The sequence below is a fragment of the Macadamia integrifolia genome, unplaced genomic scaffold (assembly GCF_013358625.1).
Source record: "Macadamia integrifolia cultivar HAES 741 unplaced genomic scaffold, SCU_Mint_v3 scaffold2154, whole genome shotgun sequence".
NCBI lineage: Eukaryota > Viridiplantae > Streptophyta > Magnoliopsida > Proteales > Proteaceae > Macadamia > Macadamia integrifolia.
The window spans coordinates 187,111-252,510 of record NW_024868544.1 but is presented as its reverse complement, the minus strand read 5'-3'; the positions used below and the strand labels follow the sequence as shown (position 1 = coordinate 252,510).

General features: G+C 36.9%; 4 protein-coding genes across 7 annotated transcripts in view; 1 reads left to right on the top strand and 3 right to left on the bottom strand.

The window, feature by feature from the left end:
• Positions 1–6,528: 6,528 nt before the first annotated feature.
• Positions 6,529–29,427, bottom strand: LOC122065927 (enhancer of rudimentary homolog). Its single transcript, XM_042629752.1, has 4 exons — positions 29,240–29,427; positions 28,578–28,671; positions 7,335–7,455; positions 6,529–6,931 (listed from the first exon to the last, which is right to left on the bottom strand). The coding sequence occupies exons 1-4, from the start codon at positions 29,240–29,242 to the stop codon at positions 6,838–6,840; spliced, it is 312 nt and encodes a 103-aa protein (XP_042485686.1). The 5' UTR covers positions 29,243–29,427; the 3' UTR covers positions 6,529–6,837.
• A 4,643-nt stretch (positions 29,428–34,070) lies between these two features.
• LOC122065929 lies at positions 34,071–37,254 on the top strand. 2 transcript variants are annotated; one of them, XM_042629754.1, is made up of 3 exons: positions 34,091–34,209; positions 34,511–34,668; positions 36,858–37,254. In XM_042629754.1, exon 3 carries the CDS (start codon positions 36,869–36,871, stop codon positions 37,073–37,075), a length of 207 nt encoding a protein of 68 aa, XP_042485688.1. In that variant the 5' UTR covers positions 34,091–34,209; positions 34,511–34,668; positions 36,858–36,868; the 3' UTR covers positions 37,076–37,254. The 2 variants fall into 2 exon arrangements, with proteins under 2 accessions (XP_042485687.1, XP_042485688.1); XM_042629753.1 differs by lacking the exon at positions 34,511–34,668 and having other exon boundaries at positions 34,071–34,209.
• A 6,945-nt stretch (positions 37,255–44,199) lies between these two features.
• On the bottom strand, positions 44,200–50,487 carry LOC122065921 (pentatricopeptide repeat-containing protein At4g30825, chloroplastic). 3 transcript variants are annotated; one of them, XM_042629745.1, is made up of 2 exons: positions 48,083–50,487; positions 44,200–45,523 (listed from the first exon to the last, which is right to left on the bottom strand). In XM_042629745.1, the coding sequence occupies exons 1-2, from the start codon at positions 50,101–50,103 to the stop codon at positions 45,274–45,276; spliced, it is 2,271 nt and encodes a 756-aa protein (XP_042485679.1). In that variant the 5' UTR covers positions 50,104–50,487; the 3' UTR covers positions 44,200–45,273. The 3 variants fall into 3 exon arrangements, with proteins under 3 accessions (XP_042485679.1, XP_042485678.1, XP_042485677.1); XM_042629744.1 differs by lacking the exon at positions 44,200–45,523 and having other exon boundaries at positions 46,921–48,191; positions 48,603–50,487; XM_042629743.1 differs by lacking the exon at positions 44,200–45,523 and having other exon boundaries at positions 46,921–50,487.
• A 7,206-nt stretch (positions 50,488–57,693) lies between these two features.
• Positions 57,694–65,400, bottom strand: part of LOC122065933 (nodulation receptor kinase-like) — a 14,699-nt gene continuing 6,992 nt past the window's right edge. The window contains exons 5-10 of the mRNA XM_042629760.1: positions 63,042–63,268; positions 62,627–62,753; positions 62,476–62,544; positions 61,596–61,785; positions 60,616–60,754; positions 57,694–58,227 (exon numbers count right to left, since the gene is read on the bottom strand). Coding sequence (XP_042485694.1) covers positions 57,970–58,227; positions 60,616–60,754; positions 61,596–61,785; positions 62,476–62,544; positions 62,627–62,753; positions 63,042–63,268 — 1,010 coding nt within the window. The 3' untranslated portion in view covers positions 57,694–57,969. The remainder of the gene's footprint in view (positions 58,228–60,615; positions 60,755–61,595; positions 61,786–62,475; positions 62,545–62,626; positions 62,754–63,041; positions 63,269–65,400) is intronic.

Genomic DNA, 65,400 nt, shown 5'->3' with positions numbered 1-65,400 from the left:
TTATTATTATTTCATCTTCCATTTTGAATGTGAGATTTTTTTAAAATAATTATGAAGAGATTTAAATATGGAGAGAGAGAGAGAGAGAGAGAGAGAGAGAGAGAGAGAGAGAGAGAGAGAGAGAGAATTATAGAGATTGGGGTGGGAGAAACGTGAGAGGATAAATGGGATTTTTTTAGATAATTATAGAGAGAGATTTAAAGCCGAAGTTTTTTGTGCCTTATTGTTATTATTATTTTTCATCTTCCATTTTGAGGGTGAGATTTTTTCTTAAATAATTATGGAGAGAGAGAGAGAGAGAGAGAGAGAGAGAGAGAGAGAGAGAGAGAGAGAGTATGAATGGGATTTTTTTTTATTTTAATAATCATAGAGAGATTTAAAGCTATGAGGTTATTATTATTATTATTATTATTTTCATCTTCCATTTTGAGGGGCTTTGTGGTCATTTAGAATTTTTTTTTTTTTTGTAGATGTCAATGGTCTTTTTGTCTTTTTAAAAAAGTATACCAAAGAAGGGGAGTATGTACTTTTTAATAGTAGTATGATATGATATATATATATATATATATATTAAATCGGATAAAACCCGATAACAAACTGATGTGAGAAATCGATAAAAACCTGAAACCGCCGGAAACCATACTTTCCTTATTGGTTTGGTTTAGGATTCATCCTTACCACACTAAAATGATTCAGCTCAGACCAAAACTGGCTTGAACTGACCAACTGACACCCCTAACTAGACCCAACAAACAGACTAAACTTGCCTATGTTATTCACAGTAGGTGTAGTGTCTTGTCAAGCTAGATCTCACAAATAAGAGTGTCAACTTAGAACTGAAGCCAAAAATCAAAACTGAAATAGACCGTTTAAAACTAAATTGAACTTAACCAAAGCAAACCGGTTTGGTTTTGGTTTCAAAGGCTGGAATATTTTATTAATTCATTTCAATTTTGATTTCATGACTAAACCAAACATAACTGAATTACCTATTTTTGAACCGAATAACCTATTTTCGAACCAAATAATAAACGAAATAAAATTATATTATTTTCTACTATTTCAATCAATATGGATGATAAATTTCATTCTTTTTCAATGCTTGAAAAAAAATAAAGTTTTGTGAATCATGACTCAAACAGATAAGTATTTTTTTTATTTGTGAAAATGTAAAGCATTGGTCCAAACACCTAAAGTTGGACTTAAGCGTAATATGGAAATGAATTAAAGTCGAATATTCACCAAAAAAAAATTAAAATTGAATAAGGAATCAAGAAAAAAACCGAATAAACCAAGTTTGTTTGATTTTGATTTCTAAAAATTTCCAAATTCTTGGTTTGGTTTTGTTTTTTACATTTTTTATCTTGAAGTGAATTGAAACTAAATCGAATTATCGAAACCAAACCAATTGACACCCTTACTCGCATACTTGCAAATTTATTTATTTTTTATTTTATTTTATTTTATTTTATTTTATTTTTTATTTTTTAAGTAACTTTGTGTATTGAAAAAAAATAAGAAATACGAAAAGAGGCAACCTCACTCACCCCCTTTAGACAAACCTAAAGAAGGGTGGAGAAGGCTCTTAACAAACAGGACAGACCCTGCATAATACAATGAAAAGATTATACAATCATTCCCCTATTACATTACTTCCTCAAATAAACAATACAGTTAGCATCAAGTCCACTAGACTTTGTAAGTCTTGTTGAAAATCTTCTGGCCTAATAGTAATTTCACCATCTCCTATATCATATATAGTCATAAAGTCAGCTGGACTATTGACTTCCCTCCACACATGTAGTATCTCTTTCCTTCCAAATTCCTTTAGCAGATGAAAAATCTTGTTTTTAAGAGTTTGGATCTCCCATGGTCCTTCAATCTAACCATTTATGATATCCACAGCTACCTTCAAGTCCGATTTAACTAATATATGCAAAATATTCAATTCTTTACACAATTCTGCCCCCCTTTAGAATTGCCATGAGCTCCATATATAAGATTGACTTTACCACCCCCTTTCCTGCAAAAGCCAGAATAGGTTGTCCACTGTTGTCCCTTATAATTCCACCATAACCTGCCCTCTCCTCTGTGGAGAGAACCATCACAATGGATTGGCCACATTTGATCTGATGGAGGTACCTATTAACAGGCTATTGTGGATATACTATTCCATGTAACACTTAATCTCCAATTGTGTACCAAAAACTGATTTCTACTATTGCAAATAGTTTTGAAATCTATGGCCTTACACCTATTTGTCACGTCATCCATAATACATGAAACAATCTGGTCCTTAGTTCTTACCCTCCTTTTAAATATTCTTGCATTCCTCTCCTGCCATACGTGCTGAATTGTAGCACATAGGGCTAATCTTCCAACAACCATAAGGTCATCTTTTTCATGAAACTCATACTTCATCCAAACAGCAATGCTGGTGATGGTTAAAGATTGGATTCCATTTTGAGAGCATAAAGCCATAATGCTCCTCTAGATAGAGGAAGAAAATTGGCACTGAAAGAAAAGATGATCCCTACTTTCAATACCGGCCCAATAGAAAATACAACTACTATTCACCCCAACATTTCTTTTTATCAAATTTTCTTTTGTAGGTAGAGCATCCACCAAGCATCTCCAAGATGTAAATGATTGCCTTGGAATATTACCAGTAAACCAGATGGAGTTCGTCCAATCGACCTTATCTCCCTCACTTCTAATAATCTCTCATGCTGATTTTGTGATGAACTTCCTCTTGGAATTCCCTTTCCAAACCACCTTATCTTGATCCATATGGTGTAACCTTTCTAAAGAAGAAAGGATTCCCCAAGTTTGCATAAGTAAGATTGTAGTAGATGGTCCTGGATTCTAAGATTGTAGTAGATGGTCCTGGATTCTAGCTCCCATCCCTCATAATTTCCCCCACCTTTGCTAGTCTATTTGAAACAGCATCATAACATATTCTATCCCCAAATCTATTAAAAAGTACTCCCAATGGATGCCAATTATTCAGCCATAGTCTAGTATCTCTACCATCACCAATAAGATGCAAGACATAAGGTTCTACTCGGCCTCTATACTTAATTATCTTTCTCCACACCCATGAAGCATTAGTTACTTGTTTAACAGTCCAAATAAAGTCATTTTTTAAATATCTCTTATATATCCAGTCTATCCATATGCTCTTTTTATGAGATGCAATCCACCATATTAATTTCATAATCCCAGCAATTTTCATATCTTTGATGCGCTTTAAACCTAGTCCTCCCTCTTACTGGGCTTACAAACCGCATCCCAAGATATAAAATGCATCTTCCTTTCAAGCATAGGGCCTGACTATAAGAAATTTGAAAAAAGGGATTCAATCTTAGATATCACATTACCCGGCAATCCGAAGAGGCCTGACCAGTAGATATAACATCCCTGTAATACTGAGGATATCAGTTGGAGACGACCAACATAAGACAGGAACATACATGCAACTTGTTAGAGAGAGAGAGAGAGAGAGAGAGAGAGAGAGTTTTGTATATATAGAAGATAGGACTCCTCCGAAATGTTCCTTTCTATGATCCAGAAACCTGTGCTTATTCATTAATTATACAGAACATCAGATTACATAATTTAAGAATGAAATATGTGATGTAGCAGCCCTGCTTGGAGTTATTAAAAAAGAAAGGTGCATGGTGTGAAGATTATTTAAGTGGAGGAAGGTGGAAGTGCCTGCTCCACCTGATGAGGCACAGTAATCCCATTACAATTGCCTAAGCACTTCATTATAGTAGACCCACATCCAAGGCAGTTGATAACAGTGTCACCACCTGAATTCTTCCTGCAATTAGCTGCAATGCAGACAATACCAGTGAACCCACAACCCATTAAGCATGGTGGTACCTGATCATCTTCATCCAAAGTACTACTTTGGCTGCTCCCAACATTAAACATTAAGGCTGTCAGCACTAGTAGCATCACAAGAACACATCTAAGGACCCTCTTCAATTTCTCATCATCCCTTAAAACAGCTACTTCAATATCCATGGTATAATATAGTTGCTAATTCTGTGTATGTATGTGGTTGTCTTTGTACTTTTAGTATAGGCAAGTAAAGGGAAAGATTTTCTTATGAAGAGATACAGAAGAATTCCCAAGGATTTGAGAACACTAGTCTCAAGTATTGCATGTATAAGAAGGAATTGCTAATACGGTTCTTCCTCCTCCCGGCCACAAGGTATGCACTTAGTGAGACTTGTTCTTGCTTCCCAACTCAGGAAGAAGGAAATTGCCGGTTGGGTTGGTCCGATCAAGAAAGGCATGGGAGCAAAGAATCCACTCCACAAGCGCTGAGTCGTGCCAGAACAACAGATTCGTGGGCGTAAAGCCCTTTGAAGGCTTTCTTGCTATTATATTTTGTTGCTGCCCTATAGCTGCAAAGTCTACTGGCAGCCGAAGAAATAGAATCTTGAAGAGTATATTTGAAAATATTAATACCTAGGAGGGTACTTGTGAACCCCAGAGAGAAGGTAAATTGTTTCATTTCTTCGGCCGCCAGCAAGGGTTGCAACTACTTAGCTGGAACCCGAATAGCAGCCAAATATTTTTCGATATCTAATTTGAACAAGAATCTCCAAGGGAGGACACTGCTGTGCATTTCTCCAAATATGCCACAATACGCTAGCCATTAAAGCATCTCTCTAATGTCTGCTGATCATGTTTTTCTCCAAGAACAACTTCCAAATGAAGGATAGAACTGGATGGGCTGCTAGTATTATCAATCAAGGAAAATGTGTCTTACTTCATCCCGATTACATGATGATAGGGAAACGCATTAAAGTCACAACTAGGAGCATTCCCTATAGGATGAAGCAAGCCAGTGGTGACGGATAGGAAGTAAACAAGATTTGGAGCGATGTTTATGAGTTGAAAACCCTACTTTCTAACAACAATACCAAATCGTGGCCTTGGAGCATCAGACCTCTTTTCTTGAATGTTTATAACATTTTGTTCAAAACCCATTTTTGTCTCAGACCTACAAACAAATTGGTACATTTATTAAGGAATCTAGCCACAATGGCCATAAACAAATAGTTACATATTAAGAAGTCTAACCAGAAAGTTGATCTTTTTAGTCTTTTCAATTAATATTTTTTTTTTTTTCTGCATAGTCAGGAGGCCACTAGTGTTGAACCAAAGGAACATTCCAACTCTTTGAAGCATGACTATTAATAAAACCTGCCACTGTTTTGGGGCCTAAGATATGGAGGGGAAAAGGGCAAAAGGAGCTAAAGAGGAATCCAATCTTCAAGCTAAGAAAGTAGAAACCCTTAACAAGTAAATCCCTTCCATTACTATCCCTAAGAAGCGTTAGAATTACAGGTAGCTTGAAGAAAATAGCAGTTTGGGAAAAAATGACTGATTTCGTCTCCCATTCTCTCTCCTCCAGACCATTTGGATCAATCTCGCCCCTTCTTTTTTATTCAAAAGAAAATTATTTATTATCAACATTAATATTATTTCATATATATTTTTTACTTTTTTTTTAGATTCAGATTTATATTCATTTGATAATTAATCACTGCCTAATCACTTAGCCCTTACACCAACTCAAGGGCCAGTGAAAATGTCCTATGTCCTATGTCTGGGCATAGAGCCATAAGACCAATCAGCTTTCTTTTCCCATAATATAAATATGCCAAATTGTCATCATTCTCCCAATGTTCCAAGTTCTAACCTAATTATACCAGAATTTTGTAGAATAGAAGGCAATTAGAAAATGTCTTCCCATCTTCCTGCTGGGAGAACATATAACTAGTTCAAAGATAATCTATCTAGGAAGAAGTGAGCAACTATATTAGTCACAAGAAGAATATTCATAGGTAGCATGTCAGTAGCTATTAAAAATTGAGAGACAAGACATTTTCACCAACAAAATTTTGTGCTTTGAAGAACTGAGTCCAATTTTGTTGGTAATTAGATCCCAAGGTCCCCTCCCCACATGTCAAATTTTAACTCAATCAGACTTTACCAAGAGGCTAACAGAACTCATAACTGCACAGTATGCAAGCGCACTATATCAAGGGCTCATTTGATAACATTTCTACCGTTTTTTAAAACAGAAACGGCAAAAACATAAATTTCCATTTTTAGAAATAGAAACGTAATTGAAGATATTTGATAAGTCATGTTTCTGAAAGTTGATAGTAACTAACGAAAGAATGGTCACAAGTCGTTTTCAGAAATGGCGAAACAAATTATACTTGTTTCGCCTAGGTCATTTCTTGAACCATAAATAAGTAGAAATTTCTATTTCTGAAAACAAGTGAAACGAAACAGTTTTATCAAACGCTTTTTGTTCCATTTCTACCATTTTGGACACAGAAACGACAAAAACGCATTTCTTGAAACGTAATCAAACGGGCCCCAAGTAATCAAGCAACAACGATTAGCCTACATATTCAAACATCATATAAGATGATGCATCAGCAGTCCCAAATTATGAATAAAAAATTGTAGAAGGGGAGGAGACATGGGGCACCCTGAGAAGATATAGTACCATCAATTGAAGTTTTCAACTTTGTACATAAACTACTTCCATCATTCAACAAACAAGTCTCACCATGATGCCATGAAGGTCAAAGCAAATCAAGAGAGCCATTGCAGGCCAACTTATGCAAAACGGAACGTAAACCTACTATGTTGTTCATGTTCATACTTTGACAGCATAACTGAAGTCCAAACGAGACTGAACTCTGGTTCTGCACTTCTTGGTTACTTTTTTTTTCTCTCTGTTTTGCATGCTTTATAAAACCAAGTGCTAAGATTGGCGTGCAGCTGACAATGTTCTCTTTAATGTGTTGCCAATTTCTTGAGGTGCTGAAAGGTGCGCTGTTTAATCCACTGTCGATCATATGGAAGGTAAGCCTGAACAGAATGATCATAGCTGCAACCCAGAATGGAACAACAGAAACATCAGATGGCCAAGAACCAGAAAGATAGTATGACACTGTGCATGGTGGACGTAGCCCGTATGAAAAGTATAAAATACCTCCAACCTCTTCCCCAACCCCCAACCCCAAAAAGAAAACAGTTGGCCAAAAGGGGAAGTCAACTCAAAGTGATCAGCATCCCCTTCAAAACCTAATTCACTACTATGGTAATCAAATTGGTTGATACAGGGCATCCTCCATCTAGCACCACCTGTCTGGCTGTACAATTGAAAAACTGTAGCTTATACCCTATACTTCAACCTTACGCTTCCCAACGGAAGAGAGTTTCCTAAAGGGTAGTAACAGGCAACAAATGAGGAAAAAAAAAATTAGAATCGTTGAGTTAGTGAGACATACACTAGTGCACTCAAGTCTGCAAGGCCATCAATGAAATTGTAGAGATCTGCAATATCGTAAGTGATGTTCCCAGTTGCTGGGTAGAGATCCTTAAGCTTTCTTTCATATAGCGCACAAATACCTATCCATGAAACAATAAATGTAAGAATAATAATCATCAATACGAGATATGGATGTTTGAAATTGCCAAGCCAGTCATACAATATAATTCAACAATTGAACATAGTTTTTAAGGCGCTGCTAAGGCATCACCTTACTAGCGCCTTGACGTTGATGCGGTCTAGAGATGGTAAGGCAGTGCTCCGCCTTATGTGAAGTGGCGCCTTATGGTTTTTTTTTTTAAACACATTTTAAAATTACTTGATGAAGATTCCAAATATAGATTTTTTATTGGTAGGGGTATGCTTTTGTTAACACTTGAGATGTATGAGATCAGCTTTACTCCACCAAAAAAAAACAAAACAAAAACACTATTCACAAACAGGGTTTGGATTTTGTCAAGGGTTTTAAGAAAGGGCTTTGAGAAGGAATCAAGGAACAAGGAAGAACCACTAACCCAAGCGACCATTTTGCTCCGGCAGCGGTGAATTTCATTCTTTTTTTACAGGAGTAGAAATATAGTGGATGACCTTACGGCTTAAGCACTCATTTTGGCATCATAGAGGTAAGTATAATAAATACTTGTATTTTTTATGTCTTCTTTTCTTTATATTTATAATTTTATTTCATAATTATGTATTTATATTATATGTTAATATGATTGATGATTAATGATTGATGATTGATGATTGATGATTGATGACTGATGAAGATGAACTTAGTTTATTCACTTTATTGATTTGTTTTCTTGATGAATATCTTACACTAGTATGAATATGAACCTTTAATATTTATTTAACATATGAGTAATAGGATTCAACTAGGATTTGAACCAAATAGATTGGTTTTATAAAAAAAATTACACAAGAACGCTTTAGTCAATAAGGCAACGCTTTATGCTCGCCTTATCGCTAAGGCGCTCCGAAAGACCTTCAAACGCCTCCGTCGCCTTACTGTTCGGATGCATAATCCCACATCGCTCAGCGAGGCCGCCCACCGCGACTATATCAGTCCCTGGGCACCTTCCCTGGATAACCGGTTTTGAAGGGGAGTGACGGGTCAACCCAGAGTTAATTAAGAATCCAATCCCATGGAGCATATACTTTCTTTTCTTGCATAATTTTAAATCAAATCCCCAACAACACATCCTTCCAGGCTATGTTTGGATGGTTTCACTTTACCCCGCCAGGCAACCTAACACAACCTCACTAAAAATGACTACAAGAACTTTCCTTTCGGGGCTCTTTCAAATTTGATCGCTCTAACTATGTCCATTGATCTTCAAGAGTGAATATCCAGCATCAAGTTAATCAATCTCCTAGATCGTTACTTGATCTAAGAGTCTACCAAGAACAAAAGTTTATTCCCTTAAGAAGCAACATAATTGCAGCGATCAGAAGATTTGGTCACAAAAAGAGGACTAAAGAAAGTAAGAGGTAAGGAAACATGCCTTTCAGCCCTGTTAGGACTAAATAATACACCATGTCGTCCTAGATCGCCGAAAAGTTGCTGTTGAAATTAAATTATTCAAGCGAAACAAGGATATAAGGGATCAGATCGAGCATGGCTGATACAGTAGATATTTCTGAATCGTGGAGGGGATAAACAGGGGAGATCAGTTGCATTGAGTGGTACTGGTTTGATCTTGAGTTAACTTGGAAAATATGGTCGATACGATTATGATCCCTAAATCCATGAGCAGAAGGCACAACTTCTTATAGTTCACTTTCATTTGAGTAAAGTCAGTCTGATATAGATTAATAACCAAAAAAATGTTTGTTTTATTAGGAATAAGCCTAGGGTTGGGTTCCATACATGTTGGGCCTTTGATCCCATGTGTTTTAAGTGTAATAGACCACTTTTATAGGTCTGAAAGGGGGGCTCTAAGGATGCATATGGGATTACTAGTTAGTTTCCATTTTCATTAGTTTTCTTTTTAGTTGGGTTTGATTTAAGTTATATTTGTTTCCTTAAGAGTCAAGTCATTAGTAATTAGTTTCCTTTTTCAACTAGTTTCTAATTTCAGATTTAGTAACTATTGTATTAGGAGAATATTTGGTTTCCTTTTTTAAGACCCTTCTATTTTGTAATTCTCTTCCCCATCAACATTATGAATAAAGAAAAGAAGGCTCCTAAAACTGAGATGATTTTGATAAAAAAAAAAATTAATGATGCTGCTATTGTCCTCTCCATGAAGATTTGTCTTGTGTTTGATCAAGGCTGATGGAATTGGTGTTTGGTCCAATTGACTCTCTGCGGTGTGAAGCCCGAGAGGTTCTTCTTCTTCTTTCCACCTCTCTAAGATCTACTGCTGCTGCAACTTTCGGCTGTTCTGATCAGACATTCTCAAGTTATTTAAAATCTTTTTTTTTTTTGGTAGTGGGTTATAGACATAGATCAGAACCGATAGGGTAATTCTATTCCCTTTTGTTCTTGAGAATATTATTCTGGTTAGGCTTTGTTTGGGACTTATTTCTGTGCCTGAATTAGTCCTAGTTGTTGGTTTCTATTCTGACTTAATAGAGGCAAGATTTGGGCATTGAGTTCTGATTTTCTGAGAATCAATTCTTCCTTTATTCTGGCATGTTGATTGCTACCTATTTGTGGGTAATTGCTGGTTGTTCTTTGATTAAAAGTTCCTGCAGTTGACACTTGGTTAGTTCACCTACCCTAGTCTACATTACAGTCAGCATACGCTTTTCATGTATATATATATATATATGATACGCATTTACTAAGATATTTCCTTTGGAAGATGTGATGTAGTTCAAAGAAAGAATAGAAGAGGGACCAGCAAACCTAGCCATTGAGCAGCCCAGTTGGGCACTCCCTTGTGGATGAGCTTGGTCCTTAAGCCCATCAGTAAGCCCTTTAAGAAGTCCATGTCTAAGGGGTATTCAAGGATTAAAGTATCGCCGTATCGGTCGGCCAAAATTAAGATATGTATCAGAGGGTATCATATCGTATCGGAGATACACTAAGATAAGCTAAAGATACGTACATAAATGGATAGGAAACACTTTTTTAAACACTTTTGCATAAAAAAATTGTTAAAAAAAACTATTGATAATATGTATTATGCATAAACATTAAATTGAGGGCATCGCACTAAGAATGCAAGGTTTGTAGTTGTCCCATAAATGTAAAATCCTTGTTCCCAAACTTGATTTCCACTTTAGTTAGAGAGAAATATGGCTGGGATCAACTTTGGAACAAAAACCCCTCAAAAAATCATGTTTTTTTTCTTGAAAAATTACCCATCTTGGCCATTATATAACCATAGCGCACTATATCAATACATACCGATACGTACTGATACTCACCGATACATACCGAAACGTACATTTCACTACGATTTTATATTTTTCGTAGAGTATTGGTATGTATCGTATCGTATCAGTGCATATCGGTATGTATCGTAGGATATATATCGATACGAGAGAATTTTAAAAATTCCATGTATCGTATCGGTGTGTACCGTATCGGTCGGCTAAATTTAAGAAACATATCAGAGGGTATTGTATCGGTATCGAAGATACTTTAAACCCTGAGTATTTACTAGCTTCTAATTTTTTATTTTGCTACAAATAGGTTAGTTTCTATTTCTATTTTCAGATGTTTACTGTAAATAGGATCCACTACATATTTGGACCTTTTATTTTATAGTTTCTATTTTCTTCACAGTTATTCTTGGCGATGCCCAGGCATTAAGGCGGTACGGGTAGGCTAAAGCAATCATGTACTTTATGGGTTTTATGTAAGGCAACGCCTTATGATGCCTTACGACCAAGGAGGATGCCTTTTTATGTTTTTATTTGTTAATTATTATACTTTTTTTAATGAATTACCACAGATTCCATATCTTCTATTGTGATTGGCATGTCTACGGGAATTCTGTACAGTTGAGAACTATGGGATCAAGTCTATATAAAGTCAAAAAACACACATTGGTTAAATAAATCACAAATCACAAATCCTTTTGGCTGTTTTCTTCTTCGTTTAGGAGAACCAAGGCACCAGTGTTCCTTCCTCCGTCGATTCCAGCTCCAACGAGTCTTCCTAAAGCCATTCTGACTATGGCAAGGTACTCCCCCCCCCCCAGTTCTATTAGATCTCTTTCTCTTTTGCTTCTTCTTCTTCTTCTTTTTTCAAGTTCTCTGCTACCAAACAAAGCCATTTCTCTTTCTCTTAGGTTTTTTTCTTCTATCTTATTCTTTTCTTTTCTTTCTTTTTATTTTTTATTTTTTTTTCAGCTCTCTGTTACCCGAAGGGAGATCTCTTTCTCTTCTGTTTTCAATTCTCTGTTACCGAACAGAGCCATATCTCTTTCTATTCTATTTAGTTTAATATTATCTGCGACTTTGTCAGTGAAGGCAGAGACATTGGAATGAAAGTTAGCAACAGTGGTGATGTTTCTTCAATGAGATCAAAACCTGTCTCCTTTATAATTCAAATTTGCATTTGTCTTCTCTATTCACATGTATTTTAGGGGTTGTTTTTCATGCATATGGAAATTTGGCCAGAAAAATGTTCTCTTTTTTTCCCTTCTATGTTCTATAGAGGTAAGCATAATAAATACTTATATATTTTAACAGCATTTTTTTTCTTTATATTTATAATTTTGTTTCATAACTATATTATATGTTATAATGAAGATGAACGCAGATAGTTTATTGACTTTATAGATTTGTTTTTCTGATGAATATCTTGCATTAGTATGAATCTTTAACTTTTATTTAGCATATAAGTAGAATTACATAATTTTTAACATGTTATTTGTGCCAAATAAAATGGTTACATAAAAAAAAAAACACTAGAAGCTTTATTTGATAAGGCGATGCATTATGCCCGCTCTATCGCCAAAGCGCTTCGAAAGACCCTCATGCCTCGGTCGCCTTTCTACCTTCATAACTATGATTTTCATGCCTTCCATTTAAAAATTAGATACTACTCTTTATAATGTAAGAGCCTTAGAGAACAAGGCCATGATTTTGTGATGTGGATCCAGGTTCCAAAATCGAAATCAGATCGCTTATGGGCCTATCCAAATCATAGGTTTTAAGGCACTGCTAAGGTGTCGCCTTACCAACGCCTTGGCGCTGATGTGGTTTAGAGATGGTAAGGCAGTGCTCCGCCTTACATGAAGTGGCACCTTATCGGTTTTTTTTTTTTTTTTTTGAAAAACACATTTTAAAATTACTTGATAAAGATTCCAAATATAGATTTTTTATTGGTAGATGTATGGTTTTGTTAACACTTGAGATGTATAGGTTCAGTTTTACTCCACCAAAAATAATCAAAACAAACAAAACAAAAACACGATTCACAAACAGGGTTTGGATTTTGTCAAGGGTTTTAAGAAAGAGCTGAGAAGGAATCAAGGAACAAGGAAGAACCACTGATCCAGACGATCATTTTGCTCCAGCAACGGCAAGCTTGCTCCGACAACAGTGAGCTTCATTCTTCTTTGACAGGAGTAGAAATACAGTGGATGACATTAGGGCTTAGACACTCATTTTGGCATCATAGAGGTAAATATAATAAATACTTGTATTTTTTATTTCTTTTCTTTATATTTATAATTTTGTTTCATAATTATGTATTTATATTATATGTTAATATGTTATGATGATTGATGATTGATGATTGATGATTGATGATTGATGAAGATGAACTTAGTTTATTCACTTTATTGATTTGTTTTCTTGATGAATATCTTACATTAGTATGAATATGAATCTCTAATATTTATTTCACATATGAGTAATAAGATTCAACTAGGATTTGAGCCAAATAAATTGGTTTTATAAAAAAAATTACACAGGAACGCTTTAATCAATAAGGCGACGATTTATTCCCGCCTTATCTCTAAGGCGCTCCAAAAGACCCTCAAACGCCTCCGTCGCCTTATCGCCTTAAAAACTATGATCCAAATAGTAAATACCCAAATTACAAGAGAGAATGGCAAATCTGTAATTATACTTAAAGTTTTAAATCAAAGTGGTAGAATCGTAATTTCAGGAACCTTCACTTAGAAGTAGAAAGAGTAACAAAGATGGGTTAAGTATAGAAAAAGGGTATTCTTGGAATCAAATTTAAAATAAGGACAAAACACACTAAGTGGAAAAAAGAGGGGTAATTCTGGAAAAAGGGAACCAACTTTATGAGGTTGTCTTCAATCTCACGACAGCCAAACCAGAGGCGGAACCCAACAGCAGAACGAGAGGAAGAACTCCATCTTTGGCCGGCTGGACTTGAGATTTCAGTCGAGGGCTTATGTATGCTCTAATGGTTCCAATATTCAGCAACCAATGGAGATATACCCCCTGAAATCAGACCTGGACGGTGGTTTTAGCTGGCCTGAGTTGCAATCGTTGTTTCTCACAATAGCGGTGATCTTTGAAGATGAAACCCAATGGGTAGGTACGCCTACAGTTGTAGAACGTATACCCAAAATATTAAGCACAATAGTTTAGGGGTGAAGAAACCATCAAATCTGGCTTGGCTCAATCAGGTAAATAGGCAGTAACAGAGAAAGAGATACGATATTCAAAGCATCAAGAGTAATAAAAGAAAGAAGAAGATATAGAGATAAGAGAGAGAGGAAACTTACACAGAGAGGGCGGGGGAAGGAGGTGGTCACACAATCACAACCCAGACCCAGATGTCAGGTGAGGGTACAACCCTCACAGGCATTGAACAAACAATCGACAAATACCAATAAAACATCCATAACAAACTTCATCAATACAAATCTCAAACCGAATAACCACTCATTATCATAAATCTCAAGTACTCCCATTGGTGGCAATCTAAGGTATGTCCCAATTAAATTTCTAAATCCATATTATTAGAGTTTACCTCTAATTGTCTTCACTGCATCCATCTAAGAAAACAAAAATAACAACTAATAAAGAAATCTATGAGTCGCCCTCGAATTCTACTCCAAGCATACTTCCATCTCAAATTCTCAATTATCTATCATGTTAAAATAATGGATTAAGCCCAACAGCCCAGCAAGTGGAAAATAGTAAGAGCATAACACAAAGCAAACAATCAAACAAAAAACGATGGTTAAAACAAACAGTTTGGTTTCTGAAATCATATTTTTAATAAAACACGGTCATTTGAAAATATCTATTTTTATCACACTTTAGCCGGCACCAAGGGAAATAAGCTGCCACCACCCATAATACGTGAGGGAACTCGGCCCCCCACAATCACGCTGTCGTCACCACTCTGTGACTAGATATACACCACTGTGCATAGTGGGTATAAGTCCCGTGGCTCAACGGCACACCCCTCTCTAGTCCGGTACGGAGTAGTCTATTTACTCTCACATTTTCTCTTCACACTTTCACAAAATCACCTTTACACAAAATCACCTTTCATAAAATCACTTTCTTTAAGAACACACACATGTGAAAACAAAGGTAAAATCTCCAAGTAAGAATTAACATTAATACACATCCTACATTAATATTCATCTTCATCAAATATTAATGACCTCCATGAACTCATGTTACGCATAAACACAATTCAAACAAGCATAGGTCAACACATCTCAACAATACAAGCATACCAACCATCACATCATACAATCAAACCACACACATGAGGTGAAATCCCACTATAATCCACTTACCTCAGCCTCCATATCTCCTAGTTCCACTCTCTGAGCTCTAAATGCTCAAGTTAATCACAACCTATAATTAGCTATGCCTCCTATTAATCTTCTAGTTCAAAACTAATTCAAATACCTTACTTTCCCTCCAAAAGTCAACAAAAGTCAATAGTCAACCCTCTCAGACGGAGGTCAAAATCTGGGAATCAATCCCCCATGACACATATTATCACCCTTCAGAAGATAACAGTGATCAATTACGTTATTTAGGAATAATTAGAAAAGTTCTATTCTCAAGGTGTAATTTTCAAATTTCAGCAAATTTGAAATTACTCTCAATCTGTCGGTCAAATACATCCCCTAGGACAGCTCTACTAACACCCAAAGTATGCCCAAAAGTTAATGGTTGGATTTAAAGTAATTAGGGAAATACTAGTTTAGGTCTCCCAATTTTTCCCAATTTCACGGGTTTTAAGTAACACGCAAACCAAGAGTCAAATCCTCTCCCAGAGTGGATCGATTCTCACTCTATGGGAGGGGAACCTATGATCAAAATATGGGCCTCAACCCATGGCTAGATTTGAAAAGACTCAAAAATCAAGATTTGGTCAAGAATAGACATTTTTAAAGATCCAACCACGAATCGATGTTAGGGACCTTCGTTGGCCCCAAATTACAGCCGATTACCCCCCTAGGTACAACATAAAAACTCTAAAATCTTATCTAAAACCGACCAGTATTGGGTCCCAAAGAAAACCCTAACATTATTGGGTCCCAAATCCCACGATTTGGGTCCAAGAATGAAGAATTTTATATTTGGATCCGAAGAAAAGAATCCCACATATCGACTTGGGTCTCATATTGGGTCCCAAAAAGAATATTATATTTGGGTCCCAACTCCCAAGTAAAGAATTCTATATAAAGATTTCTAGATTACTCGATTAGTTTTATTTGGGTCCCATATTGGGTCCCAAGTGAATCATTGAATTAATCACTTAGAATCAAAGTTAAACCCAAAGTTTTGGGGTAGAAACCAACAACTATTAGGAATTAGCAAATGCAACCCAATTTAAGAACCTGAATCCTGTCATCAAGAATCATAAATTAATGCAAATTTTGAGTTGCCTGATGTTGTAAATCAAAACAAGATGGAAGATCAATCAAAGTAAGTCCAGCAGCCTGCCTCTCCAATTGAAGTGCAGATTACAGCCAAGAATCCCCAAGAAAAGGTAAATCTTGATTCTCTCTCCTCTTTCTCCTCCCTTTCTTTCTTTCTTTCTTTCTCTCTCTCTCTCTTTCTTTCTTGCTTTCTTTCTCTCCTACGATCCTTTTTCTCTCCCTCTTCCTTTTCTTTTATAGCTCACAATCCCCTTTTTCCTACTCCCTCTCAGTCACAACTCTCTCCCTCCTCACTAACGGACTCCTCTCTCTCCCCCCCCCTCCCCTTCTCTCTCTCTCTCTCTCTCTCCTCTCTCATGTCTCTCTTCCACCCCTCCTCCCACGTTTTGTTTAATTAGGGTGGGGACCACAAGCAATTCAAAACAAAAGAAAAAGAAAGAATCTTTTAAATAAACCCACCCCCTTAACTTACTACTAACAAGATTTGGACCTAAGACCTCTAGTTAGATACCAACCACTAGGCTAACCCCCTTTAGCTATAAACTAGGCCCACAAGTCAAGTTATTTAAATTATAACATACACATCAGTCCCTAAATATCCCATTTCCCAAACAGGCCCTCCAAGTTTAGGGGAAAAAAAAAACTACAACAACGACAACTACTAAGTTATAATTTTGGGGCAATTACACACACGACCATCGTTATGCACCTACCTAGAACCATAGACACTAATTCAATCCTTTCTTCAAATCTAGCCCAATGAATTTGGTTACAATCCTGTTTATAAGAAAACCAAATTAAAACTTCTTAATCAAAATCTAAAACCGAAATAAAATAAAATCTTCATCTCCTAATTACTTCCTAAAACCTAGACTAATAAAATTAGAAACATAATAAAATATCAAATTGATAATTCCCTACTTGTCTAATAACTACCCAAACTAAAAAAAAATACATTTTCCCAAATAAAATAAATCTTAAAAGATCCTACTACCTTTGATTCCAAATTGTATCCAGTACATCTCCATTTGGATACCCATACGGGTTTGGATTGGTCCAAGGCTGTGCACCTGCATCAACTCCCCCGATGCTCAAAAAAACTCAACCACGAGTTTTAAAGGAGGATCAGCACCACTCAACCAGCATCCACGATCATCGTCTTAGATGGGGCAACGATCCAACACATCACACGATCAACCATTATGATCTCCTAATGGTCATCAGTCAACGACATCCCTTTGATTGGAATCTGATCATGGGGCTGCACAACTGAAATCGGACCATAGATCAGCTCTTTAACTACAACCTTGATCAGACCATTCAGTTCATCTTGATTATCACCTCCAGAATCAACCTCCTCTGTCACCATTGACACGGCATCTGAGCTTCTATCTCGCGTAACACTCTATCATAGGTGCGATTGATATTAGTACTTAGACCTTGAAATTCTGATTGGATTGCCATTGTTTCTTCCTTATATTGCTTCCAACACCTATCCGTAAGGACAATCAATCCACAGTCAAATGCCATCAGAAATCGGAGTTTTCGACTCTAACACCACTTGATGCGGATCCAAATCCCAAAACCGGAATCGGATTGCTTATGGGCCCATCAAAATAGTAAGGCTATGTATGGTAACATTCTTTGAAATCAATTCTGTTGTTTTTCCCTTTTCTTTAACAGAAATGGGGTGAAAACTGTATGGTATGGTTGGTCTGATTTTCATTTTTTTTTTTTTTTTTTAATATGAACCGGGTACTTTGCATGCTTTTGAGTCTCACATTTGAAACACAAAATAGGTGCTCTGAACTCTCAGAATTGATTCTGAGCAAAAATCGGAGAACAGTGGGTGTTTTAAGTGACGAGGGGTATAAGTGGTATTTTCCACTTAAAACATAAACTTTCCCTAGAACCGTTGAATGATCTTCTTCAATCACACAACCCTAGCCTCAAACTTCAGGAACCAGAAAGCGACGAAGGAAGCAAGTGAAATCAAGCAAGGCCTTACTCTAATGAATTCGAGCTCCATTTCAGGCTTTTCAAGTATGGACGTCGAGGGTGCCGATTCTGATGGATTTATGGCGCAAAAAAGTGAGATGGGTTTCTTTAAGGAGGGAAACGAGATAGGTTTTTGGTAATTCGATTGAGCTGCAGAGATTTTCTGTGTTTGAAGGATAGAGAGGTGAAATGCAATTGCAAGGCAGGGGCAGCCATTTTCCTTCTCTGAATTCCTTTTTCTCTATTCTTTTCTCTCAAACTCTCTAGCATTTGTGAAAATGGTCTTAATTAGAGGCTTAGAGCAGAGAAGGGTTGTTTCGTCCTTAACATATAAAATTTGTGTGTTCAGAAGACGAATCTTAGCTGCTTCGTTATCCTTTTGGGGTTAATGATATGGGATGTGTTTGTTTCTGGAGAGGGTAATTAATTTCGTCCTTCTGGTTGTGTGATTGTTCAATGCTGGTTTTCTAAAACACTTGCAGATTGCAAGTTCAGAATCTTTTCTGATTTTGAGATTAAAATATGAAATCCAACCTAAACTTGAACACCATCTTATCTAATCAGATAAGAAACTGTAGGTTACAGTACATGGTAATATGAAATCTGTTTAGGAATTTATCTACACGGAAATTAGTATTGATGTCCTATTATGTTTCTTCCAGCCCCCTATTGTGGTAGCTATTGTGGTAATAACGAATGAACATTTTACAACACTAGAGCCATATAAGTAAGGTGATGCAGAATTGAGACTGAACCGGGTTGACCCTTCGGGCAATCTCAATCGAGACGAACCAGAATTAATTTGACTTTTGGGATTAGTAGAATATCTTAGGATTTACTTTATTTAGGAAATAATGAATTATTTTATTTGGGAAAATATGTAATCTTTTATTTTTGGGTAGTTCTTAGTCAATTGGGGAGTTACCTGTTTGAGTTTATTTTTTTCTAATTTCATTAGTTAGAATTTAGGAAGTAATTAGAAGTTGCTAATTTTAGTTTTAGATTTTAATTAGGAAAGTTTTAAATTCAATTTATTATATAAAGGCATGTAACCCTAGGTATTACACAGATTTGGAATGATGAATTGAATTGAAGGTTTTTAGTACCGGGTATGGTGCAAGACGTGTGACCCCTTTGCCACCCTATTCTTCTCTTCTCCCCTGTAACTATGAGTTCACTCAAGGATTTCTTCCTTTTCTCTACAGACCCTCCATCATAAGGTCATTTCTCAATATGGAGCAGAGAGCAGACTAGTCCACCCTTTATATTTTGATACAAGATAGTTGTTAAAAGTGTAAGATCCATGGTTTTGAAAACTATTTTAGCCGCAACTATCATTTATTCTATCCATAGTTGTCACGGCGTCAAATCAATCCTAGGAGGTGGAAGGGTGGCTAATCGATTTGGTGATGAATCGCCCATTATGGAGTTGCCATGGCGGTCAAATCGCCCATGTGTCATTTTTTATTTTCCCTATTTTCAAAATTTATTTAGTATGCTACTTTTTTGTTTCTCCTATTTTCTAAAGTTATTTAGCATGCTACAAGCCTACAATATATATCCTGTAACATAAAAAACCAACATTAAGCAACATCAAATCATCAAAAATCAACATAGCCCTATCAAAATCACCCTGCATTTTAGAAAAAATCGACCGCTTAGTGAATCAGGCGTGACCTGGCATCCATGGCGGTGCCATAGCAATGCCTATCAGCCAATGGCGACCGCCATTTGTGAGTCACATAAATTGTAGCACTGCTATGAACTTCTTTTTCCGCCAGGACGTCAAATCGCCGCCTTGGCGACGCCCAGGCGACACCATGACAACCATGATTCTATCATGGTTTTATCTAAAAGTTCATGGCTTTGAGTTGACCGCTATCTAAGCTGAGAAACAAGATCCTTTTGAATATCCTATCCCCCGTCAAAACTCAAACCTATGAGCAGATTGAACATGTAGTAAGTACAGAGTTTGCCTTGAGAAACCATTTATATTGAGGGGAGGAATGACTATGTAGTATTTGTTCCACTTGCACCCTCTTGTTGAAGGATAGTGAAGAGATAGATAGTCATTGCCTTAAGAAGATCAGTAATCGTAATAAGAATGATGGAGAATGGTGTAGGTGGCATTTTATGTAATTACTGGTTTCACAACAAAAACGATTATGTTAAGTGTGAACCATACAAGTTTTTGTTTCTTCCTAGTTACAGAAACGTGTTTTTTTTTTAAGCGTTACCATACAGCATTTAAGGTGTAGAATCACTCCAAAAACACAAAAAAACCTATGCCTGACCCTGAATCAGTTTTTTAAAATAGAAACATAACCATACAAAGCCCAAATACCCAAATTACAAGAGAGAATGGCAAATTTGTAATTATTCTCAAGTTTTAGATCAAAGTGGCAGAATCGTAATTTGAGGAACCTCCATTTAGAAGTAGCAAAAGTAACAAAGATGGGTTGTATATGGCTAAAATGTATTCTTGGATTCAAAATTGAATTCAAAACATACTAAGTGGAAAAAAGAGGGGTAATTCTGGAAATATGAAGTAAGAATTAAAGGAACCCACTTTATGAGGTTGTCTTCAACCTCACGACAGCCAAACCAGAGGCGGAACCCAGCAGAAGAACAAAAGCAAGAACTCCTTCATCTTTGGTCGGCTGGACTTGAGATTTCAGTCGAAGGCTTATGTATGCTCTAATGGTTGCAATATTCAGCAACCTAGGGTGATGCCCCTGAAATCAGATCTGGGCAGTGGTTTTAGCTGGCCTGAGTTGCAGGTGTTGTTTCTCACAACAGGGGTGATCTTTGAAGACGAAACCCAAAAGGGTAGTACGCCTACAGTTGCAGAATGTATACCCCGAATATTAAGCACAATAGATCAGGGGTGAAGAAACCATTGAATCTGATTTTGGCTCAGTCAGGTAAATAGGAAGTGACAGGGAAAGAGATACGATATTCAAAGCACCAAGAGTAATAGAAGAAAGAAAGGAAGATGAATAGATAAGAGAGAGGAAGCTCGCGCAGAGGGGATGGGGGTAGAAGCTGGTCACACGACAATGGTTATGCACCTACCTGGCACCATAGACTCTCATTTAATCCTTTCTTCAAATCTTGCCCAATGAAATGGGTTACAAGCCTATTTATAAGAAAACCAAATTAAAAAATTCTTAATCAAAATCTAAGACTTCTCCATTACCTAATTACTTCCTAAAACCTAGACAAATAAAATTAGAAACACAATAAAATATCAAATTAGTAATTCCCTACTTGTCTAATAACTACCCAAATAAAAAATAAATAAATAAAAAATTACATAACTTTCCCAAATAAAATAAATCCTAAATGATCCTACTAGCTTTGATTCCAATTTGGATCCAGTTCATCTCCATCTAAATACCCATACGTGTTTTGATCATTCCAAGGCTGTGCACCTGCATCATTTTGATTAATGAATGAAGCTTGGTTTTCACCATGGTTTCTACGAGGAACAATTGAGAGGTGTGAAACCCTTGTGGTTAGTGAAAGAACGACAAAGGACTCATTCTTTGATGCAGCTGGGCGATGGGTTTAGAAGGGATATCTTTGATTTGGTTTCCTTATTCACTTTCCTTTTTAGACTTAGAATTAATTTGGTAGAGGTTTTAATTCAGTTTCTATCTAGGTTAGTTTCCATTTTTACATTGTTATTTGCCTTTATATTGATGTAACCCCAATGAAAAATTCAGAGTTTTGGAGAATTAGAACTTGATAATTTTGGGTGAGAACCATGGCTGCCGTGGGTGATTCCCTTCTTTCCCCTTTCTAACAATTTCTCTCTATCCCTGATCTTCTCTCCTCTCTATTTCTCCTTCTCCTTCTCTTCCTACTATTCTGTTCTACCTAACCTGCAATACCGAAACCTAACTTGAGAGAAAGAGTTCATCGATCTCCTGTACCTTCCATCTGTTCATCTTCATATTTTGGGCGTAGATAGTCACACCATAATCGACCCTAGCCATTGAGCTTCAGGCCTCAAGTGTTCTCCTGTTGTGAGAAATCAACTCAAAGCCAAATCTGATTCTGCAACGTGCGCCAGGTTTGATTGTGGCAGCGTAGTTCCAGTCTTAGATCCTCCATTTGAACATTAGTTGCCTGGATTCAACTCAGTTAGGAAAAGTGATCCTATTCCCAAGTTTTCACGAGATTTTGAACTACCGCTGGGCTGTTGGATCGATTTCAAGGTTTGGTTCTTTCCGCCCTGTTTTCTATTTATTGCGGAGAAGAAGACAAATTCTTCAAATTACAAAAGGACCCCCTGGCTGGACCTTATTTCAGTTTATACCCTTTCTTCTTTAATTTCTAGGACAGCCCACTCTTTAAACTTTTAATTCCAGAAAACCCCTCTTCTCCTAATTTTCTATTTCAGTTTGATCCTAGTATGTATTACAATCTCTTTTAGTGCTTGGGTTGTTTCTGAAATTACAAGATTGCCACTCAACAATTAAATTGATAAAAACCAGCCTACAGTCGAGCTGGTCTACAACCACCCTTGCTCTAGTAAACCTTTCGAGCCTCCGCTTTCTGCTGAGCCCCAACGACAAACGAACCTACGGGCAGGCATTCTCAGGGAGTAGCCCACTTCTTCAAACACTTCCTAGCACTTTGCACCCCACATGGTTGTTCATCAGAGGCACTTTTCACGAGCTCCCTAGGCAGACATTGCATAAAATCTACCTGGTTGACTGAAGCAGGGATATCCCTCAGCTTGACTGTAAGGGCAAGGAAAGTTAGTTCCCTACTCTTCTGGAAGGGCTAGTGTCGCATATCAAAGAGGTGAAATTCGGGCAAGACAACACAGCCTTTCTAATGATGAGTCAATAGTTCAGCATTCCCTAAAGTAAAGCTGGACGTCATCCTGTAGCAGTAGCCAATCTGCTACTATTAGGCTTCACAGGAAATCTCCTAGCATGGTGGGAAGGATTACCAGATGCAGTCAAGTCTTTAATACAATATTCTCACAAGAAAGATAGGTCTCAACAGGAACCTACTTCTGAATTCTTTTGGACAGCCAATAGAGCCTTTTCCTTTCTTCGCTATGTAAATAGAGCGCTGGAATAAGTGCCAAACCCTCAACAAAAGAATGGATTAAGGTGAAATAGTATTATTCTCAGGAGACGCTAGGCTTCGGAATTTATCAATTATCTTTTTTTTTTCGTAACACTCGTTCTTGTTTGATCTCCTGCCATTAGAACACCAGAATATTCGTCCTTTTGGGAAAATCAATTTAATTGTTGAGTGGCAATCTTATAATTTTAGAAACAACCCAAGCACTAAAAGAGATTGAAATAGATACCAGGATCAAACTGAAATAGAAAATTAGGAGAAGAGGGGTTTTCTGGAATTAAAAGTATAAAGAGTGGGCTGCCTTGGAAATTAAAGAGGAAAGGGTATAAACTGAAATAAGGTCCATCCAGGAGGTCCTTTTGTAATTTGAAGAATTTGTCTTCTTCTTCTCCACGATAAATAGAAACCAGGGCGGAAAGAACCAAACCTTGAAATCGATCCAACAGCCTAGCGGTAGTTCAAAATCTCACGAAAACTTGGGAATAGGATCGCTTTTCCTAACCGAGTTGAATCCAGGCAACCAATGTTCAAACAAAGGATATGAAACTGGAACTACGCTGCCACAATCAAACCTGGCGCACGTTGCAGAACCAGATTTGGCTTCGAGTTGATTTCTCACAACAGGAGAACACTTAAGGCCTGAAGCTCAAGCGCTAGGGTCGATTATGGTGTTACTATCTATGCCCAAAATATGAAGATGAACAGATGGAAGGTACGGGAGATCGATGAACTCTCTCTCAAGTTAGGTTTCAGTATTGCAGGTTAGGTAGAACAGAATAGTAGTAAGAGAAGGTGAAGGAGAAATAGAGAGGAGAGAAATTAGGGACAGAGAGAAATTGTTAGAAAGAGGAAAGAAGGGAATCAGCCACGGCAGCCATGGTTCGCACCCAAAATTATTAAGTTCTAATTCTCCAAAATTCTGAATTCTTCATTGGGGTCACATCAATATAAAGGAACAATGTAAAAATTGAAACTAACCTAGATAGAAACTGAATTAAAACCTCTACCAAACTAATTCTAAGTCTAAAAAGGAAAGTAAATACGGAAACCAAATCAAAGATATCCCTTCTAAACCCATCGCCCAACTGCATCAGGACCTCGTCGCCAATTCGGTGGAGATGCACAACTAGATTGTATGGAAGTCGATTGTCTACCTACTTTAATTGGTGGAATGAGTTTGAGTGGAGGGAGTGGGCAATGGCATGCCCCTTCATTTACTGGAGAGAGCACCTGGTTGGAGTATCATGGACCTTATAGTCAATTTCACTGGGATAGGGCATAGATCTGGTTCATCCATTCCTATTACTGACTATGGCTCCCAGACCCAATCACATGGTGGTGGCTTTGTGGACAGTTTATTCTCATACCTAGCTCAGCCGTACATGTTGCAGGAAGCATCAGTTGACAATAGCTCAATGGCGGGTTTTTCTTCTTCATACTATGGTAGTGATACATACCCTCGGATAGGTTACCTTCAGTATGTAGATGACTCAATTTTTTTGGCAGTTGTGGAGGACTACGTTCGATTCTTGTCTCAGACTATGACGTGGCATGAATTTGTGGTGCAGTCAAAGGAAAATACACATCGACTCCATCGTGCTGGGGCATGGAATCCAGCCAGGCCGTCATAGTTCTTTCCAGTAGATACTAGATAATCATTATGAATTTATGATTAGTGTTGTGTAACTAATATATTTAGGACTTGGGACATTACTCTAGTACTCTAAAGTTAATTAATGTTGATGTATGTTTTTTATCATGGCTTAGATACATTATTTATTGGTATTACTATCATATTACATCTTGTTCTACTAATGAAGCAGGTAAATTATCCAGATCAATAGCAGTTGCCGCCAAACAAGGGTGCAACTCTAAAACACCATCATATTCTAATATTTTTACAATTTTAAGTCCTAAGCATGTTTATTAACCTTAAAACAAACTACCCAACAAGTTTCAGGTCATAATATGGCCATTTGACCACCGAAACAATCTACCGACTCAAAAAAAATACATCAACTCACCGAGATCTCGGTATTTCGATGGTCCTGAAACCACTGAAATACCAAAACGAGACGGGATCTTGAACCTTGCCACGAACTCGGCCTCCCCCTGAACCTCGAGCTCTACCAGGAAAACAAGCACAATGGCTACGACCATAACTATATGAAATAAAGGTTGAATTATCCTTAGAAGAGGATAGTTCAGATTTGACTAGGGAGGAAGACGCATTATGTTGAATCTGAAAAAAAGCCTAATTCATAGATGGTATCTTCTCACTTACAAAAGCATGGCTTTTAACTAGCTATAAGTCAATATCTAAACCAAATAAAAATTTGACTACAAGAAACTGCATGTTGATATTTTAAGACTGAGGTCAGTCAACAAAGGTTAGTACAAATTAAGCTCCTCCCGCAAGCAAGCCCTTGAGTGCACTATCAGCCACTAACTTACCATGTTTGAAGGAGAAATTTTTTGTTTATATAAATATCGTACACTCAAGACATGTTTTAATTTGAGAGAAACTTTCTTTGAGATCGTTCCAAACACCTTTAGAAGTGGTGTGGAACACAACATTGGCTGCAACAAACGGCTCTATACTACTACAGAGCTATACAAGGAGAATATCATTCTCGCTCATCCATTTTTTATACTCCTTAAGTCTAGGGTTGGAAAATCATGGAGTGAATAATCCATCTTACACTTCCCATTGATAAATACTTTCATCGCTTGTGCCCACAATAACAATTGGTCTACATCAAGGATCTGCTTTAAGCCCTTATTTATTTGCGTTTATCATGGATGATTTAACTAGGAACATTCAAGACAAGGTTCTGTGGTGCATGCTACTTGCTGATGAAATTGTTTTGGTGGATGAGACAAAAGTTGGGATTAAATATAATTTAGAGCTATGGAGAGAAGCCTTGGAATCAAGATGTTTTAAACTAAGTAGAATGAAGACGGAGTATATGATGTGTAACTTTAGTCACACTACGATGGATAATGAAATAGTGAAGATGGAGGAGAGAGAATTATTGCAAATTGATAATTTTAAGTATCTAAGGTCAATCACAAATAAAGAAGGTGATATAGAGAATGATGTTTCATAGAGGATTAAAATGGGATGGATGAAGTGAAGAGATGTGCTTGGGGTGTTATGTGACCGATGAATTCCTTTAAATCTTAAAGGAAAGTTCTATAGGACAGTCGTTAGACCAACTATGATGTACGAGGCAAAATCCTGGGCAATTAAGAAGTGTTATATCGATAAGTTATGTGTGGCAAATATGAGGATGTTGAGAAGGATGTGTGGAAAAACTAGGAAGGATAAAGTAAGGAATGATCATATTAGGGCAGACTTGGGAGTTACTCAACTCATGATACGCTCCAAGAAAACCATTTGAGGTGGTATGACCATGTTCAACAAAGGTCTGGGGATGCGCCAATAAGGAAGAGTGATCTGGTTCAAAGTAAAGGAGCTAAAAGATCTAGGGGCAAGCTTAAAATGACCATAAGAGAAGTACTGAGGAAAGACATGCATAGTTTAGATCTTGTCCCAAGCATGACCTTAAAATATATCCAATTGAAGGGCTAGAATCCATGTAGCTGACCCCATTTAGGTGAGTATTTACCCTTTTTTTACGTCTTTTTCTTTTGCTGCCTTCGCTCGGATCCATGTAGGCGACCCCATTTAGTTGGGATAAGGCTAAATTGTTGTTGATGTTGTTGTTGCCCACAGTAAATAATTTGAGGTACTACTAAGCTTGATGGATGAAATTTGAATGTTGATAGTCTACCAAAGGTTTTGAATCACCCAAACATATATGAAGAAAGAACCAGAAGCAAATGTCCAATAAGTGATCACATAAAGAGCAAGGACAGCAATCCAACAGCAGATAAATAAAGAAAGTAGATTAACGAGCAGCAATAGCACCAATAATGAATCAAATCTGGTCAGACATAGTAGTTCAATAGAAAATATAAACCCCATAATATTACAATGATCTAACAGAGAGATAAAATCCAGCAGCCAAATAATTCAATTCTAAATCATAAACCCAGCATTTGGGAGAAAGATCAAGATGTCAGATTGACACCAAACTAGGAGCGAAAGACCCTATTGGAGGGATTTTATCAGTCCTAAAATATAAGCAAAATCAGATGGACAAATTCCCAGAGAGGGGGGGCTCTCGATCTGTCCAAAACACTAGAAAAGTAGGAGTACCGCAAGGGTCTTTGGACTTCAATAACCATAAGAAAAACAATACCAGTAGAGAGGAAACCTGAAGGAATTACTGCTGTAATATTCTTCATGTGATTGAAATCTTTGATGTAGATTCATCTTCACGGTGATCAATGCAGTTATATAATGGATATGGCAGAATAGGTTGTTGCAAACCACAAAGAAAGCCCTAAGGGAATATCAAAACAGAGATTGAAGAAGAGGGACTGATTAGAAGAGTTCTGATACCATGTAACAATGTAGGATCTACAAAACCAGTCCCTATGTGGTCAGAGAGAGAGAGAGAGAAAGGAGAAAACCCAAGGCTCACGGTAGGATTCAGAATGATTCTACCATGACCTAGATCCACATACATATAACATAACAAATGTACAATTACTAGTAAGGACACTAATATAATTACATCTAAACCCTCCCAATAAAATATACATAACATAAACCCCCCACACACACTATACTGTTTAACAACAAGAATATCTTATGCAATGACTCAAAATTAACTATGTCAGTCCTCAACTATAGAAAACAATAACAGTAAACAGCAACAAAATGGCAGATCATCTTACCAGGCAGGGAGTTGGAAGGCCAGGGTGAACTTCAGGGAATATATTGCAATTTTCAGAGTAGAGGGTATTTCCTCTTTTGGAGGGTAAGGATCCATGGAGCAGAACCCATTTACCTGGGATTTTCTTGACTAGCTGGTGTTGTGCTCTTTTTTTTCCTCTTCTTCTTCTTTTTTTTTTTTTTTTTTTTTTTTTTAATCCATGTAGCCTACTTCATTAAATTGGGATAACGCTGAGTTTTTTGTTCTCAGAGCTGCAGAGATTATCATTATTATTATGAGTTCTAAGATTTAATGTATTGCACTTATCCAGCTGTGCATGTCACTATTATTTGTGACCTGTGCTTTGAACTTTCTATTTCAGTGTAATAAATCACCATAGTTGACTATCATAACAATAACAACAACAACCAGCAAGGTGTGCTGTGTACCATCCATAGAAGATGTGTTAACAGTAAACATTGATATACATCAAGAAATAGCAGAATATACCATCAATTGCTTGACTTATGGATTCATAATCCATAAACGTTCTAGTTGACCGGTTTTGAGAAGTCTGCATCAGAATAATTGTATGCTTGTTCGCCTGCACATGACAGGAAATGGTAAATTGCTTGGTACATTAGCAAATTACAACAATCTCTATATGCTTATAAATTCAATATCACTCACAAAAAGAAATCACAAGCATCGGCTTACTATGGGCTGCAATACACTATTTGATTGGGAAAAAAACACCCTATTTCTATTGTTTTCAAATAAACACAAGAAGAAAGTACTGCTAGCAGCAATCTAGCATGAAAAGATAATAAAGAAGACATAAAATCATGTGTGATTGATGATACTAAAGTATCAGCAATTACTTTAAGTTTAATTTTCTGTATTCAAATGGTACCCACTACAATTCAAGAAAGAAATTTCCACCAGCATAGAGCCGAGTGGTGTAAAGAAAGAAATTTCCATCTGGGCAAAGCGGACTTCGCCTTTACTAGTATTTACAAATGCTCAGAAAAACCCCTGATTTTCCCCAGATGGGGTGTCTACAAGATTCAAGAGTTGTCCCCTAGCCATGGTGTTTTCTATCCTAGGAGACGGCTCGAAATCTAACATAAAAACCAGAAAATAATCAGAACTGATGAAAGAAAACCACTTACCATGAACTCTCGAACCTGTCTTTCTTCGTTTTTATCTAATTTCTGTCGATTCAATCCGTTGAAGTTGAAACAAATACCGTTCTGATGTCAAGCTCGCTCTCTCTCTCTCTCTCTCTCTCTCTACCGGCGTATTCTCGCTTTTCACAATTTTTCTCGAGGTAAATTTAGTTACATGACATTGAGGTCCCGGAGAGATTTCTCAATTTATTTATGGGAAAGGGAAGGCTGCGCTCTTGTGCTGCTATTGCGCCAGGACAAAGACCAATGGAAGGTCACGTGAAGGTATCTTGAGTAAAAAGGACGGGTAACGCAGTCTTTTCGCCCCTGACACGCAAGCTGTTAGATTTCTTTTTCCTTTTATTCATTGGGAACGAGAACCCTACCTACTTGCATGGCCCATACCCCAAGTGAGTGACGGCAATGGGAGCATGGGTTGAGGCATCCAACCAAGGGATCAGGATGGTCATTTTGCTGTCCATATGACTGCACAGGAGCACACGATTGAGACCACTCTTTTCTGCATATTCATTTTAAAATAAGGAAAGGGGATAATATGATTGTTGCCCTACCACACCCCCTTTATGCCGACATATGCTCGTGTGAAAAGACTGCTCTACCCTATGTGTAGATACCCATGTGCGCTCTCACATTGGCCAATGTAGTTGTGCAAGAGCCACCCAACCTAGCAGCAAACCTCCCCTCATAGGGAAATTATGTTTGAGGTACCAACTTGAATCTACGACATTATTTGGTATGAATTATATTTTAATTTCATGGAGTGATTTTTATTTCGAAAGTTGTTTGGTTTGATTTTTGCACTTATTTCAGTGACACAAAAAACAAATTTCACTAAAAATTCTCAAATATATGAGAAACTCTTTAATTTCATTAATTTCAAAATTGAAGTTGTGTAAGTTGAAGCTGTGTTCACTCTTGCTCTTTAATGAATACATGGTTAATTTATGAGATTCCTTAGCTCCATTTCATTGCTCTTGATATCATCCACCTCCCATCCTTCTTCCTTTGCCTTTTTCATCCCATTTAGTAGGCTCCTTTTTGTCGCTTCCGTACCATTTTCTATCAACATGTAGTTAGCATGGAGTAAGAAACAGTTCCCTTTTGTTATAAGAGTTGTTGTCCAACCAGATATATTTTTAGTGTAGTTAGTCACCCTTGTACAGAATAGAACTATTTTGAAGAAACAGGTAGTGTTATTGTCTGGGTAGGCCTGGGGTTGAAGGAGAAATCTATTGCTCATCAAGGAAAGTAGGGTCCCATAAGGCGCCCAGGATTCTACCATTGGAGAATAGAGTTGGGGTTGGGCTTTTGATCTCCAAAGATGACATAATCCTATATTTCCAAATGTAGTAGCACATAATAATGAAGACACTGAAAAGTAATCCAACTTATTTTTTCGGTTGGCCATTATAATTAAAGAAATTCATAATTAATGATGTGAAATGAAAGTTGCTTTAAAGTTTATTTTTTAGACCCAAAGGTCTAGCTGCCCAAACCATCCCTGTAAACTCGCAAGAAATAAACAAATAAAAATATTCTCACTTTAGTTGTGGCACAAACCACAAAGTGCATATCTGTCCACCCAATTTTGCAAGATGTTCGTCGTAGGAATTCCATCATGAACAATTCGTCAAAAGAAGAGCATAAATTAGCGGTGGATTTTGAGTTTCCAAAAATAAACAATTGGCATGGTTAGTCATTACTAGAGTAACCTAGAACCATGTCATTGGCAGGCAGTGAAAAGAATCTTTCGATACCTTTGTGGGACCACTGATCTCAACATCACATATAATGGTTCGAATTTGAGATAGAGAGACTATAGTAATGCTGACTGGGCTACTGACAGAGACGAGCGTAAATCTATTTTGGGATATGCATGTGTCCTAGGAGACGGGACTGTATTTTGAATAACTAGAAGCACATATATATCACCCTATCCATGATGGAGTTCGAGTATATCACATGCTTTGCACCCGTTTAGCTGAGGAAGTTCCTACAGTGCCTTGGCATTACTGCTCATTCAGAAGATACAGTGCTTGTACACTATGATAGCATGATAGCCTTGATATTCGCTAAGAACCCCATGTTCCATGGGAAAGCCAAGTACATAGACATCAGATATCACTACATTCAAGACATGGTTAAGTAAGGGGAAGTTGTTTTGGAGCATATCTCCACGAGTAACATGGTGCTTGATCTATTGACTAGGCTTATTACTCAGGAAGTTTTCCTTACGCATGTTAGGAATTAGAGACTTCATCGTGGATAATTTGTATTTTCAATTTTGATATTTCTTTAGATATTATTGTTATCACTCCTTGATTTATATATGAGGCATACTTGTTTTGGGTGATTTGCATGTGTACATTTTTTATTTTTATTTTTGTAAATATGTCACTAGGCTTGAATCGGTCAATCAACAGGTGATTCACCTTAGTGCTAAGAAATAAATGGCAAGATGAGCCAAATTCACCATAGTGCTTAAAGATAGCAAGCAAGATGAATACATAACTTTAAAGATAAGTGGTGTCTCAGTTAGAGCTAAGATGAGACATTTCTATGGTTGAACATAGAGATTCCACGACTCAGTGTAGCTTACTTATAGTCAAGTGTGAGAATGCAAGTAGGTATTGTGGGGCGACTGGGCTAACTAACTCACATTAGCGCTTGAAAGTGCGACTGAACCCATACTCGTATGGTGTTCTTTTTTATCTTATAAGTGACATGCCCATCTTAGTGGGAGAAACATCATAGCATACATTTCATACTGTATGTGCTTTGTTATGACCATTTGTGAGGGTGATGTAATGGATCCTTTCTTTGTCACTATATGAGCCACTTAGATCAAACTGAGTTGATCCTACAGATACCCCCTACCTGAGATCATGTCATGAAGATGATGCCTAATGATGATACTTTGACGTGCTCCTTAGGATTATGGATGATGCGGTCCAGTAGGACACAATTGAGAATAGTTGGATTGACATGTGGGTTTACAAAAAAACGATTTAGAATTATACCTTTATTTTGTGGCTTATTGCCCAGGCAACTTGTCGTATTTGTATTTCAACATAGTCATAAGCATATTGCGTATTTAGGGGTCAACATTATTCATCATGAGGGATCAAGAGTGCTGAATCTACTGTAATTGGAATGTTTAGGGTAACCCATATTATTTTTGTAATGTGCTATATTGGTTAGATGGAAGCTTGATGTAACACTCCTCTCTTCGCACTATGTTGTTAGGTTGCACGTTCCATTTTTTGTATGATTAGACACCTATGATAAAGAGACTATAATGGATAATTGAGTATGTCCGCCTTGTGTGGACTAGTGGGAGATGTTAATTGAACTGGGTCTTGACCCGATTTGTTTGTGGGTCGCTCACTTAGGATAATAAAAAACCCACTAGGATTAGGAACCTAATTGGCCAAAACTCTATAAGTAGGAGGTGTCGCCACAATAAAGCAAATTTTTGACCTAATCACAAGAGCTCTCTCTCTCTCTCTCTCTCTCTCTCCTTATCCTCTTTTGTTTCTCCCAATTGAGAGTGTGTGTGTCTCTTCGCATCTCCATTACCATCCTTGGATTTGGAGGGTGGAACTTTGTAGGAAGATCGCCTCGTTCATTGTTTGTGCGGATCGACGAGTAGTACAATCTAATCCGTTATGCTGTGGGGAAAGCTTCATCAAGGTTACCCTCGATACCCATTTACTTTTTGTTTAATACTAATCACACTAAAAATATATTTGGATGGGCTACTGTTCTTATAACATAAGGGAATTGTATCTTACTCTATGCCAATGACATGATGACAAAAAAAGATATTGAAGCGGCAAAATGAAGCCTTCTCTATAAGATGAAAAAGGATAAAGAAAAAGGTTGGGAGGTAGATGAAATATGAAGTGATGCAGAGGAGCTAGGGAACCTTATGAAGAGTGCAAGCACTGATTTAAGGCCATGGTTTTCTATCCCCCCCTTTTTTTGGAAAGTGCTTAGGTTTTGTTTAACCCAGTTCTTGTACTAAGGCTAACAACGAATTGGTCAACATAGTTAAAATTGCATACGGGGCAATGAGCATGAAAACTCTGGTCATGGATCCATGATTAACACTTATTATGTTATTTAATATAATTTCTTTTACTTCTGATTTTATTTTTTATGGGGGATGAAGCCAAGGTATTTTCCATGCCTAAGGACTATAGGAAACCTGTAATAGTCGAAATCTCTTCATGGACAAAGCTAAGGGTGTATACAAGCTAAAGAGGTTATTGGATTTCCAAACATTTATTTTCTGACCAAAATCATTTCATCATGATGCGTTTATGTTTGGGGTATTTATTTATTTTAAGGGCTCCCGTATTTTATATGTACTTTAAAAGTAATTTTTGCTTGACTCCAGAGAATGTATTTCTGTGAAATCGTGATTCTTCATTTATTTGGGTGTTTGATTGTAATTAGTGATATTCCACAATTTATATAAAAGGGTGAGCCATTCATAAGTTAAGCAGTATAGGTTAATTGAAGATTCAGCGATTCTAACCCTGATATGAAAGGATTTAGTTCTTAGTATCAGTATCGGCATTTGTACTGGTATCAGTTTCTGTCAATACCAATCCAAATTGGATCGAATTGATCCATATCGGTCAGTTTTATCCCTTTATTTATTTATTTATTATTTTACCCTTAAAGGCTTAAACAGATACCGATAATTGATCCGGATCGGCTAGGTATCAGCATTGAGCTCAGCTGATACTGATCCGTTACGACCGATACGATAGATGCGATACTGATACTTAGAACCATGGCCCGATATAAATAACCTCGATTCCACATACGGAAGCCAATCTAACCATCGGGCCTCAGCTGAAAGTCGCGGAAAGGGCTAGCGACTCCATCGTCTCAAGCTGCCGGGAGACAACCATCGTCCCTGTTGCTGCTCGAACCTGCAGGTATGCTCTCTCTCTCTCTCTCTCGATTGCCCTGTCCCTCTCTGCTCTCTCTGCTCTCTCTGCTCTCTCTCTCTGTTTCTCGCCCTCGTTTGCTCTGTCCCTCTCGGCTCCGTGAGCCTTGGTAAGTGTTAAAACTTAAACTGATCTAGGGTTTCATATAGTTCTGGGGTTTGTTGGCATTGAGACTTGAGGTTTCTGAAAGTCACGAAGAGGAATGTACCTGGGGTTTCTGAATGGTTTTCACTTCCCTTTCTTTTTCCATTTTTAAAATTTATTCTTTTTTTTTTTTTCCTGGTAGTAGATTTTCTGCAATTTTTCGATGGGATGAGGTTGGCGTTTTCACGAAAACACTTGATGGGCATTTTTTAGTTGATTTGCATAAAAGAGATTTTCATTCTCCCTTGGTGAACTGTGGATTGCTGAGCTCTGTTTAATATTGAGGGGAAATTAGCTCATTGGGTAACATTTCATCTTATTCTTCTTGGTTAAGAAATAATTGGAGCAATGTAGCTGAAATAATTAGAGCTTTGTTGTAGTATGTCTGCTTAACAAGAACGATATTCGTCCCCAAAATGATCGCCAAACTTAATTGGATAAGAAACTCCACCGATTTGAATACTAACAATGTGGCAATTACCTAATTTTTTTTTGTTTCTTGAACCACCAGTTGAAGTGAGATCTCAGCCCAACTGGTTCATGGTGTTTTTAATACTCCCTTTCTCTTCATTATTCCCCTCACCTTATTGGCAAATTTGTTGGGGAAAACCAAGAAATTATTTATGTATATAAGTGTAATGGAACAGAGTACTGATTTTAGAAGGATGTATGTCCTATCTGCTTGTGTCTGAAATCTGAATACTGCCCACCAATTGGACTTATATTTTTGACTTAGGAGGGTTCTATATTTTGATGGCCTGTTGGGATAAGGTTATTGATTGTTGTTTTAGGATGATGTTTTTGATGCCCTGGTTCTTTGATCTTAGGAATGAAAAGATTTTTTCCCAGATACTTTGCATGGATATCCAAATCCTTCACTACCCAAAATTCTGCTGACTTTTTTGATGAGATGGAGGGGGTCTTTTTTCTAAAGTGGATTCTATATTTAGAGATATTTGTTTGTTGGGTAGATAAATATCCAAACAAATGAGATAATTGATTTAATGGTAGACACTTCATCCATTGATGATCTGGTCACTTTAATTCCTAAAATTGATAGGTTAGTGAAAATATAAGGGCTTAATGGATATCCTTCCCTAATTCATTCGGAAGGTTTTTTGTATTTGAAGGCTTTTAGTTTGATTGTCAAAAAAAAAAAAAGAAGAAGAAGAAGAAGAAGAAGAAGAAGAAGAAGAAGGAAAAGAAAAGAAAAGAAAAGAAAAGAAAAGAAAAGAAAAGAATATTATTTGAGGAGAGAGATGAATCCAACTGACTGACTTAGGGTAACCAAACAATTTTTCAGGCAGATTCTAGATGAATCCAACTGATAGACTCAGGGTAACCAAATATTTAATCCTTCAGAATTACGATTCCACAGAACCTCATTCTATGGAATTATGTATAGAATCAATACATGCACCAACATATTTATGCTACCAAAAGCTACGTTAGATGTCGGTAGATCATTTCTTTTGGGTCTAGAAGTAGCTCATACTTAATTTACCTTTTTAAAATTAACCCCAAATTTCTACCCAAAAAAATTAACCCCAAATTTCTACCCAAAAAAATTAACCCCAAATTTCTACCCAAAAAAATTAACCCCAAATACAATCGTATTTCTACTAGGTATAATACGGACTTAAAAACTGTAGAACTTGTAACATGTTGAAAAAGGGAAGACGAAGTTTTGGTTCGTCTCTTCTCAGTCTCTCTTCTTTCTCTCTGAATCTCTCTCAGGTCTGAAGTGCCCCAGCAGACAACCCCATTCTCTCTCTTTCTTATGTCTGAATCGAGCAGTGATAGAAGAAGCTTAAAATTTTTTTTAATGCATTTTTTATTCTGTTAAGACGTTGGGTTTTAACAGTTACCCCTTTCTCTGATATCATGTATCATTGAAAGGACTAGATTTGATATAGTGATTCATGAAACAACCCCTTTCTTTGATATAATGATTGATGAAAAAAACTGGCCACTCTTTCGAAATACGGTCAACTGCATTGCAGGATTAGATTTCCCACCATCCCTCTTTTTTTTTTTTTAATGTTATTTAGATATTGTTCAACTGAGAACTAGCATCTTTTTGATTTTTTTTTTTTTCTGTTATTTGAATATGATTAATGATTTGTAGAAATTCAGTTCTGGTCTTCTGGCTCCTTGCAATTTTATGATTCAAATATGGATATCTGCAAATTGTTATGCTATTACATATTTGTGATTGGCATCCTAATCTGTTAGGAAATTAGTTTTGAAATTGCATTCATTTCTTAAGATATTTCATTGTTAAAATGAATTCAGTAGTAGCTTGTTGAAATAACCCATTCTATATTTATATATATATATATATATTCTATCATTCATAAATTGATTTTACTTATATTATCACTTTGTTCTTTTTTTATTTTTTTTATTAGTTTTTCTGTAAATCATACTTATACCCAGTTTCTGGATGAAAAATGTGTGAACTCATTAGTAACCTTCTCCCTGGATTACAGAGTATTGTAAAATGAAGAAAGGGTTGCATCCACAATTGCAATGGATGTCATATGTAACCCAAAGTGGGAGGTTGATGCATGTCATGATGACCAGAATTCACAAAGTTGGTAAAGTCTACCATTTCAGGGCCAGGCGCCAGATGGCCCAAAGTTTAGGCCAGGTTGCTAAGTACAATCGTCGCTACGGTCTGAAAACTGAAGAGAACGAAGCAAAATGACCTTTTAGATACAAACTTCAAAGACAAGATTGCGGATTTTTTTTGGTTTTAGCTGTCATGTTTTTCTCTCCTTCTGGATGTCTTTATGGCAATAGTTGTTGAGAACTTTGTAGCACTTGCAGATATTTTGAGTTCACCATTTTGCTGCATAACCTAAATAAATTATTTTGTTCTATGAAGTTCATTTATTTTTTGTGAAGTAAATTCATGTTTCTTCTGGGTTTTACCATGATTTGTATTATTCTATATACTCGTTTGAGGGATTTAGAGTAGATGTAGGGTATATTATGTTGATAGGTTGCATCTGGCATTATCTGCTGCATTCACAAGGTTGTGTGGATAGAATCCCATTTCAAGGTTCCAGCCTTCTATAAATCTCACTGTTTCCAGAAACTAATCCTATTGAATGATCGTGGTCTTGTATCTTTAAGCTTTGTGCTTGTTCCCTACACCAATTAAAGTTTTTGTCGAATGAGATCTTCTATAGTGGAACATAGAATGATACATCAAGATAACCTCATACGGGGTCTACCTCGCTTGAAGTATACTCAGGCTCAATTCAAACTTTAAGTCAGCAAAGGCTTAACCCTCTTGCTTTGGGTTAGTCCCTGTTCACTCTACCTTGGCTCATATCCTCCATTAAATGGTAACTCCACTCCCTTTTTTACTATTTACAATTTATTTTTCACCCACACCCTAACTTCCTTTCCCATTGTCTATTTAAAACTGTCTGCTGGCACAAGATCAACTGGTGCAGTCATTGTCTTTTGTTGAACATCACTGACCCCTGGATATCCCCTCATTTGTATAATCTAGTGGGGAATGGTAAATAGGGAAACTCAGAACCCTCAAATGATTTTACGAAAAGAAAAAAAACAATTTTAACTTAGCAAACTTTATTGGATGTTTATTGGACTACCTACTTTGGCTCTGTCTGATTACAAGTAAAATTGGTTTTGAATAATAAATTTGAAGCTTTGTAATCATGATTGTTTTAACCTACTTAAATCTCTTTCCATATTTGATAATTATATTTTTCAGATGCAATCTTTATTTTACTTGTTTACAAAGTAAATTACATTTTAATAATCAGATTTGGAAATGTTTTGGGTTTGTTACTATCATTCCTACCGCTGATTAAGAATTGTCCAGAGTTTCTACATAAGATGCAGGATTTTCAGTTCTATTATGTTCAAGACATGCGTGAACCATCTCTATATTGTGAAATTTGCTCAGGAGGTTATCAATGGAGAGGAATGTTGTAGCTTGCCACTTGTTAATTTATTTGGTCCTTTTTATTTTCAGTTAATCTATATCAATGTACATGTACCATGTTGTTTTTAATATCCTGCAAAGGACGAATTGTTTCAACTCTTAAACATTCTCAAACATGTAAGAACAAAGAAAAAAAATCTCAAAAATCCTCATTAGCATACAAAAGGGAGCAGGGTGGTTTCCTTGATTGTTGGTGTTTGGGTATTCCTAGTCTCTTCATAAATGTTTCTGGGTGGATGTAGCTCAATGTTTCTCTTGTTTCAATTTACCTTGCTCAATCTGTATGTGATGTTTCTCTTTTTTCAATTGACCTTGTTCAAACTTTGTCCTGTTCAAATGTTAGGTACCAGTGCATATGCTATGAGCTTTGATGAATCATGTATTGTATTATATTTTACAGCCCTCGATGGGAGAGGGAGAGGGGGAGGGGGAGGGGGAGGGGGGGGGGGGGGTGGGGAAGAGAATTAAGCCTTAGTATTAACTTTTGCTTTTCTGAATTTTCTCCCCTCTACCCAAAATCTCAGGTTTGGGAGTGGAATCTCTATGTTATGACTTATGAGTTAGTTTTAGAGGAAAATAGAAGTGACCATGAAGGGCCTTCGATTCGCAGACAACTGAAAGCTCTGCAAAATTGGGTTCAGTTAACTACAGAAATATGAACCCTGAGGGTGTGGGTTTTAGACAAGATAGATTCCCATCAAGAACAAAGGTTTCCACCCAGAAATAAAGTTTTTGTGACCAGAGAAACCCTTTTGACATTCTTGAGGAGTTGAGGGGCCTGGTCGTTCCACAAACATGAAACATGGTATTTGGAGCAAATCTATAGAGTGTATTCCATCAAAGAGCCAAGAGAACTTGTTGACAAGCAGCGGGACAACCACAACTTATGATGTGGGTACGCATCTCTGGTCTAAGGTGATTAACAGAGGGGATTTCCTGGGTCAGAGCATCTAGAGCAAACACATGGATTCTTGTGAATATGATCCTCTCTAGCACAGTTCCTTTGTATGCTATGATCCTCTCTAGCATTGTTGATCACTCTTTTGAATTAGAAAACATGGATTCTGTTGAATTTGAGAAGTTCAATCCGGTAAATGGTCTGCTAACACATTTATCTCTGCTTTAAACCTCCTTTCTTCCATTATTTCGTCCTGGATGCGGAGGATGGTGTCAACAATGTTGAACTCACCGTGACATTGAGAGGGGGTGAATCAGTGTTTTTTAAAACCTTTTTTGCTTCTGAGAATGAATCAAATGAGTTGAGCACATTTCCAAGCAAGCACACAACATCAACGTGCTTCACCTTTCAGCCACGTCCACAGTCCAAAGTACTGCTTGAATCACAGTCTATATCCTGTAAAAAATGTATTACACATACAAGTTTTAGTGGCACCTATTACAGGGAACATCGACCCTTTTCTAGCAGTGACTTGAAGTTTACAAGATTATAAGAAAATGACATATGTAGATGTTACCAATAATAGAGCATTGATTGAGGTATTTCATCAACCAACTAACCTACAGTCAGTCGGATCAAATGAGAAATTATCTTCACCCCTTTGCTTGGCCATTGCTTCTTTTCTTTCTAAGCTTCCACATTTCTCTTCTTTTTCAGCGTTTTCTTCTTTGCAAAACCCTGTCTTTTTTTTCCTCAATTATCTCATTTTCCCCATCTACTCTTTTTAATTCTAGAGCTTCTTGAACTTCAAGACTTTTTAGGCTTATATGACTTTTAAGGCTTTAGCTTCAAGACCTCCAGACTCCCTTTATATAGCATAAACTTCTTCAAAAAGATAGTATTTCGCAGAGCCAATGGCTGGATGTGGGATCTACAATGGGACACACAATTTAAAGCAACAAAATGAAGACTTCACAGAGAATCTGGTCGACGACCCCTTGGTTAATTACTATTTTTTTTTCTGAAGTTAGGTTGACCTGATTCTGGAGCCAAATCAAATCTTACTTAAGAGGGCTTCAAACTTAGTGTTGAACCTGCTCGATGTGCAAGAGCAGAGTCCTGAAAATCACATACCATTTCTATTGTCTGATTCAAATTTCTCACGAAAGTTTACTTGATTTCCAACCTATATCATGTTGACGACTTTAAGATCCGACAGTCAGATTTGAAGGTGTAGGGCTAACAATTTTCTGCCCTAACATGCAACCTGTAACCTGCAACCTGACTTCAAACATTGCATCCACAATCTACTAAGACCAAGTGAGTGTGAAACACAACTGAGGGTGTTTAACAACAATGACAATACCTCACTCAATAAAAACAACTTGCTCAACAGACAAAACCTTTGATTTTCTTTCCTCTTCCCACAGATGTTGCCTAAGTATGGGCTTGTGGACAAGCCATTGACAAGTCAATTATCTGCCAATGTAAGAAAACAAAAGGATGGTGTAAATAGACTCTCCCATCATACATGAGACCTCACTATACTTTGGTTGGAAGGCATGACAGTACAAGGGCCAACTATTTATAAGGACACAAAAGGAACACAGAGTAAACACAATATTTCTCAAGGAATATTTTCTGCATCATTCATTGACATGTCAGGTAAGCAAGGTCAATCCATCATGATTTTTTGTTTTAATATAGACAACTATAATCTGAATGTGGCTATATAGAAAATCCACAGTTACCCCAACCCTGCAATTGTGTCTTATTACAGGCTTGCATGATCCTGCCATGTTATAACACAACAGATGAAAAGTCCTAACATTATGTGATTTTCTATAACAGCAATAGTAGTCAAAAATGGCTAATTGAAGTTACTAACATGGAGACCATTGGAACTTGGAAGATTAAGAGTTCTGAAGTCAGGACATTGAATGCACTAATTGAAGTTAATAACATGCTCCTTCCTGGTGGGTTTTCATCTTCATCAATACTATCATAGTATCATTGTTGCTGTTGTTGCTTGGGGAGGAATTCTTGGCCAAAATGGTACTTTTGGTGCCACAGTAACACTAATGAGTCCAAGTCACCAATCTAAATGAGTAAAAAACATGCCATATTATCAAGAGTATAAAAAAAATTGGATACTTTTTTTTGGGTGAATAAATATTCATTACCAAGCGAAGAAGAACAAGAATACAGCCCCTAGAAAGGGGAGGGAGAAGAAAGAGAGGATCTCAGCAGGAACTACTACTCCTGATAGTGGAGCTGGGGCGCTCCCAAGAGTTTACAATGTGCCAATTTCTAGGGGATGGGTTACAAGTGGAAGAATTCCGAGAGATTTTGCTTTGACATCAAAGGGAAAAAAAAAAAAATGGAAAAAATGGATACTTATATTGCAGAAACAGAAAAAATAGGATTTTCTTGAAATTTTTGATTGAGAAGATCATAAAGGGATTAAATGCCAAGAAAAAGAAAGGGATTCTTTAGACTAAAGCAATAAGGATAATTTAAATAAACCAAAGTGCAACCTCATTAGAAGTACTAGAAATCAGGGGCAGCACAATGTGGCACTGCCTAGTTGCCAAGAGGAAAGGTCAGAATCAATTCCATTGTTCTTCCATCAGGTGATACAGGTGGATTCCATTGCAGTTAGACTATGCAAAGGGAAACTCCAAACAGGCCTAAGAAAGTCAAATGCACTCTCCATCAGTCCTTGTTTGCTGGCTGAGTCTCTTAAACCATGAGACGGAAGGGCACTTGACATAGACTCAAGTAAGTAGATTCAGAAATGCAAAGCTGGTACTTTTGAAATTATACATGATTTCTGCGTCTGCAATCCAAAGGGGATTTCATGAGTCTTTTGAATGACCAAAATAATAGTAGAAAATATTAAATGAGAGATGTTCGAAACATGGAAACAGCCTCTCCTGCAAAGCAGGGGATGGCTGTGTACATTTCCCCTCCCAAACCCTATAGTAGGCGGAGCCTTGTGCACTAGGTTGCTCTTTTTTATTAAGTGAGAGCCACGATTTACTTACACTGCTAGAAAAAAACTTCGAAATAAGAATAATAATATTGCTTGACTAAACCAATTATGATACTGAACTACAAAAACTAAGGCCCCGTTTGATAACATTTTTACTGTTTTTTCTAGAAAATCTGTTTTTGGTTGTTTTTTTTTTTCCCATTGTTGTGATAGAACCAGAGAAATAAAGGAACAACACCTTCGTAGGAGAAAACAGGGAGGAGAAAAAGTCATAGGAGAGGAGAACTCTAACCCACAGTTGGAACGCCCATTTGGGTTGATTGGGTTTACCTTGGTCTTCTCCACAACAATTCTATTTGGATAGTTTTTCTTATCTCTAACAAGGTTTAAGATCTCGATCTCGCCCCTAATCTCGCTTAGTCATAAAAGAGAGATCAGGCGAGATCTTGCATTTTTCCCGGTCGACTCGGTGGCCATATGATCTTTGTAGCTCCTGAAACTTGCCATTTACCCTATTTTAGGCCTTCTAAACGCAGTGGAAACATTAAATTTTTTTTTTTTTAATCAAACTTAAAATGATACTTTGACTTCATACCCTACGTAAGTAGTCTCCAACTCTTCGGATCCTAAGCTAGTATGCTCTATTCCACAATCCACATTCCACACACAACACCACAGCTAATATTTTTAGAAGTTAGAACATATATAATAAATTTAAAAAGGTTATTCGAGTAAAAGAGCATACTAGCCTAGGGAATTTAGTCGATTGTAGGGATACATAGGATTACAAATGTTATTCGAGTAAAAAAGCCTAATCCTATGGTCACTTGAAGCTTGGACTTGATCACTTTACTTCATTATAAGGGTTGCTTCTTCCAAGTCATTGACGTCAATCAATTTCTTGAATAACCATAGCTCGGTGAAGCTTGTATCTTGTGATCACCAGCTTCTTCAATTGCTCTTCAAATGATGCTGCTTGGTATGTTCAGCATAGACTTGATGCTTGTTTGCTTCTTTGGGATGACCATTAGGTCCTTACAAAGATGTCTAATTTGCTAGACTATCACCTAGGTGTTCATGTTTTATCATCACCAAAACATATTTCACATTATGGAGTATTGGGTATATCCAATATGCCAACAGGTAACGCACAACAATGATTATATCTGTCCTCCTACCAAGATCACAGCTTCTAACCCAAAACTCTTCTCGAAATGATGCCTTCAAATTTCGTTCCTCTAGCACAAAGCAAATAAACTGATGGAAATTAAGACATAAATCCACAAACATTAACAATGATAACCACAACATATATCAGACAGTTCAGAGAATCACTTCAATGCACACTGATGAAGGTGAAGCTCTTGGTTACTTGAATAAGGCTACTCATTAGTATAATTTTTGCAAAGATAATAGTTCCATGTTTTCTTAAAGCTTTCCCATGGGAAGAAAAAGAAAAGCTCTTCTGGATAAAAGGATGCAAGCCAATCAACAAAAAATGTCACTGTAAAATCTTATATTCAATAGTAGGGCCACAAAGTTATTGGAATAGGATTGGATATGTCATATTTTGTTAATACTTCAGTTTGGTTAATACAAGGTGGCTTCAATTCTTCCCAAACAATGATGCTTCACATTTTATAGTCTCAAAATCTAGTCAGACCCCAAGTTTTGGAATATTCAGACACAAAATATCTATTTTTCCCTTTATAGAATAAAGAATTAATTATTTACTAAATTGACATTTTCAACCAGGAATGACATATCTTGATCAAAGACTTGGTCATAACCAAGAAACAGGGACATACATATACACATATTAAGCATTAAAAAAAATAAAAATTATAATACACAGTGAAGCATAAAGAGTGATTAGTTATCAATTAACTTGCATATGCAAAACTTGGACCTAGAAAGTATATAAAAACTTCTAAATATGCAATGGCAGAAAAGAAGGAAAAGAGAAAGCAAAAAATCTAGTTCCTTTCAAACCGAAATCGAGGAAACTGGGAAGATCATCAATGAGCAGAAGAATGATAATGAGTGTCATTGTGTTTAACTGAAAAAATAATCACCTCTATAGATAGCAAAAAAAGATAATAAAAGATAACACATTTTTCTTCGCATTCTCCACGTATGAAAGATAGCAAAAAAAAGATAATAAAACATATATATATATATATATATAGAGAGAGAGAGAGAGAGAGAGAGAGAGAGGCATAGTTATCAAGGTGGTCCAGCCTGGACTGCCACCTTGGTCGCCTCGGTGACAAGGCATCCGCTTGATTATTTGCCTTCCTCCCTCGCCTTAGTTTGCTTTACGCCTTGATAACATTTGATCAGAAGAGTGCCCTAATGCAACAAACTCCCACGAAAACCCATGGTCGCCATTATCACCGATGGTATTGACCACTGGATTGCAGAACTGTGGCTTAGTGGTGGTTTTGTAAGAACTACTGAAAAAAATAATTTTATCTTCTCCCAAATGGAAACAAGAACCATGACAGCCACACCTTTTTGTTTTTGGTTATTAGGGTTGACTAATTTTATTTTACAAACATCAAATTATATAGATCCTTCTCTTAACAAACTCATTGGCTTTACATTTAAGACTACAGAAGCTTGGTTCAATAACGGTGAGAGAAGAAAAAAGACTACAGAAGTTTGAACAGAAAGCAAGTCAGACCATTAAAAAATGGAAGGCAATAGCAGGCTAAATGGACATAGGTGAGGGGCTGTGAAATTCCACAGACTGAACCTAGAACTGAAAGCTCTTCTGCAAGCACCTTGAGTTCCTCAAAGATTTAACAGAATCAGGAGGGTCAGCATCAATACTTTCAGAAAAGTGCAAAAGAGCACATCTCTGAATTTCTCAATCTGGCCTTCTTTTCCATAGGCATCCAATATGTAATTATAGGCTTCAAGGGAGACAGAATCCAAAAAATTGCATTTTTCGAACACTAGGTATCATATTCTTTATGTCTTTGCTTTGCCCATAGGCAGTTATTATAGTATTGTAAGAAGTCATATCTACCAAGCCTTGTTTTTGGCAATGCAAAAATTGCAAAAGACCTTCCTGGCCTTCTTGAAAAGCCTGGCCTTTCCATAAACATCAAGCATGATATTGAAGGTAATGATATCTGGAGCAAACCCATGGTGGAGCATCTCATCAAAAAGCCGAGAAATCTCATCCAGTGGCAAGGCATGAGCACAACAATTAATGGCACAATTATACAGTTCTTGATCCCAGGTGACACCACTCTTCAATATCCTGTAGTATGTTTCTGCCAACTTCTCAGGATAAAATGATGCATGCCAATCAACAAAAAATGTCAGTGCGAAAATCTTATATTCAATAGTAGGGCCACCAAGTTATTGGAATCGGATGGATATGTCATATGCCTTTCTTATTGGATATGTCATATGCCTTTCTTACTTCAGTTTGGTTAAACTCAGGATGATCATCATGAGCAGGATAAATCTCCAGCAGAGAACATATCATAGCCTTACGCCCTTACTACAATCAAAGTGAAATGCCTCAATTTGCAGCTCAACACTCAAATGAATGAGTTTGTTGTGTAATTATTCAGTAATAAGCAAAATCCATAGTTCACATATAAAAAAATAACAGTAAAACAGGATTTACCCCTTCTACCCCAAAAACAGAAAAACAGGATTTACCCCAATATCAATGAGATTTTGTTCATATCATCAAGAAATTCCATTTGCTTGACTTGGGTTTGAATTGTTGTCCCACATGCATGTATAGACTTAAAGAAAAAAAATTAATAAATATAATAAAAGACGGTTAACAAACTGGAAACTAATAAAAGGTGGTTCAATTCTTCCCAAACAATGATGCTTCACATTTTATTGCCTTAAAATTTAATCAAATCCCAAGTTTTGGGATATTCAGACACAAAATAAATATTTTCCATTTATCAAATAAAGAATAAATTATTTACTAAAGCTTTAAATTTTCAACCAGGGTAGACTGTAGACAAGGAATGCCATATCTTGATCAAAGACTTTGGTCACAACCAAGAAACAGAGACATACATATGCACATATGAATCATTAAGAGTGATTAGTCATCAAGAACTTGCATCTGCAAAACTTGGACATAGCAAGTATATAAAAAACTTCTAAACTATGCAATGACAGAAAAGAAGAAAAAGGGAAAGCCACAAAAATCTAGTTCCTTTCAAACCAAAATTGAGGAAACTGGGAAGATCATCGGTGAGCAGAAAAATGATAATAGGTAAAAGTCTTATCTAGGTTACAAATAGAGCAAGTGAAATTAATTGGAATTAGAGAATGCTCCACCATCCCATTACCCACCAATGCCAAGAGTTTCCTCAGTTCAAGACAAGCATATAAGATAAACTTTTAACAACAGAAAAAATAAGTAAAGACCTTGAAGTATAAGAAAGCAGGGGGATCAAAAGGGAAAGAGAAAAGAAAGATAACAGAACACCCACACACACACACACAGAATTCCCTAATCCAATGAACACCCATGAAAATCATGGTCACCATAATCACCAATGGTATTGACCACTGAATTGCATAACTGTGGCTTAGTAGTGGTTTTGTGAGAACTACTGACAAAAATAAGGATACAGATGTCAGTGGCAGCAGTTGTAAATTACAGATAATTATCTTCTCCCAAATGGAAACACAAACCATGACAGCCACACCTTTTCCATTTTGCTTATTGGGATTGACTGATTTTATTTTTAAAAACACCTAATTACAGGATCATGTTGTTGACATATGCAGCGCAGATTCTTCTCTTTACAAACTCAACAGCTGTACATTTGATACTACAGAAGTTTGAAAAGAAAGCAAGTCAGACAATTTCACAAAATGGAAGGAAATAGCAGGCAAAATGGACATTGACGAGGAGCTGTGAAATTCCACAAACTGATAACCTAGAAATGAAAGGTCTTACTGCAAGCAGCTTGAGTTCCTTGAAGATTTAACAGAATTAAGAGGGCCAGCATCAATCCTTTTCCAGAAAAGTGCAAAAGAGCAATGGTACCAAGAAATAGTTATAACTCAGCACTTTTAACTTGACCTGCCCAACTGTTTCATCCATAAAGACCACTTAACTGCCTCTAGGAAATTATCATTCCTTTGCAGTGCACTGATAATATTAAGGTATGTCTTCTTATCAGGTTTGATCCCATTTTCTCTCATTTCCTTCACCACAGCTACAGCCTCTTGCACCATCCCGGCAATACCGTATGCCTTTATTAATGTGTTGTAACTGCATAGATCAGGTTCAAGTCCACATTCTTTCAATTCAGTCAGCACACCAGCAACATCATCAATCCACCCTTGTTCACCATATATATTGATCATAATATTGTATGTATAGTGGTCAGATGCACACTTCGATTCCTTCATCCGTAGCAACACATCTCTGAATTTCTCAATCTGGCCTTCCTTTCCATAGGCATCCAACATGCAGTTATAGGCTTCAAGGGAAACCGAGAATCCATTAAATTGCATTTTTTGAACACTAGATATCATATTCTTTATGTCTTTGTTTTGCCCATAGGCAGCTATAATAGTATTGTAAGAGATCACATCTACCAAGCCTCGTTTTTTGGCAATCCAAAAGACCTTCCTGGCCTTCTTGAAATGTCTGGCCTTTCCATAAACATCAAGCATGACATTGAAGGTAATGTTATTTGGAGCAAACCCATGGTCGAGCATCTCATCAAAAAGCCGAGAAATCTCATCCAGTGGCAAGGCATGAGCACAACAATTAATGGCACAATTATACAGTTCCTGATCCCAGGTGACACCACTCTTCAATATCCTGTAGTATGTTTCTGCCAACTTCTCCGGCATGCCACACCGTTGATAAATCCGAAGGATGTCCATGAACAAAAAGGTGTCTGGGATGATATCCTTCTGCTTCTCCATTGCATCTAGGACTGAACAAGCATCATTCAAAGAACCAGATTTAACATACAGCCTAACAACAACACTATAGGCAATCATGTCCAAGGCAATTCCTGAAGACTCTAGCTTAAGATAGAGGTCCCTTGCTTCAGTAAAAAGACCCATGACGCCATATATGTCTATCATTGTACAAGTGATGTGTAGGTTTGGACGGTCATCCAATTTGGGCATTCGAGTAAATATCTTAACAGCATTTTCATGATGACCCATCTCTTTGCAGGAGCAAATTAACAAGTGATACAAATTCTCCTCAAAAATTGGGTCCTCCCACTGTTTGTCCCTTAAAACATGCAAGGCATCATCAACCAAACAATGTTTCACATAAGCCACGACCAAAATTGAACATGAAGTCTGGTCAACCAACACATGTTCATAAAACATACCTTTCAGAATCCAAGGCACCTGGTCTACTCTTCCAGCCTTCTCATATGCTTGTAAGAGACTACTGAGAATGGAGGAATACTGGCACCCCATCTTCCTCATGTCCTCTAGGGTTTCAACAGCACCTTCTTCATCCCTATACTTTGCCTGCAGGTTTATCATTGTGTACAGGTTAGATGAGTTGGGTTCAAATCCTGCCCTTTTGAGTTCTTTATAGTACCATCTTGCTTCTGAATAATTGTCAACTCTACCCCAGCCTTCTACCATTGACCTGTAAGTTGTTTCATCAGGTTCCAGACCGACATTCTGGAGGTTTTGGTATAGGCTCTGTGCAACATCCATATCAGAGGCTCTCCCATAACCAGTGATCAAAGTGTTGTATGCAACAATGTTCTGCGAAATCCCTGCTTCATGCATTGACATTAATATGCATTCAGCCTCCTTTAGCTTGCCTTGCTGGCTATAAGCATTTAGTAAAACTAACCAATTCTCCAAATTCGGAATCACTCCATCTTCTTTCATTAAGCTAATAATCTCTTCTGATTTATCATATAAACCGAGGCGGGTATATATTGTAATCATCGCCGAATAGGCAGATTGACACAGCAGTTTGAAGGACCTCATCTGTGCAAAGGTAAATTCTGCTTCTTCAAGATTGCCACTCTTCTGGCATAGACTCATAAGCATACCAAAGGTGGCGATATTGGGATTAACCTCATTCTCCAACATCAAATGGAACCACTTGATTCCAATAACTGCAAGACCCTTTTTATAACAAGCATATATCAGTGAATTGAAAACCTGAAAGTTGAGTTTGCAATCAGAAACAGTAGTCATCTCTTTAATCAATTCATGGGCTCCATCCCAATCCCCTTTCCTTCCCAGCACTCGAAGTACCAAAATGTAAGCAGTAGGATTTTCTTTCAATTTCCCATTGCTTCTCATCCAATTGAAGAAGGTTAGTGCTTTGATGTCACTGACCTTCTCAAGCCGTTTTAAGACAGAGTTACAACGCTCAACACTTGCAGAAGGCGCAACAGCAGGCATGGCAACCACTAAGTCATTATCAATACAAGAAATTGAAACAGACTCCTTACCCTCTTCGTCACATCCAAATGATGTTTTTTCTTCTTGTTCCTTCATTCTAGAACCAGAGTTCAGAGCTTCTTCTCCCTTGGCAGCCCGAAATCTCTTCCATATTTTTCTTCTGATCTTCGTACCCTCACGTTTAGGAATTGGGTTTAATTCTGACTTTGATTCTTCCAATGATTTTTGGGAATGAGAATCAACGGGGTTTGATTCTGGGTCGTCGACCAGTTCTGTGGCCAACCTAGAAGCACTGATATGATCGAGTCTTCTGAAGGGGTCAGCATTAAGAGCTCCTCTGGAAATCTGAACCCAACCAGTAAAACAAGAAACCCAATAGGTCTCCACCTTCCCTGAAATATTGGACTTTCTGGGTTCATATAACTCCGTTACAGTTGAGAATTTCAGAGAAGCCATGGATCACGGTGGCCTTCTCCGAGAACTTTGTTGTATCAAGTCGTTCACAGGTATATATGGGAGACAAAAAAAGGGAGCAGAGAGAGAGAGAGAGAGAGAGAGTTCTCTACCGTTATCTCTGGTTGGTCCGTTGGATAATGAAAACTTAGTTTTTTTTTCCTTTTTCTTTTTTGAAAACTGGATAATGAATGTTGAAGCAGTGGACGATAATATTCCCTTGCTTTTGAAGTAGGAATGGTTTGGCTATGATGTATTGAATGGAATGGTGGATGATCGGATGTGAGGTAAATTTAGGAATGAATGTATCACAGTTGATTTGGGAGTTGTTTAGATCAATGATCAGTTATGAGAAAATGTTTGAGATGATATGACCATGTCCAATAGGTTGTGGCTTATGGGGAGTGGAGATGCCCGGTAAAGAGGAATGATATATATATATATATTTTTTTATAAAAACAGAAAAATTTATAAAAATTATAAAAGAGAACATACATCATGGTAAATTATTGGGGAAATTGTTGGGGAAGGGATTGAAATTCTCTTTTTGCGAACAGAACCCCAAAAACCACTAGTTTTAAGGAGGTAATTACATCACCACGTGGTGATTTAAGATGGAGACTCAGTTTAATAAAAAAAAGTTGAATATCCAAAAAAGGGAACTTCATGAATAGGCCAAGAGTAATTCTTGTTAGTTAGTAATAAAATCTTGGAGAGGTTCTGAATCACTCCAAATGTCCTACGTTGCTATGCTTCTTTCTTCACGTGCTTCACTCCCATGAACAACCCTCATAAGTATTTCAATGGTGTTTCAATGCTTTGCCAGGAGATGGATTGAGTTCTTTTTAAGGTGTCCTTGTGAAAAATGGATCGCTCAGGGAAGTATTTAGAGGAGAGGATCTTGACCCATAGAGCATCTTGTTTAGTTAATAAACGCCATCCCAACTTGAGGAGGGGGGCAAGATTTTGAGTTTCAGACTTTCTGATACCCAAATCACCCAAAGAATTTGGTTTACAAATTTTGTGCCATCCAATGAGATGAGATTTATTTGAAGAATTTATGTTACTATTTCAGAAATATAAATATACAGAATTCATTTCCTGCATATTTGTTTTAGGAGGGCAAAGAAAGATATTGAATATGAAGGAACAGAGGAAAGTGCAGATTGAATCAAGACAAATCAGCCGGTAGAAGAAAGCAGGTTTGCTTTCTACATACCAAATTTTTTTTTACCTATTGTCCAAAGGGTAAATAGGAGTGATATGATCCAATTGAAAGAGCTAAAAGAGCTAGGAGCATACTCAAAATGACTAATAAAAAAGTAGTGAGAAATGACAAGCATAATTTGGATCTTGTCTTAAGTATAACCTAGATAGAACTGATTGAAGGGCAATGATCAATATAGTCAGACCTATTTAATTGAGAATTTTTCCTAACTTGCTGGTGTTGTACTCCTTTCCTTTTAACTTTTTAATTTTAATTTTATTTTTTGCATAGATCCATGTAACCCACATCATGAAATTAGGATAAGGCTGAATTTTTTGTTGTTGAAGTGGAAATGGGTTGAACTAATTGATCCATGTAGCCGAACTTATTAAATTAAGATAAGTCTTTGGAAAAAAAAAAAAAGAAATCAGAATTTCAGAAAGTGAAATTGGGACCAAACTCAAATAAATCAAATGTCTAATTGAAATCGATGAGTTCTAATCTCTTGTACGGCTCTGGTCCAGTCAAGATTGAGCTCAATCAACTAGAAAATGAGGTCAGAGGTGAGAGATTCTTAATTTCTTCCCCCCCCCCCTCTCTTGTGTGATCAGATGATTCCTACTTGTTTGATTCTGTTTTATCTTTTTTTTTTTCCCAGTTATTTATTGTACTCTCTATTTGATTCTGAAATTGTCTTTTTTTTTGTTGAAGTTTTGATATTTGTGAGTAAATAAATGCTAAAAATGGATTTTTTTTTCTCTAATTTGTGAGCAGAAAAGTACATCTTAAAGGGTTCTCTGAGTGTAATTTTTGGTTTTCTTCCTGGAGTTTTCTGTCCTCTCTGCAAATTCATTGATGTTTCTACATTTACACATCTTTAAAATTTTCTTATTTAACATTTTAACATATATATATATATATATTTTTTTTTTTTTTTCTTTTGACCAATTCTTTCCACCCCTATTTCGTTTATTTTGTGTAATCCTATTTTGTATGTGTTTTGAGAAAATTCGTGTCTAGTTTTTGAGCTTTTTGTGAAGAACTATTTAATAAAACTTTCGCAACTGGAGGATCTAGGAGGGGCAAATGTACATAACTTTACTCCCTACAGAAAAAGGACGGGTGGTCGATCATAATTTTTTCTTTTTCTAACGATGGGTAGTCAGGCTGAATCTACAGGCTTATACTGACCCCACAACCTCATGAACACTGGGTCATATCGGGGTTGAATGAGAATCATTCAACTTTCACTGAAAGTAGTGAAGAGCACTAAACACCCCATCTTGAGTGGTTCTAAAGAGATAAGAGGAGTCGAACTCAAAACAACACGCTTACTGTGGTGAAGATCCCTTGCCAACTCTAACCCCTGGGGTTGTCGGTAATCATTTCTCTATGCTATAGAGTTCAATAATCATTCCTTATACATGCTGGTTTATTTGCCTGTACTCATTGGCTGGTTGGAGTTTGTTTGGCATCTAAATGGAAAAGAAAGCAGTTGATAGTCCAACTGTACAATTCAGTTGATTGTGGTCATTTTTACATGTTTGCAGGTATGGAGAGGGAATTGGGAGGCACAGGGAGGCAGTGAGTGGCAGTGAGTATCTGACGACTTGGGTGCATGTCGGGTCCTTTCGCAGCTGTTGGATCCTCACTGCCACTCACTGCCAGCCGCAGCAGATTTAAGTTCAGGAGATGCACATGCAGAAATCAAGGAAGTAAGGAACTCTGAACTCTTCAAAGAAAAGGCAGTTGGAAAGGTAATTAAAGTACTGTGAGGTTTGGATTTTGTTTGTAAGAAAAATAATGAACACCAGCTTAATCTCTCAACCTCTTGCTTTACTATGCTTGTAATGCGTTCCACTAATCTGGTAGGACAGGTTCATGGAACTAACCCACAGGACAGGGTAGCAGTGAATTAGCTTAGGACAGAAAATGGAAAGGTCAAGATCTCCCAAAACCAGTCAACTAAAATTTTGATTGAGTGCTGGCCTAAGGCTGCTGAACTTGTGGCCAAAAGATCTTCAAGAAACCAATGGTTAGATAGTTCGAAGTACTAGGATGTGTTAGGATGAAGCATTGTTCATTAAGTGTGGCACCTACAGTTAAAGTTGAAAGACTAAGTTTGGAACAATAACTGACGGATGACTTAGAAATACATAATATATCACACGTCTCTGTTGTAGGAAATTTGATGTATGCTTATGTCTATACAAGGCTTGATATTGCCTTCGTATTAAGAGTATTGGGAAGGTTCTGGAAAAATATGAATATGCCACATTGAATAGTGGAAAATAGAGTGCTAAGATATCTTTAGGGCACTAGGATTGCATGCTCACATGTAGAAGTATTGATAATTTAGAGCTGATTGGATATTCAGAATCAGATAATTTGGATGTGGATATACTGGAAATCCACTTTGGGATACATTATTTTACTTACTGGAGGAGCAGTATCTTGTAAGGGTGTAAAGGAACCAAAGACTACATGGCTAATATGTATTATCTATTAGCATGTTATGAGGCTAACTCTCAGGCACCATGGCTAATACGTATCGTCTATGACAATACTATGATAGTTCGCTTCTCTAACAACACTTGCTTTTTGAGTTGATATAGACACATTGAGATAAAGTATTTTGTTGTTAAAGATGTTTGGGAACATCAAGAGCTATAAGACATGTTGGTATCAAGGAAATGATTGTTGACCCTTTCACAGAAGGGCTTTTGCCCAAGGTATTTGTGGATCATATGGGATTATGTAAATCATCATGTATCTGAATGTTTTAACAAAAAAATTGCAATTTATAGTTGATGTCTCCTTTTTTTTATTTTTATTGAAATGACAGACTCAAATTATGACAAAAGGAAATTAAGTTTTTTTTTTTTTAATTGAGATAACAGACTCTAATTATGACAAAAAGACAATTAAGTTTTGGACTCTGAATTGACCATGGGATATGGTTAATTCCATACAGTTGAAGCTTACTACATAAAGATTCATTTTGAAAGGGTGGCTTTTCATAATACATGAAAGAGAGTATTTTACATACTGGACATGTACCGCCATGATTTATGGGTTAGATTCTTTTAAACATAAAGTAGTCCATAAAGATTGAGCATAGTTGTTACAATTTTTTTTTTTTTGTTAACCAAGGTGTCCGGGTCACCTTACGCGCACCTCGACAAATCCTCAGAGAGAATCGAACTTGAAACTGTGCGCCTATCCATGTAATCCCCAATTCACCCTAACCATCTTGACAACCCACAGATGGCTGCATAGTTGTTACAATATGGTCATACATGAAGTTTGTAATTCAAGACAATTTTACTATGTGGCCCAAATAATCACATCAACCATGCATTAGTTGAGTCCCACTAGTGTTTGAATGACTAAAATGCGGGATTAGTTATCACTTCAGCGGTTATAACCATCTACCTTGATGAAAGGGGGTAGTGGGGTGGTTATCTTTAAGGGGTAAGGGGTAAGTGGGTCTTGGCTTTGCACGGTGAAGTAATAGAGTTACCATCAATCTCTGTGAGTCTGATACAAATTGTGCAGAATTCAAAAATGTAGAAATCCACAAAAAGTAAATTCTAACTATTAAGAAAAGGAGACATCCTAAACCATGAGAATTCATCCAAACTGACACTAATTGGAAAATTGTTTCTGGTAGGTAGGTTGATTGGATCTTGCATTGGGCTTTAGAATTTCACCCAAGGAGAGCCTTGTGTCCAAACTTAGCCACATTTCTAGTGCATATGTATGAATTTCAATGAGGAATTTTGAGAAAGGAAGGGTAGCTTAATGTGAAATATATGAAGATAGATAAAACATTACAAAGGATATGAATAGTTAGAAATAAAATATCATCTTGACATAGATCCAAAATTAGCCTAATAAAGTGTATTTGAACTATTACACATTCTGCAAGAGAACAATGGTTGCCAATGTTGATCATCTAAGGTTATTTGATTTTATTCAAGTTACTGATCGTCAATGTTTCTCGTTAACTATAAATCGATATTTGTACTTTTTTTTTTTTGCTAATGATGGGTATCCAAGCCTTCGGCTTGACTAGTCCCATGGGTCCATATTGACCTCACAACCATATGGATAGGGTCATGCCGGGATTGAATGAGAACTATTCAACTTTCACCGAAAACAGTGAAAAACACTTAACACCCTGTATGAGTAGCATCAGGGAGGTAAGAGGAGTTGAACTCAAAACCACAGGCTTCGTGAGGCGAAGGTCCCTTGCCAACTCGATAACCCTGTCTGCGAGATCTTCATTAAAGATAAGTAGTTGCTCCATGAAGAGGCAGAATATACCTCAACCCCATCAAAGCAACACTACATCGCCATTTTTTTCCTCTGTAAACAATGGAATGGTGTTCTCTTCATCCTTCCTATCTTTTCGAGGTTCATTTCAAAAAGATCAGCAAGATCGCCATAGTTTCAAGGATTCAGATTTCCATTGGGGGTTCTAAGGAAGCTCATTTGGTCTCAGAGTTTTGCTTCAGGAATTCAATGCGTGTGTTCTAAGAACCAGAAACCTCTCTTGGGCTAGTTACCTTTGTTAATATTGAATTCAAAAGACCGATCTGATGAGAGGAGGGTGTTCCTAGGTTTTATTAGGAAAGGATTTCTCATTATAATCAGTGTGAGATCAACGCTCAGCTTCACATGTAGGTGGCTCAGAAGACTCAAAACCACCATACACATGGACGAAGAATGTAACCTACTTTGATACTACGTAATATTCAATCTAAAAGCTCAAACTATTGGGTGTGTAAGGATAATAGTCCCACATCGATTGTGAATGAAAAATCCCTTCACTAATAACTTTGTAAAAAAAACCTCTAGACCGGTCTTTTGACTTGGAAATTTTTATGGTATTGGAGTGGGTGTTCTATATACATATTTCTATCCTACCTACATGTGAGAGAAAGTGTCAGTAGAATAATCCCACATCGGCTTCCCTTGAGGCTCTCTACCATTCATAGGTGTGATTTCTCCTGCCTCACCGTTCGAGCTTGTGAATTAGATATTAAAATACCTATCAAGCCAACGGACCCAGACAAACAATACTGGCGACATTCAGACGTCCTCTAATAGAGGATCATCACATTTTATGCAAGCACTTTCTTGTCAAGAATCAACTAATCCATTTGGGAAGCACACGAACTCCAAATCTTGCCATGTGTTTATTTTTAAAGTTGGTGAAAAGAAATTGGTGCAAACCAAGCATCGGTGCACTTGAGAAGAGTACATCAAGTGACCAACCCTCAGGTAGGTACTCTCCGAGCACAAAAGGTGTGGACATACTTTCTTTTTCAAATAAATCCTATCATTTACATGGATAGTGATGACTCTTGAAAATGAAATAATAATGTTACTTTTATACGATTCTAAAAATATGTTTTTAACCTTACTTAAATAATTTTTGGACTTGTTACTTTTATACTATTCTAAAAATATTTTTTAACCTTACTTAAAATAATTTTTGGAAATAAGATAAAAGGCAATCAAAAGAAAATTACAATTATTCACTTCACCACCTCATGACAAGAAGGTGCAGGTCTTTGTGAATAACTGAAATTCCATATATAACAACACTATGGAAGCAACTAATTTAATTGGCAAAAGTTCATTTAGATGGCTCGTCATGATAAGGTTCTTAGAATGGTCCCAACCACATGTACAGTCGATCTTAGCCAGCTGACCATTGGGTTATTTTACACCTTATGGATTAGCCGCGAATCAAAATTCATACTCAAATCCAATAAAATATTTACTCATTTATAGCCATGCTTGAATTTTTCAGCCATGTTTGTCCATGCACCCTCAGCAGTACCCAGATTTTGAAAGCTTTTATTTTGCCACTTGGCTAATACCATTTGGGCTGAAACTTGACATGTAACCTTAGGACCTTGGGCGCGATCTGTCCACAAAATTTGAGTTCAACTGATCTGTCACATGGCAGATATTTGGGTCGTCATGAGAAGCTTATCATGATGGGCTGTCCTGGATAACATTGGCAAATTAATTTCTTACCTAGATAACATTGTCAACTACAAGTTCTTAATATTCCTTTCTGGACAGTGGCATTCTCACAAACTCAAACCACCCACACCCTGTTCGGAAGCTCCCTCCACCTTCTACAGAAAAAGCATGGTATGTTGCTTTGAAAAAAAAAAAAAAATTGAGAAAGAAAAGGTCTTACAGAAGCTGCACTAGTTCAGATGATTTATGCTCCCCAAACTGGATTCTGAATGGGATAAGCACTAATTTTTCTGTTTCCAGATAAACTTTATTGAACACTAGCCTAACTAAAAAATAGGAGCAAGGGGGGAACTGGTGACTCCAGAGCCCAGGAAATGGAACACTGAAATCTCAATTTTTCTGCTGTTTGCATTAGCTCAAGCGTCAAGAACATAAAAGTGAAGTTTCATCCTTTTCAGTGGCCTTTGGAGCTGTACATATTTTTGCTTATTTTAAAACTTCAAATGAGATAGAACTCACCAGCTCATATTGGCAAAATGCTTAATCTGGACATCCATATATCAATCTGTAAGTCTTCTCACCACCTATCTTGGTTGTGGAGAAGCCAAGGCCTGAGAGATGGGCAGACGTTCTGTTGGGAGTGAGAGTGGTGGAAAGAATCATATCTTCTCTATATGGAAACGATTAGAACCTCCTAAGTTGGTGGATTTCAAGTTTTCAGATGTATTCTTCTCCATAATTAGGGCATCCTCCAGTTCTCGGACAACATCTGCCATGCATGGTCGGTAGGCCGAGTGGGACTCGGTGCATGCCAATGCTACCTCAATCACTTTCCACATAGACTCTGCATGATATCCTGCTTTTATGGCTGGATCTACAATATCTTCAATTCTTGAATACATGATGAATGATTTGGCCTGTATGCACTCTTCACTAATTAAGTTTGTATCTTCAGAAAAAAAAAGTTTAAAATTAAAGATCACGAAAATATCAAAGCATTATAAGACCACTCCTTTTAAGACTTCATGTCAAATGCTACTAACAAAATATGTGTCAAAACTCATAGTGTGAATACATTAATGACTTTGGTAACATACAAGGACAATTCACTTATGGAATTTTCCTGTGATACTATTCACTTTGGTGTGACTATTCTAGCTTCTTTTAGGAATGAACACTTTCTCATATAATAATTGGATGTAAGGCAGGACAGATTCAAAATCCTGCAGGTAATGTAACTCGAGGCAAGAGAAACCTTAGGTTCAAGTATTGCCCTTTTGCACCAAAATATCAATAATCATAGAGTTTCTGAGCTTGCAATTAAAACCTCAATTATAACAATTCAAAACAGCGAAAAAGGAGTAGAATTTATGAAGTACAAAAGGATAACCACCACTTAGCAGTTAGCTCCAACCACATACTCTTTTAGTGTTAGCTACCCTAGGCTATCACACAGCTCCAACTGTATGAAGAGTGAAGTACAGAAATATTTTGGCTTTCAATTGCATTCAATAAACAAAATCATCATGAACATGCTTGGAAGTCTTTTTGCCGTTTTAGGCTTGCAATACTATCAGATATTAGAAATTGCTCACTTACTAATCCTTTATAGTTGCATTAAGACCTGCTAAGAACTTGAACATAGAGTTATAAGGTACAAAAATCCAACTAGGCTACTCAGCCAATTTGAAACATACATTCTAATTTTGTATCTAAAATTTGAACTTATTAATTTGACTCAAACACAAATTCAGAAAATCTAGTGAGTACTTAACCCATTTTCCAAACAAAAGAAAATAAATTTCATAACTAGACTCTAAGCCAATATTTGAATAAAGCTCCCAACATAGAAATTGGCTGCAGCTTGAACACTTGCTCATAATTTGGCCATGACATTCCAAAAACAGCACAGATTTGTTGGAGAGAGAACTGAAGAAGACTCAAAACAGGAACAAGATCATTCCAAATGAACAACCTTTGACCTTCCACGAATAATCCCAAGGAGTAGTGATGAATGGCCCAAAAAACAGCTCAAAGTAAGAACACGTACCCACAACAAAGAATGATCCAATACTGGGCCGAATTAGCTATGGTGACATAATTTTATTCTTCCTTTTCCACTTGCACATCTCAACTCCCACAGAAGAGAAAATACTATTGCTCAGTGTGCAGGTGCTCCCATATGTAGGTTCTTCATGGTCAATGGGTTTTCAATAGAGGTCCACAGAATCTCAAAGACTTTTATAACTTTCTAGATTGGCAACCTCAATAGAATTTAAGGCCCAAGATTTATTGGAAATATTCCATGAGATCCCAAGTTAAGTTGCACTATTGCAACATGTTGGTCAGGGGTTCTAAACTTGGAAACAGCCTCTCCAACGAAGCATGGCGTAAGGCTGCATACACAATGCCCCTCCAAGATCTCGCTGTAGTTAGAACCTTGTGCATTGGGTATGACCTTTTTTTTTTTTTCCATGAGATCCCAAGTAATAATTCAAAATTTCTTGGAAATATCCATTTTTGAATCCATAAAGTTATCCTTATTGAAGCCACAGCATTTTCCACCACCACCACCAAATCCTCTTGACAGGTTATTCAACTCACTTTATCTGACTCCCTTCCGAGATATCCCATTGCAGCCTGTCATTTTCTGGTACTCCTTATTCTACCCCATAAAAAACTTCGCAGAGCACTGACAAAACTCTTTCAATCTCTCTTCCATCATCTACTACCACCTTCTTGACTTCTAATTTGGAACCAGAGTTTTGTTTCCTGTTCTGTTTCCATTTTATGCACAAAACTGCCATTGCCACCATTTTGAGCCATTCAACCTTTATTTTTGACTCCTCATATGCCTAATTAAGAAACCATGATTGCACTTTCTTATTGACTGTTTCATTTCACACATAGATTGGTAGTTCTTTCAGTTTTCCTGCATCATGATTTTATTTGTATAATGTTCTTATATACTATGTGAGTGTGGATATAAAAGTTCTTGCATTTCATGTTAGAGTAACAATATATTTTCTTTTTTGCACAGAAGAAATTGTTAAACCTGACCTATAAGTCGGGATCATTGCAATATGGGCTCATATTGGCACTGGTGTTTGCTAACCTATCCAAATTCTCATCAGATAATTTTGAGATATAATTGAGCTGCAAACATGACTTGTAGGAAATTTATTGGCGAGGCATAACTTGCCAAATAGCTTGAGCAGTTACAAGCTCCTTTCCTCTTAACACAAATATAAATAAGTCATTTAGTTTTAGAACGTAGAAATGATAAGCACAAATTAGGGCCATACCCATTCAACTAAGCTCCACTCATTATGTGGCCGTTCTGTATTGAGAGGCTCCCGGCCAGTTAAAATTTCTAGAAGCACCACACCAAAACTGAAGACGTCAATGTTTGCTGAGAACTGAGCTGTCTGTGCTTTATAGCACCTGCCAAAAAAAAAAAAAAAAGAGATAAAAAACCAGAGCATGATCTGCAACTCTCTCTCTCTTAAAAGTTGTTTAGAAGTTCTCATCATTAAGGAAAAATGTTTTCCACACAGGCACCAATGAGAGTTAGTCTCAGCGTGTCATTTCTTGCCATGTGGAGGGCTGTGCTAGCCAATCCAACTGTCAAATACCTAGGGAAAGTGGGAAACCTTGAGTTACATTCCAACTGTTTAATTGATAGGGTACCATTTGGGATGGCACTCTCTCAACCTCACAACTAAACTCAATTATGCGGAATCATGTACCAGATCTTTTCTCAACCATCCAAACGTTGAATAAAATTGACCCGTGACTTATATCATGGGATATAATTATTTTGGGGTCACAATTACCACATGAATAGAGGCTGATGTCAGAAACAGGCCCAGAAGTTTAAGGTCCCAATTGGCAGATAAAAGATGTTAGAGGGAGCCCATGTGGAGTAGAAGTCTCTATGGTGCCTCTGTAGATAAGTTGCTACATTTATCCAAAGAAAAAAAAAATCTAGTGTTCAATTTTCTTTCAGACAATTAGCAAAACCAAACATCTGACACCAAGAAACAGGATCATTTCTAACTATACAAATTTAAGAGAGATTCAAGATTTTAAAGGAACGGGTGAAAGATTGCGAGCAACATAATAACCATAGGAAAGTAGAAAATTCAAACAATTATTCCAGTAATTGAAGTTGAAAATAATTGAGCAATTGTCTTTTATTTTTATTTTATTTTATTTTCCTGTTTCGCTCAGATAGAAAAGGAAAACTGAGTCTTGAGCTTAAGGAAGAAAGATCTGAACTTACTCTGGGTCCATGTATCCAGCTGTCCCTCTTACTTCCAAAGGAGTTCCATTATGCCCTTCTTGAGGGGCACATTCTGAAAAGCCAAAGTCCGCCAACTTGGCACACATATTATGATCCAAAAGAATGTTGCTTGACTTTACATCCCCATGTACAACATAGCGGCCAGAAAACGTGTGCAGATACACTAGACCTGAAGATGATCAGAAAAAATTGAATTTTGGACTAATTTTTATAATCTAATCAATGTTAAATACCCTACACTAAACTGTTTTCTAGATTCCAAAGGTTTACATGTAAAGAATTAAGAGTCGCAATACTTTTTTATTATTGATACTGCATCCATAGAGATTATCATTATCTAGCCAATCATCTTTAAGAACCTTGGCTGAACTTCAGACCACTTGACCTGTTTTAGGATAATAATCAGACTACAACTAGAGCATTCAATAGAATTCAAGAAACATTCACAATACAAATGTGCAATTCATGTAGGCTATAGGTTTATTCCCCTGGTATAAAACTGAATTTTCAATTTTGTTGACATTCAAGGTTCCCGTTTGTTTTAAAACTGCATTATTTTTTAGGAGATTTGAATCTTCAAAGCACCGTATATACTAACCCCATCTAGAGATAAACTTTACTTCATATATGCATTACTGTTCTTCATCAAGTCATGTTGGAAATAACAAGATAAATGGAGAAATACTGTGCTCCAGACCCAACCTTGACATCTCCAACAAATATTCAAAATTCTCATTGTCATGAATATTATGTTGTCATTAAAAGATGTAATTTGTTCTCTGCAATTTTTTTTTCTCACATTTTTTTGGTAAATTAAATATAAGAAATCAACAAGAGTGTGAATATGGATGTTACTTGCCTCGAGCAGTACCAAGTGCAATGGACAGTCTTGTTGGCCAGTCAAGTGTTTTTTGTTTTGCTGTTTCCCCTATGGAAGAAAAAATGTTAATCTCAAAAACTAAGAATAACAGTTAAGATCTACAAAAAGGCTCTGACAGTTAATGGACTACCGTAGAGGTTATCATGTAAAGAGCCATTGGACATGAAGGAATAAACAAGAATCAGTTGGTCACTTTCAGAACAGTAGCCCAGAAGCGGAACCAAATTCTCATGCTGAATAGCAGAGAGAAGTTTTAACTGCAAAATAAGTACATATTAATGGATGTTAAACACCTCTGAACACATTAAGCATGATACCTGTATTTGTGGTTTAACCCATCTAAACTATAGTCCAGAAGTTTTTATGAAAATCATCATTCTTTTAGTTTTATAAACTTCCATGATAATTACATCTGTTATATCAAACACTAATATAAAAGTAGAACGTTCAGTATATTATTAAAACATAATCATTTTCTTCTTAGGAAATCATACTCGGTTAGTTCAAATAAAAGACAAAAAGTGATTGTAAATGAACAATTCTACCTCATTGTCAAATTCACCACACCCCTGAGTTGAGGATGCTGAGCGAACCTTCACAGCCACTTCTTGACCATCAGGTAGAATACCATAATAAACAGATCCGAAACCTCCTCCACCTATTAAGGTTTTGTAGTTACTGGTGGAAGTTTTAATGCATTTCAGAGTGAAAGTCTGTATAGATGTAGATGTCGGAGAAAATTCTTCCGAGCTGGGCAGAGAAAATATTTGATCTGCATTTGACAGGAAAAAATTGTTGAGGAAACATGGGCAAATGATTAATAGAAATATAACTAGAGCTCATATGTATTTCAGTATATGGATCCATACTCATGAATCATAGACCATAGTTTAGATCACCCTCGACTCCCAGAATATGTAGATGTTACATGCCTTTATAACCATGTTGTTACTACTGATTTGTGAAGAAACACAAAGTATGACAAATTTTCATTAAGAAAAAATGGTGATAATGTATTATGATGGTGGGGGTGTTGGGAATGAAAAGAGGATGATGTAGTTGACCAACCATATAGATTGGCAATACCATGTTAGTAAAAGGTCTTCAAAGTGGAATAAACAAAGCATCACAATCCAATTGCAGAGTGGGTTATGGACAATTAGCCAGAGCTGAACAACATACATACCCACATATCCATACACTGTGAATGGTACTTTTCTATCCATTCATGCATGGAACTATACACATCGAAGGGGATAGAGAGGGGAAAAAGGGACTGCTGCAGGGACCAAAAAAAAAAAAAAACTGAATATGGTTCGATCAACTATAAAGGGAATACAAGGGAACATAGTACCATGAAGACAAATCATTACCATTTAACTAACTAGTCATTCAAGAGGTAGTATCTAGTGGACAGATTTTCCTATTGTCTGCAATAGCATCCCCAAGGTTTGAGGAAAAAAATGTAAAAAATCTGGACTATGTCTGTTTCATAGTCCAATGTTGAATGTGTTAATTTCAGATTTTGCAGTTTTTAATTCCTTTTTGGGGCTATTAGTTTCATGCAATGATAGATGTGCCCCCAGTGGAGACAAATAGTTCGACCTTCATCAAAGTAGAGGTTTATTCAATAATGTTCTCATCAACATATTCTTGTACCTAGTTTCATAACAGTGATATGGACTCGGAAAGTTCTGAATCTCTGTCCCCATGTATGATCCTTATGTTTTAATAGAAAAAATCATATGGTGATATGAACTAGCTGAGTCTACTATAAAGTTCTCAGAACTCTACTTTGTAGCATATCTGGGTCATCTTCAAAGAGATATTGTTAAGATATTTTTGGCATGAGCATTACATTCCAAATAAGGTAGATTGAATCATGAAACTCTATTAGGAGTCTAAACAGAAATGGTGTTTGAAGGGCATCTTGGAAGGAGAAGGAATGAATTAAGTTTGTTTATGTGGACGATCTCCTGTTTACCAGTCAACCATAAGGTTGCCCTTCAAAGTGGATTCTTTCCCACCTTGTCCATTTAGTTTCATTTATTTATTTCATTATCAAGCTTCATTGTTGTACCAACTCGTATGAGAGCAGGTCTGTAGGAGTGCAAAAAATGCCAGAGTCCAACAATGGAGATAATGGACAATAAGGTAGTGAGACACAAACCAATGGTTAGAGAACATGGAGAGATGCTCAAGTCTGTCATGAACTCTTTGACATTTTTGAAAACACCCAATTTTTCAAAAAACAAAGGAGAGAGCCAAGAAATTGAACCAGTTAGATTTTGTCCACCAATTGGAGGTTATAAAAAGAGGCCAATCACAGGTTATAAACTGCAGGGACTGATCCAGGCTCATCAGACAAATTTGGATTTTCCTCAAGGTGACGAATTTAATCCTGCTGGTTGAATTTACTGGGCTGAGTAGTTCCTTTATTTTCTGAGAACTTCCAACGATTAGAAGGTAATCAGTGCTTCATCTAGTATGGAAAGGGATGCTAACCTTGATTAAAGAGGTATGGTTATTTCAAGGAAGCTTGGAGAAGGAAAGGCTGTTTGAATATGGCTTCACATGTGATCCTTAGAATGCAGCTATTGGCTTGCTTTGTTCCGAGGGAAAATTTGTACATCAACACCAGCAAACAGATGGAGCATTGTGTGAACAACATGACAGTACAGTTCCCATAAGCATTCATCATCATCCACTGGAATCAAAGCTTGACTTGATTAACTGTTAGTTATAATGACTATTGAAATTGTAAGGAGGAATACAACTGTAGGAGGCAAACAACTACTCCGTCAGAAGCAGATTTGTCAGATGGTACACAGTGGTGTTTACTTGACTTTGAGGACAGGGTAAATTTCAGGAAGAGAGGGTCTTAGGGCATTGCTCTTTAGCAAA

What these genes read in the sequence shown, in the direction of transcription:
- LOC122065927 (XM_042629752.1), bottom strand. An exon ending in CATAAGTCAAGCAATTGATG is followed by an intron (nt 7,456 to 28,577) that starts GTATATTCTGCT and finishes TTTCATGGATAG; the next exon opens with GTATTTGTGCGCTATATGAA. An exon ending in GCAGACTTGAGTGCACTAGT is followed by an intron (nt 6,932 to 7,334) that starts GTATGTCTCACT and finishes TCTGGGTTGCAG; the next exon opens with CTATGATCATTCTGTTCAGG.
- LOC122065921 (XM_042629743.1), bottom strand. Translation starts at nt 50,103, where the DNA reads ATGGCTTCTCTGAAATTCTCAACTGTAACGGAGTTATATGAACCCAGA.
- LOC122065929 (XM_042629753.1), top strand. Translation starts at nt 36,869, where the DNA reads ATGAAGAAAGGGTTGCATCCACAATTGCAATGGATGTCATATGTAACC.